Source organism: Martes martes, assembly GCF_963455335.1.
Source record: "Martes martes genome assembly, chromosome: 5".
Lineage (NCBI taxonomy): Eukaryota > Metazoa > Chordata > Mammalia > Carnivora > Mustelidae > Martes > Martes martes.
Genome location: NC_137892.1, coordinates 67,223,679 through 67,275,130, shown reverse-complemented (window position 1 = coordinate 67,275,130; position 51,452 = coordinate 67,223,679). Strand labels below are relative to the sequence as shown.

The 51,452-nt window shown below is 43.5% G+C and overlaps 1 protein-coding gene and 1 long non-coding RNA gene across 2 annotated transcripts; both read right to left on the bottom strand.

The window, feature by feature from the left end:
• Window positions 1-16,148: 16,148 nt before the first annotated feature.
• Window positions 16,149-17,603, bottom strand: FOXD1 (forkhead box D1; the record flags this gene model as incomplete). Its single annotated transcript, XM_080804606.1, has 1 exon — window positions 16,149-17,603. One exon carries the CDS (start codon window positions 17,601-17,603, stop codon window positions 16,149-16,151), a length of 1,455 nt encoding a protein of 484 aa, XP_080660732.1.
• A 9,729-nt stretch (window positions 17,604-27,332) lies between these two features.
• LOC308343676 lies at window positions 27,333-49,935 on the bottom strand. Its single transcript, XR_013966894.1, has 5 exons — window positions 49,827-49,935; window positions 35,655-35,774; window positions 31,584-31,730; window positions 30,391-30,550; window positions 27,333-27,812 (listed from the first exon to the last, which is right to left on the bottom strand). It is a non-coding gene; the product is annotated as an uncharacterized lncRNA (long non-coding RNA).
• Between the last annotated feature and the right edge of the window lie 1,517 nt (window positions 49,936-51,452).

Below are 51,452 nucleotides of genomic sequence, written 5' to 3'. Positions count from 1 at the left end.
CGGAAGCAGGCTCCCTGCTGAGCAGAGAGCCCAATGTGGGGCTTGGTCCCAGGACCCTGAGATCATGACCTGAGCCAAAGGCAGAGGCTTTAATCCCTGAGCCAGCCAGGTGCCCCCCCTTATGGCTTATTTAAAAAGAGGGGAGCCCATCTATGAAAGCAGGTAGATGAATGGATGAAGAAAAGAAGCCAGTCTCTCTCTCTCCACATACAGATCTCCAAAAATAATAGGATACATGTGTGTAAAAGTGGTAAACCACTAATAATATTTAGAACTCCACAATTCTAGTGGAAATAAAATAATAAAGCAGTAAAGCATTCGAGAAAAAGAACAAGCACCATGGTTAAAACATTGGCATCAGAACTCAAAGTCTGTCTGAAATCGAATCACTCATGATTTGGTCTGCTTACACTAGGAATTTAGATTCCTTTTATGTTTTAGTCCACATAGAGATAGTCAGGCCAGACCTCCTGACCAAGGTCTGCGCTGTGTTGTAATTGGGCACCTGAGTGGTTCAGTCGGTTAAACATCTGGCTTCGGCTCAGGTCATGATCCCAGGGTCCTGCTATTGAGTCCCACAACCTGCTCTCTGCTTAAAGGGGAGTCTGCCTCTTCTTCTACCTCTCCCACCTGCTCCTGATCCCTCTCTCTCTCTCACATTCTAATAAATAAATTTTTAAAATCTTAAAAAAAGGACAGTACTATAATTATGCAACTGTTGAACACACTCATTACCAATGGTAACAAGTGAAATACCAGTCTGTTGACTGGCGTTAGTATTGGTTGAGTCACGCTTATGCTTTGGTAGAGGGAGTAAAAAAGCAACAACTATGTCTAAAGTTAGTACATAATTCACTTGCAATAGTTCAAAACTACAAAACAGGTAAGGTAATGTATACCACTTTGCTTCGAAAGAGATTAATAAGTGCTACTCTTTAAACACTCAATATCTTGCTTAACATACTATTTCCAAAATAAGGCACACATTTCCAAGAACCATCCTTAAAGGCTGACTCTAGAAATGAGGCAAAATTTCTAAACCTTTACAGGAATTCATGTATGCAAATGAGTGTTTCCTTCTAGGCAATCACTCTGGGAGGCCACAGGGATACCAATGATGCTATCTTTCTGAAGAACATGTTGAGAATTTTCCTTTTGTAACTACTCTATACAAGATAATAAGTCTTCAGCAACATTTTGGTTTTGCCAAAAAAACCTATTTGACCCAATTTGGTCATCTATTTTACTCACCATATTTGACTCTCACTGACATTAGGCTATTTGTAAAAAATCAAATCCACCCTCAAAGAATGTTAGTCTGTCTAACTAATGGGCAAAAATGTTTATGATCCAAAAAGTTTTCATCACTGAACCAATCAATAGAAAATGCAAATTAAGGGGCACCTGGGTAGCTCAGTGGGTTAAGCCTCTGCCTTCAGCTCTGGTCATAATCCCAGGGTCCTGGGATTGAGCCCCACATCGGGCTCTCTGCTCAGCAGGGAGCCTGCTTCCCCCTCTCTCTCTGCCTGCCTCTCTGCCTACTCGTGTTCTCTCTCTGTGTGTCAAATAAATAAATAAAACCTTTAAAAAAATAAAAAATGCAATTTAAAATGATCAGTCTTTCAAACATCACTTATCAAATACCTGTTGGGAGGACAGGGCCAAAGTCATTGTCATAATTAATTATGAGAAATCAACCAATGAAAGCCCTTGTCACATCAGATGGTTCTATCTATGAAATACTGACTGGTATTCAACACTGGTTTTTTAAACTTTTTATTTTGAAAAAATTATAGACTCACAAGAAGTTGCAAAAATACCACATGGAGTTCTAGATTCGCTTCACTCAGTTTCCTCCAAAGGAATGTATGTAATCTTACGTAACTGCAGTACAATATCAAAACCAGGAAAGTGACATTGTCTAACACTGTTAAGTAGGTTGTACATTTTAAGAAGACTTATTCTATTTTCCTCATTTTTCACATGCATTCATTTGTGTGTAGGTGTATGTGTGAGTTAATGTGCCCAGTTCTCTCTAGTTTTAGTCCATGCAGCAATTCATGTATCCCACCGCAACACCCAGGGCTCAGAACTCTTCCAGCACTATAAAGACCCCTCCCCTGCTACTCTTTTATATATGGACCATTCCCTAATTTCCCTGTCCCTGGTAACCACCAACTTGTTTCCATCTCTACAGTTTTGTCACTTCAGTAATGTTCTACAAATATCATACAGTAAGTAGCCTTGGATATTGACTTCTCCCACTAAGTAATGCCTTTAAAATCCAGTTTGTTGCACACATCAAGAGTTTATTCCTTTTCGTTGTTGAGTATTCTTCTGTTGTGTGAACATCCCAGAGTTTCACCTATTGAAGGAAGTACAGATTGTCTCCTTTTTTGTATAACAAATAAAGCTGCTATGGACATTTATGTACAGATTTTCCTGTGAACATAAATTTTCATTTCTGCGGGATAATGCTCTGGAATATGGTTGCTGGGCTGTCCTGTAAGTGCATATTAAGTTTTGTAAGTAACTGACAAACTGTTTTCCAGAGTAACTTTACCATTTAACATTCATACCAGTAATGCATGAGAGATCCAGTTTCTCTGCTTCCTCACCAGCAATGGATATCATTGCTATTTTTTATTTTAAGAGCACAGTTCTCTGTCTTATTTTCAGAAATTAATGGTTCAGTTTATATGACTGGTACTATGGTAATTCAGCAGGGATGACTTTTGTCTTCAAACTAATTTCCTGAGTATGAACTTCAAGATTCATTTTATATTCATTTTTAGGTTCAAATTCACAAAAATATGTTTTCTCTGCTTCGAATTTACCAACATCCAGTAATAAGCAATCAAAACCTCACTTCAGTCACTTCCACTTGGGCTCATAATTTCTCCCATGGCACAAACATGACCACACCTTCCTGCCCTTCCTGGGGAAATGCTATCCTTCCTGGGGAAAAAAGTCCTACTAGCTGCACTGTCTTGTTTTTACTGGAGGAGGGGAGCATGGGTTGTCTCTGGTTGAATTCATGAGAGAGCTGGCATTGTGGCTGCATCACTTGGGATACTGGGAGAGAGCAAGATAACCATAATTCTGCACGTTTGCTGCACTTCTTTTATTTCTAGAGAACAGCTTTTCTATGGTCAACATTAACTGGCCTCTATAATGATCCATAGAAACAGTACAGACTGCTAGGTTAGTTGCAAAATGAACACTTCACTTCAAACAGAATTCAAAGCACACTTGATAGGCTGTTACATTAAGTACTTGCATGTCTGAGGTAGAACAAACTAGATGTAATTCACTTTTCCCCTCAAGTTCACGCCATTCTTTGTGAAGAGGCCCAAAGTACTTACTACTAGTATTAGGGGCTAAAATGGCAAGTAGGAAATAGAATCCAATTACCAAAGCAGCTTATGGCTTCTGCTCTCCTTACATGTACCCACAACTGCACATTGAAAATGATGTACCTAATAGTTGCTCCAATTAAAACACTTTATTGTATTTATGAACTTACTTGTAATCGTAAAAGTATGTCTGCTGGTTGATAATGATGTGTTTTGGTGAGGGTTGGAGTTTGTGGGGAGAAAGAGTGTTTGTTTTTAATTTAATTTTGTTTGTCTTTAATTTCAGAGTAAGGTAAAACTTTCCAGTGTCTGTCTCCTCTTCTTGACCTATATAAAATGACTTACCACATATATTGTCTTATAAATAAAAGTTGAACAGATAAGTCTCAAAAACATACTGATCAGTAAAAGAAGTCAAACAAAGGATGGCATGTGCACTGTATGATTCCATTGATATGAAGTTCAAGAACATTTAAAACTAATCTATGGTGACAGAAATGAGAACAGTGGTTGGGGGGAGGGCAGTATTGACGGGAAACAAAGCATGCAGGACTTTTCTAGGATGACAAAAGTGTTCCATAACTTGACCGAAGTAGTGGCTACACAGGTGTTTTGTGTGTGTGTGTGTGTGTGCACGTGCACGCACATGTGTATATGTATACACACAAAATTCACCAAGTTGAATGTTTAGGAGTTGGACACTTTACTGTGTTATTCTTTAGTTAAAATTTTAATTAGCAATAGAAATGAAAAAATAAGAGGTTTAATGATAAAATGACAAGACAGAATACGTTTTGGGTTTTCACTTCAAAGGTTCCAAGAATTTTTAAATTTTGCAAATTACAATTTTCTTAATGCAAGCGAACCACTTTTTTTTCATCTCTTATTCTTCTTTGCCCTTCCCAGCTTCTTAACCAATGAGATTTATGTTGCAAAGTCATGCATACTGTAACTTAAACTAAAATATTGTGAAGCACGCTGTGGAAGCAATAAAACTCTAGTAAGATCCATTTAGGCCTTTAAAAATTCCATGATTTCTTTCACTCACATGACATCTTTCATTCCTTTTTTTGAAGTTTGGATCCAAGGAATTTTGCATGCTGTGGGTTGGCATTCAGTTAATAGCATCTTTAGCTGAGGTTCCATTTTCTAAATTAACAAGATCAAGAAGAGTGACCTGATGATATTTCTTTGTACATTTGGCTCTTTTCCAAAAAGGAGGGTTAGAGAAAGAAAGAAAGATCAAGAAAGAAAGAGGAAGGGAGAGAGAGAAAGAGGAAATCTAACCCTCTTGGTCACCTTTATTCTAGGGTAAAATGTGTCTCAAATATGTGTTAAAGCATCACATTTTTTTTACCTACTTTTTTTTTTTACCCATTTTACCAACAAAATGAACAAACAACCTCACACACATATATACAATCTGTAGTTGCACTATATCTTCTAGTTCTCATTGCTATCTCTTGTATCCCTGATCTCTTGTGTTTTAGGTCATTCCTAACCAATCCATGAAAAAAGTAAAGAAAAAAATCTCCATATAAACCATGGGGATAGATCAACAGCTTGCCTAAAGAATTGAACCAAGTCATGTTTAATTTCTTAAAGCATATCTGGGAAAGGGCTGAGAGGGTAAAAGGAAGGTTGAAAAGTATGGTTAGAATCTATCTAGGCACATAGTAGATGCTCAATATATATTTCTTTTTAAAAAGACTGGTGACAGAAAGTACAAAATATGCAAGTGAAGAACTCCTACAGCAAAGTGTGCAACCAAGATAATGGTTCAGGGGGGCATGCTGAGACTCCCATTCCCAGACGCTCGTCTTGGAAATATGTTTTAAAATAGGGTGGGGAGGGGTAAGACCAAGCTATTCACAGAAAATGTGAGAAATAGGAGGAAGAGAAATGGAGAGAAAAATATGGAGCCTACCGAAAGCAAAGGAGGTGCTTTCCAAGCCGGGAAGAGGGAACTAGGAGCCTCTTTCCACTTGGCTGCCCCCAACTTCTCTGCCGTGCCGCGCATTCTAACGCAGTTGGTTGAGCCTTCGGCCTGGGACGCGGGCGAACCCGCCAGGGACGGGTGGGAAAGCAGCGCAGGGCAACAGGTGGGGAGGTGGTGGACTTTTGTCTCCGGGGAGGAAATGGGCTATGCTGAAAGGGCGGAAAGCAGTGGCGCGCAGGACTTCAGTCCGCGGGGTCCCCGGCGTTCTCGCAACCACCCCGGGCTTCTCTAATTAGAGAAGGGATGCAGGGTGGCATTAGTTCCCAAACGTTTTAATCGAGCCTCTTTTCAATGGCCAGGGATAAATGTAGCCACTGTTACTCTGTGCTGAATGGGTCGCAAAGGCTCCCGCTTGGCCCCCAGCGTGGCCATTCAGGGCTCTTTTCACAACCTCTAAGCGTTTCAGTCCCTGGGCCTAGCGACACTCCAGAGTGCTCCTAATTAGTCTAATTAGAAAGGTGGATTGATAAATGGGAGGAAGACAGAGCTGGGTTAGGAAGATGCTCAATGCTGCCAATCTCGGCTGGGTTGCCACTTATTCTCTCCGGAAAGAAAGGGGCGCAAAAAAGGAGGTTGGAGCCGGAGCCCGCCCGCCCGCGCAGAGGCTCGGCTCCGGCCGGATCCGCGGGCCGGGCGGTCACCGACCCGGCGCTTCCCGCCCACAGCCGGAGCCCAGCAGCGGGCACCACCGCTTCTCTTGCGAGCGCCTCCGGCCCGCGGCGTCCCGGCCTTCGCCGCGCGAGACCGGGAGGGAGGGCTGCGGACGAGCAGCGCACGGCCTCCCGTCCCAGGCCCGCGCCTCTCCGCCCCACAGGGCCCCGCAGCCACTCATTACTCGCCGGGAAAACGGTGCGGAGGCGCGGCCCGACAGGCTAGCGACGGGAAGCTCCGCACGGGGCCTCCGCGTCCCGCCGCGCCACGTGGCCGTTCCCGCGCCCTCTCGCCACCGGCCTTGCGAGCTGTCCGAGAAATGCCTCATCCCAATGAAGTCGAAACCCCAAGAAGGAAATAACTTTTCCCTGCGCGCGGCTGCGGGGTGCTGTGCGTGCGAGGTTTCTTTGCGGTTCTCCGGGAGTAGGCTCCTCACCGCGCCGCCGCCCCTCGGGGTCCTGGGCGCGCTTTGCGGCCGCGCGCGCCGGGGTGTCAGGCGCTGACCGGCCGGGGCCCCGCGCATTCCTGCGCTCGCGCGGACCGCCAGAGGCTGGGAAGGGAGCAGTGCGGGTGGCTTCAAGAACACTGAACCTTTAATTGGGCTATAAATCAGACAGGGGAGTGCGGTGGAGTTTGTGCAGGTGTAAAAACAGAGGGGAAGGCCCGGGCCGAGGAGCCAAAGCGCCCGGGCAGGTCAGAACCTCCAGCAAACTAACATCTTGATAAGTCCGCTGACAACAAAATAAACAGTGGAGAGGGCCGGGGGAGGCGGGGAGCGCTGTCACCCGCGGCCCGCGCGCAGCAACACAGAGGCCGTCAGCTCAGGGAAGGCAGGCCCCTCGGTTTTGTCTTGGGCTCTGGCGGGGAGGGGAGTGGGGAGCGGCTAGGGAGGAAGAAGAAAAATTCCCTCCCTTCTCGCCCTTTCGCGTTCAGCATCTCATCCCAATGGACAGAGGGCCCCAGAACTGTTAAGACGGTGAAGGTTCGGGGACTGCGCGGTGCCTCGTCGACTTCTGCTACGTCGCGGTGCCTGAGCCGTAGCGGTTCGCGGGCCTGGCCGTGGCGCATCTGTCGCGCGGCCCTCTGCGATCAACGGGTCCCCGCGCCCCCTCCCAGACACGGCGCCACCGAGAGACAAACCACCGGCTGGGGCTTCATTTCAGCGACTGACGTTGGTAAAACACTGCCGCGCCCCTGGCCGAAGGAGGTAACAAACCAAGTAGAAAGGGCGATCAAAAATTAATTCGGTGCACTGCTCGGGAGCAAAAGCCTGTCAAAACCGTATCGAGACGTTGGCACAAGCAGAAAACGGATTCACAGACAAAGGAAAACAATACAAGTCTCGTTAGATCATTTTTCTGGACATTGTTTAAAGTCTGAAAGGGACCAAATCGTTTCAAAATGTTGCCAGTAAAAATTATCCTATGTGGAATGCAACTAATCCTTTTAGGTTCCTGTCAACTGTTTCCACAAAAGGAATCCGATTTTTCAAATCAAAGATCCAAAAGTCTTTGGGGAGAGATTTATTACATGCCAGAGCTTTAGTTACAGAATAGAGTTACAATAACAACTCGCACCCACTAACTCCCTAAAATAAGGGATCCCTTCGCAGATAATTATAAAGAAGTGTGGGGGATGGTTTGCTGGAGCCCTGCTATGTACTGGGGGAGGGGAGGGTGAGTGAGGGAAAGAGGGGAAAGGCAAAGAAATATTAAATTCCTTACATAGGAAAACAGAACACAGAGTACCTCAGCATATTATTTTTATCCTCTGTACCCCTAGTTACTATTGAAGAAGAAAACAAGACCCAAACTTGGTGACTTGCCCTCACTGTTCCTTGGTGATGACAACTTAAAGGTGAGGTTAATGCTTGAACTGGATACAGAAAAATCTTGGTGCCTATGCACCCTCAGTGGTCCAGAACCTGGACTCTCTGAGTTTGCATATTGATATGTCTACAATTTCTGCAAGTAGAAAAATATTTATTTTGAAATTTGTAAAAGAATACAAGAAAAATAGACTGTGCCTTTTTTAAATTTTTTTTATTTGTAATAAAATATTTAAGCATGGGGGGCAGTAACCTAGGGTTTTTCACTGTGCCTCTATTTAACTCTTCACAGACCCATGTGAACATAAACTTATTCCATGTAGGTCATAGTCTCAGTTCACAGTAGTATGAACATTTCATGACGTGCTCCTCCTCACTTTCTGGTCCTCACAGAGAAGTAGTAGTGGCTACGGATACCACTAATAGAAGATCTATTAGTAAAAAGCCTTACAAACTTGGGAGGAAACTCAAATTTATAGTTTCCCGCACGGAGGAGTTTGGCACGGAGTTATCTCCAAACCGCTTAGATGCTTAGGTGTTTTCGGTGTTTTGTGAGTAAACTGCCAAACTACAAAGACATTGTCAAGAACCAGACAACTTCTGTTTTGTTTATAGACGATCAAGATTTTTTTTAAAAAGCTCTGTTAAAAAAAAAAAAAATCTTCCTACTCTTCCCTTCACCCCCACTGTTTTCCTGCCGCAGTGGCTTGCTCCTCTTGCTCCCTGAGTGCATGCTTATGTTATTAGAGGCAACTTGGTGGCATGGATTCTTTTCACTGGTTTCCTATATTTAACGTGGGAAGAAAGGGATTTGCAATGTAGCAGGTGCTCAATAAATACTGCAAACTAATCCCACTTTTCAAAGCTTAGAGGTTAAGGAGATGATCGGTAGATAAGTAACTAGAGACAAGAAATCGAGCAAGAGACTAGAAGAGTGGATCTAAAACACTATTGGTTTGTTTATTTTAGGCGAGAATTATTTAGGGAGAAAGTTAGCTGTCCAAACACACAGCCGGCTGAAGTAGGAAGAAACACAATGCCATCTCTTCTCATTATTTCTAGAAAGGGTAAAGTAACAATTTATTTCACACATAGAGTGGGAATTTTGAAGAAAGGTGAGTTTTTACATATAGCCAAAGACTTCCTTAACTAATATATCCTCCAGAGTTTGGAAGTTTTACTTTTTATTTCCTGGGAGAATAACGATGTGGGCTTTGGGGATTTTTTTGGTTTGTGATTTCCGCCCCCCCCCATAGTCAATCATTTAAAAAAAAAACATAATCTTGCAAGGTCATTTTCATATATATGAAGCTATGCATTAAAGTAATAAACATAGAAATAGAGGACCAAGTTATTGTTCATTCATAAAAATGCCTCATTGTTGACATTTCAGGAAATGTGTTGTGTCCTTTTATTGCTGAAAATATCTGCCTTTTATTTATATTAATGGGAATTCCTAAACAAGTATGCAAAGAAGCTTCTGCTCTCTGCCATAACTAATATGTGCCTCTGTTTTGTCTTTATTTGTCTGTTATTAATCAGAAGTTGCCTATGAGAGAATCCTCAACTTGTGCCTGGTTCCTCCTGGGACAGAGAGGGCCAGGCAAGGCCCCAGGGCCTCAGATCTACCACCCTGGGCCTGCCAGGTCCTCTCCTGGACCTGCGCTCAGCAGATTCACTCTGCCTATGGACCCATTCCATATACCTTGCATTCTTCTTAACAGATTAGACAGATTCTTCTTTAACTATAAGATCCTACATCCAGGGAAACACCCCATCTTGAAAAGTTGAGTCACTCTCATTTTAAGAATAGAAAAATAACCTTCCAGACTGTCTCCTGATTTCAAATTCAGAATCAGAACTTTCCAGGTTTTCTAAATAAAGCCTCTGACGTTAACTGATAACTCTTCTTCTTGAACTGGGCTTTTGTTGTCTTTTACAGTATAAAATCTAAAAGAAAAATGTTCCTGGTTTTACAAAAACACTCTCTCTAGCAAATCAATGTTATCTTGCTTTAAGCACTGTCCCTTGGAATGTGCTTACGTACCCAATACTCTTTCTTCTGCAGTCTGCAGCTCACAGTTAGTCAGATGCAATCCTTGCACGGACTCCAGCTTGGATGTCCCCATAAGGGACAAAGCATTGGCCCCAGCAGCTGCCTGAGAAGGCTGGGCTTCAATAAGGCTTCTGGTGGCAACCAGCAAGGATGTGCTGTTCCCCTCTAGGGAAAGATATGATTCCAGCAAGTGGCTTGGAATTCCCTCCCCACAAAAGCATTTCAAGGAGACCTCTGGCGAGGCAGGTCTCAGCTCCAGGTGAGACTGTCCTTTGGAAGGCTCCAGTGCAATGGATTAATTGCACAGGGGCTAAAAGGACCTGCTAACCAACATCATACACAGCTGCTCAGAGACAGAAAAATCCTCAAGAATGTGTCTGGATGGGGTGGGGTACATTCTGAGAAAAATGATTTGCTTTCTTACTAAATGTTATCAGTTCATCAGACTCTTACATATTCTTCCTTTTTTCACATGGAGACAATGTGACCTTAAGTCTGGTTATAAAGATAGACTTAGCAGTTTAGCAAAAAGTTCTCTCAGTTTGGCAGATTTCAACCATTAAAAATTAGGGAGAAAAGCAGAGGAAATGGACAAATAGTACAAAGGTGAAAAGGTGAAGTAGGTGTGTGTGTAATATTTTAAAGACTGCTGATGCAAAAAAAAAAAAAAGATTGGAAGAGTGATGCTAGGGGAGTGTCATATAGAACTACGTAGGGGAAGCTGACACATGTGAAATAATTGGCTATAGATTCTGAATGTATCTACAAGAAGGAGCTGGGGTATTTCCCAAGTAGAGGACACAGGGAGGAGGATCCAGCAAGGAACCAAAGGGTGTATAAGAAATAAATGACTGTCCTTCACAGGGACCTCTTGGGCAATTGCCCTGCCACAGTGGGTATTTAATAAATCACCATGATGACCACAAAGAAGCACTGTGATGTAAAGGAAATAAAATGGGATTTAAATACTCAAGTCCCAGTAGCTGTGACCTTGGGCAAGTCATTTCATATTTTTTGAACCTTAATATCTCTGTTTGTAAAATGGGACCAATAATAGTTCTTGTCCTCATTATTCCTGTGTGGGTGAGAGAAATATTAGTGAGAATCCTTTTTAAAAGTTAGTGCATGCTGAGGGTAGTAAATAGAATAGACACATACGTGGTTCCGAGGGAACTAGTAACATCTACTTCTTGAACTGATGCTGGTTACAAGGATGTGTTCACCTTGTGAAAAGTGACTGTGATTTGTGCATTTATCTGTACGTATATTATACTTCCCAAAATGTTTACTTCTAAAAGTTAAGCGAGCTCAAAATAGTTTTTAAAGTCAGGATGATGATGATGATGATGAGAAAGAGGAAACTGTTAATGTGGGCCAGAAACTCATAGTCTTTATCTCATTTCTTTTCAAGTCATCTTATCACATCTGGAGGTTCAGAACTCAAAAAGGGGAATCGATGACAACAATCAGTTATTTTCTATGTGTGTCTCTGCTTGTTACTGAATAGTATTTTCCTAGTAAAGAGGCAGGAGGAATAAACCAGGAAGATTCCTGCGTGCCAGAGGGGTCAATAATAAAAAGAAAGGAGCCCAAGCTGTTCACATCAAGGGAAAGATGTGATTAGAGAGATGTGACATGCAAAGAAATTATCTGAAAAGTGAATTCAGTTGGGAAAGTACAAGTCCCAAAGAGCTGAGAGCAGCTGGTCATGATCAGATTCTCCATCTTTCTGTCAAATGTAATCGTATCCAAACTGGCAGGGTATTTATTGCTAAAGTCGAAGGGCCAGATTTTACACTAAACATATTTACACATTTACATTCGTGGTCCTATAAACACTCCACATTTCACTGGCTGTGACATCAAACACATTAACCAACAAAAAGCATATGCCTAATTACAAAATCATAGGGGAGAAGAGAGGCAAGTGGCAGCTGATGGGCAATGAGCATGCATGCCTGTGTGTGTACACGGGTGACCCAGCTGCAACACCAGGAAACCGGTAGAGACAAGAATGGATGCTGACAATGCTGGGCCCACTTGACTTGTCCTCTGCTTCCCAGGCCTGTCCTTGTCTGGCTCAGCTTTAAAGGGGGAAGGGGACCCCTGGAACTCCAATGTGTCCCACAGCTATCCCAGGCTTACCCAATTGGAGGAGCCCAGAGATACCAGAGGGATTGCTGGGCAAATTTCTGATTTGAATTGAGTTTGATGCAGTTATGACCTTCGAGTTGCTCCCACATGACTTTTCTCAGTCACTAATAAAAATAGATGTGAGCAAAATGTGTAGCCAGCAGAGAATTTTTAAACTAAAACAAGAGTCCTTAATTCCTGGATTTGGGTAGTAAGATCAAATCCCTACCCATCTATAGCACTTGTAACAACACTGTTAGCTGCTCCAAGCTTGGTCCTCGGTCAAGCAAGGAAATCAGAGCCACCAGGGCCAGAAGAGAAAAACAAAACAGGCACTACCACTGGCCTCAGACAGCCTTTAATAAATGACACAGGCTGGTATTCCATCATAATAATCACCTTCCATCGGTGGGAGGGGGGACCCACCTCCCCCAGTTCTCTCAGAGGACAGGCTACAGGAAGAAATTTAGTGGGCTTTCAAAAAACAAAACAAAACCAAAACTGAAATGCAGAAGTTTTTCCCCCAGATGGAAGCTTACTACATTCCTGTAAGCATTTTGATAGTAAATATAGCCCCAAATTCCAGTTCCACCAGCAGAAATTTTGGGCAGGAAAGGGCGTTTGAGTAGGGGACAGGGAAGGTGAGATGTGCAAACATACAGATGGCTCAAGGAGAGAAAATGAGAAAGGTTCTCATAATTTTTCCCTTCTCCTCCCCAGTTTCTTTTTCTCTTTTTTGAAGAGGAAGGGAAGGGGTTCTTAAATAAATGCACAGGTTGGGGGTGGGGAGGAAATACATTATTGAGCAGAAGCGCTAGCTTCTTATTTTAAAGAAATAAAATAATTACCCAATAGAGAAAAAAGAAATCAACCACGAAATGATCTAAGGTCATGACACCATGTGTGGTACAAGGAGCAATTCAATCCATAAGGGCTTCATTACCCCCGCAATAGATAACATTTGGCTAAATCTAGCTGCAGAGTAAATCTCCACAGCACAACAGAGCCTTGAATGGAGAGGCTCCTTTTTGTGTGGTCCTTCTCCCGGAGCTGCCTGAACCATTAGCCCCAATATATCCCTCTCCCTATTAACTGCAATTCCCTCCCGACTGTGCTTCGGTCATTTGTCTCCAGACTCTACGGGGGCGTTTGATGAGCAGAGAAACAAGACGAAGGGGAGAAAAGCGTCGGGTTAATGAGTTGTAGCAAATCCACACTTTGTAGTTGGGAGGAGGAGAGCTGGTGGCCAATGTTTGTCCAACTGGTTTATTTTTCGAGACCCAGCCTATTGAGGAAGGCTTGTTCAAGCAAGCTTCGTCCTTACAAACACACAAACATCCTTCTGTTTGCCTTCAAAGAAAAGAGGACCAGAGCTGGATTTGCATGCGAATGAAGAGCCCCGGGAGGAGACGTCCTTGCCCATCAAAGGCCGCGGTAGCCCGGCAGCCCTGCAGCCTTTGTTCCAGCACCTGCTCGCCCACGCAGCGGGTCTGGGAGAGCTCTGCGCTCCTGGCCGCCGGGTCCCAGACCACCGCTCACTCCCTGCCTGCCCGGTCGCCTTCGTTCCCCACTATCTTGTCCACCCGCCGCCGAGAACCCAGAGCCCAGAGGGTGAAGGAGGCAAAACTGTAGAGTGAGCAGGCGGGGTGGGCTTCCTTTTTCTTAGGGTTCAGGGGTTCATCGAGCGATTGGGGTCTCTCAAGCCTACGTGAGTGATTCGGGACCCCACCTCCAGACCCCAAATGACCCCAGCACTGGATTGAACAGTGCCTTCTTACCATTCTCTTAAAAACACTGACAACTGAAGAGATAGAGCCCATCCGGGCACTTTTTTTTTTTTTTTTTTTTTTTTTACAGATGCGGGAATCTGAACAGAGAGGATTAGCTGGGATTCCCTCCTTTTAGGACATCCAAGTATCGTGCAAATAATAATAATACCCACGGGTCTTGTTCTTCCACTCTCTCCCCATAATGACTTTCAGCTCTAAGTTTCAGATCTGTGACTTACAGAGTGCCGTTTGGGTTCCGCCTGCTAACGCTTCTCCACCCCGGGGCGGCTTGAGCATCCGGACGTTCTCCGTTCCACTGTCTCCTCTCTTAGCCGTGCTAGGGTAAAAGTAACTTTTGCATATAAGATTTTGGTCTAAGAATATTTCAATCTGTATATTTAGTGGTAAACTTTGAGGGTATGTTTAAAATCTTTTAAATCTCCCCCAAATGTTTGATAGGAAAAAACCCAGAACTTAATTTTGAGACTGTGAGAGTCCATTTTTTCCTCCCTAAAAAGGGACACGAGGACAGGGCACCAAGGGTGAATGTCACTGCAAAAATATTGGCCTATAATTCAGTCTTCGTTAACTTGATAGGTTTAGTTGTGCAGATCTTCTGTCTAGATTTTTGAAAAAGAATTAATAAACATATTTAACTTCCTCTGCAACTCATTTAGATTACATATTACAAATGCTTTGGTTTTATTTGGAGCCCAAGATAACATCTATCAAAACTAGAGTCTCAGGTTCTTTCAAAGAACTAGAAATTGCCTGCAACAAGTAGTTAATGAAAACACTTAAAATTTGAAAAACCAATATCCCAAATCACAAAAATTGTGTAATTACTTCAATAAACATCTGATACATTTTCATTTTTATCCTCAAAGTGTGTGCTACCCTAAAATTGAAGATTTTTCTTACATACCCTAAATTACTTATTTAAATTAGAATTTCACTGTTTGCCTTTTAGAATAAAAACTTCTTTATGCAATTCCTGGAATCCCTTCTGTCAAGAAATAGTAGCTTTAAATACCAGAGCTTTCAAATAAAGTTTACTTTCTATATGTAAATATTAGTCAGGACTTCAAAGCTACTTGAGTGTTGATCATATCAATTTTTAAACTAAAAATTGCCTATTTGGTTGTGTTGCTTCCATTATAATGTAATGTGTTGCAGAATTTTTACAGATATATACAATATTGTGCTCAAAAGCAAATGGAAATTAAATGACGTGCGAAGCTCAAAAACAAAATTAAAAGTTCTATAAAATTATCTGGGGGTAACCATGACATTAATTTTAATAGCCTCAATGCTCTTCAAAATGGAATAGAATAAGATTTGAAAATGAACACCAAAGTAATTTCTTCTATTGTAATCATTTAAAAGTAATTTCTGATTTCTTGCAATGGTGTTGACCTGAAAAGGATAAATGAAAAATCATGGCATGATGCTTTTGTTAAATTCTCTTTGAAAACAAAATTTTCTATTCTATATTGGGTTCCTACTTAACTCCCATAGAAATTTTTTTAACAAAAAAGAAAATAAACTAAGAAGGGGACGACTGAAGCCAATTTTTTGGTGGATTTTCTTTGAAAATTAAGCATTTTATTTCTGAAAAAGTGTAAAAATCTTACATTAGAATAGTACAATAATAATTGCCAGTAAAATTTACAATACTCCTTGTAAAGAATACGCAGTAAGTACAAAATAAAAATTCCGCATGTCTATTATGATACAAAACACAGGTTAAAATAAGAAATGGTAATTTGACTTTTTTCCTTGTGTAAACATGTTAATCATTTTTCCTTTTCATGAAAAACTACGCCAGACGAGTGTCCTCAAGTAAAAACTATTGGTTCGCTGGCACTCTTCAGGACCTTTACTATTCGTAAATAGTAAATAAAAATTCGTAAAACCGTAAATAGTAAATCAGGACCTTTACATTCTTTTGAACATTATTGATACTTTCAACGCCTGGACCTGAGAATCTCTAGACCTTCATAAAGGCTTAGATTTTTTTTTTAAATTTTCCCACACGTCAAGGAAGCCCCTTGCGCTTACACAAGGGAGGGCACCCACCAGCACCCTCTTCCTCCCCACCCCACGTCGGGGTGGGAGGCTGCAGCATAGGGCGACTTTGCATAAATAGAGGGACCCGCAGAGCCGAAAACCGCACCTCAGCTGCTGCCAAACACAGTCGGGTCTGAGAATCCCAAGCGGCGAAAACCGGGGCTCGAGGTCGGGAGGGGCCGCGCCCGGAGGAGCGAACAAAACACCAAACCACCAACATGAAGGAAAAAAAAAAAGGAGCCGGGATTCCTACCTTCTCTTTCCCAAGCGCGCTAACATAGCGTTATTAACAGTTTGAAATCCTAGCAGTAAAGTTCTCGACACTGGACAAGGCAGTCCCTTGGTGCAGAGTCCCCAGGGCGGCCGACGAGGAGACCGAGGAGGCGGCGGCGGCCGCGGCGGCCACGAGCGAGCGGGTGAGCGCGGCCGCCGGGCCCACGGCCGCCTGAGCCGCGCAGCCGCCGCCGCCGGATCCGGACCCGGGCGCGGGCGCGGACGGCGCCACGGGGGAGGGGGCGGGCGAGGCCTGCGCGGCGGCGGCAGCTTGCGCGGCGGCGGCGGCGGCGGCCGGGCCCAGGCTGCCCCCGATGATGCTCTCGATGGAGAAGGGCGAGCGCGCCAGCGCCGAGGCGCCCGGGCCGCCCGCCTTGGCCGCCGAGGCCTGCAGGGGCGCGGGCAGGGCGGCGCCGAGCGGGTGCGGCCGGTAGCCGAAGGCGGTCCGGGCCAGCTCGGCGGCCGCGCCGTGCGGCGGCGGGGGCGGCGGCGGCGGCGGCGGCGGCGGCGGCGGCGGCGAGTGCGGGTGAAAGGCGGCGGCGGCCGCGGCGGCCGCGGCGGCGGCGAAGAGGGCCGAGGGCGGCGCATAGGGCGGCAGCTGCAGGCCGTAGCCGCAGCCGTAGGGGCCGTAGCCGTAGGCGTGCGGCGGCGGCGGCGGCGCGGGCGGGAAGAGCGCGGCGGCGGCCGCCGGGTCGCCCGCGGCCCCCGCGCCCCCCGCGCCGCGCAGCAGCAGCGACTCGGCGGCGGCGGCGGCGTTGGGCGGGAGCAGCGGCTGCCGCTTGAAGCGCTTCCTCCGCCGCAGGAAGCTGCCGTTGTCGAACATGTCGGCGGACTCGGGGTCCAGCGTCCAGTAGTTGCCCTTGCCGGGGTTGCCGGGCTCGCGGGGGATCTTGACGAAGCAGTCGTTGAGCGAGAGGTTGTGGCGGATGCTGTTCTGCCAGGCGGGGAACTTCTCCCGGTAGTAGGGGAAGCGGCCGCTGATGAACTCGCAGATCTCGCTGAGCGTCAGCCGCTTCTTGGGGCTCTGCAGGATGGCCATGGTGATGAGCGCGATGTACGAGTAGGGCGGCTTCACCAGCGGGTTCTTGGCGCCGCCGCCCGCGGTCCCGCCGCCGCCGCCGCCGCTGCCGCCGCCTCCCGCGCCCGCGCCGCCACCCCCAGCGGCCCCGGCCCCCGCCGCTGGGGCTGGGCCCGGGGGCGCGGGGGAGGCCCCTGAGCGCGGGGCCAGCAGGATGTCATCGTCCTCCTCCTCCTCCTCCTCCTCCAGGTCCTCTAGCTCGTCCTCCCCGGCGTAGGAGCGCCGCCGCCGCCGCCGCCGCTGCGCAGGGACCGCCAGGCGGGCCACGCCACCGCTGCCCTCGTCGTCGTCGTCCTCCTCGTCGTCGTCGTCCTCGCCCTCCCCTACCACGTCGATGTCTGTCTCCTCCGCGAGGCCGGAGGCATCGGACATCTCAGTGCTCAGGGTCATAGCTGTGGCGCGCGGGCGGCGGGGCGGCGCATAGGGGCGCCGGGCGCCGGGCTCCCGCCGCTCCCCAGCCCGGGTTCCGGGCGGCAGGCCCGGCACGGGGGCGCCACGCTGGGGACGCCGCCGCTGCTCGAGCTGTACCGGGGCTGCCCGGCGGCCGGGGACGCTCGTGCCGCGACTTTGTAACTCCTACTCGGCCGCGCGCGCCGCACGGTCTCTGCACTCCCTCGGCCCCGCGCGCACCGGTCCCAGGCGGGGGACTTGACCTTCCCCTTTCCGAGCGGCCCGCGCCCTGGTCAGTGAGGAGGGGGTGGCGAGGCCCCGAGCGGGAGAGTCAGAGAGTCGGGCGCCCGGGAGGGTGCGGGACGGATGGGAGTCGAGGGACCGAGCTCGGCGAGGCGAGGGCTGAGTCCAGGAGAGGGCGGACCTTTCCTCGGCTTATAGTAGGAGGCCTGTCACATGGTGTGCACGTCAGAGCGCTACCGAGGGAAGGGAAAGAAAGCCTAGGAAATCAGCCCTGCTCCGGAGAGAAAGTTTACCCGGAGGAGGGAGCCACAACTGAGAAGATTGGTGGGGGGGGGGGGGTGGCGAGGAGACAGGACCCCACCGCTCCTTGTCAAAGGGCTTGAGGCCTGAATTAGGCGCTGGCCGGCGGTGGTCTGGCCCTAGGGCCGCTGCAAGAGTTAGAATTCCCAGGCTCCTACTCTTCAATCAGCCCTCCGCCCTAACCTCAGAAGCACTCTCGTGACGCGACAGTTTGACCACTCGATGGCCTGTAGGAGCCGTGCAGCCCGGAGATAACTCCCCTCCCCCAGTCATCCGAGATGGTCCCTGGGGAATGGCTCCGAGATCTTTTGGGTTGTCCCATCTCCCTCAGACTGGCCCAGCGGCTCCCCAACAAATCTGTTGAGAAACCCCCCAGTTTAAGCGCAATAATAATTGTTTACTGACCTTTTAACCTGTCCTCTTCGGTTCTTCTCCCAAGACGTTTGTTTTCCACCATCTGTTAATAAAAATGTGGTTAGGCTGGCGTTTTAGTCACTTATCTGCAATTGAATGCCCTAGAAACTTGACAGCTAAACTAAGCCACACTAATGAGAGGATCTGACAAATTTCATGGGAATAAAGAAAGTAATCATTGAACGCAGAAAAGAAATAGAAAATGTTAGTGAAAACCCAAATACACCCGCACACAATGCACCTAGAAACAACTCAAAAAGTTCTTTCATAATGGGGTAAGGGACTCTGTAGTTCTTAGTAAGAGGAACATTCTAATCAACACCTCACAGTAATCTCAAAATGCTTAAATAACTACAACATATACACATACTTCTACTCAGGCTTAATAATAGGAACTATATTAATTAAAATTTTCAAGCCAGCTTTTTAAAATGTTTTTTGGAAAATCTAAATATTTCCGGGGCACCTGGGTGGCTCAGTGGGTTGAAGCCTTTGCCTTTGGCTGGGGTCATGGTCCCAGGGTCCTGGGATCAAGCCCTGCATGGGCTTTCTGCTCTGCGGGGAGCCTGCTTCCTCCTCTCTCTCTGCCTGTCTCTCTGCCTACTTGTGATCTCTGTCAAATAAATAAATAAATAATCTTAAATATTTCCAACAGCTACTGGTGGAAAGAAACGAAATAATATTGTAAAATAAGATTAGAGTTCTGTTCAGCCCAATTTTCCTTTTCAGGTGACAAGGTAGTAGAAATAAATGTTATTTTTAAGTATTCTTATCTTTGTTATCAACTCAAATTATTGTGGCTAGTGTAAAAATCCTAATAGCTTATGGAATTCACACATAGCCATTCCTTTTGGGTTTTTGCATTTCCCAAAACCTTTCTATTTCAAAGTGGGGACTGGCCTCCAAAGTTTAGGTTTCTGATTAAAATGACCACTTGACAACACTATCAAAACTCAATGGCTTTCTGTAGAAACAATCATTAGCTGCCTTTGTGTACATCATTTTATCCACCAAGTTTTTCACGTTTTTATTTTTTTTCACGTTTTTAAACGTCTTACTCTCCTTATCAATCTCACAGAATCTCAAAAATAAACTGCCTCCTCCCACCTAAGAACTCTTTTAAAATCGAGTTTTTGTTGCTGAGGACAGCTACCCACCAGTTACACTTACAAATGACCCACAAAGTCCGTCATAGATCTCTGAAAGATCTATGGGAATGCCTCAAAGTTCTAAATAAATTATTTTTCATTGACTCCCGTTTGAAAAATGGCTGAACCATTTAATTATTGTAATGGGCTCAGCATTAACCTGAGCCAACATTAATCAGCACTATTAATCAGGCATTACATTGCTTTGTTGATCTAGCCAAGAGTCCTTACCAAGGAGTTCACTTTAACATTTGGAAGTTGAAGTTTTATAAGTACTCAGTCGATAGCTAAATAAACACCATGATTTTCACTAGACTGAGGACTGGTGTGTGGCGGAGTAGTTGAAGATAAAACGGAGAGGAAGAATTTGTCCGGAGACCATTAGTTACTTTAAATGGTCAGTACAGCCGTCATTGCACCACCCTGAACTTGTCTGGCCAAGAAGGGCAAAGAGGTGGACTTTGCGTTCCGTTTTTGTAACTTTGTCCAAAGCTCCCTTCCCAAAGGGTTTCAAGGGGTCTTCCCTGGAAACGTTTGAAAAACGTGGCCAATTATCTTCTGGCCACTCAGGGTTAAGTGTTAGGATTTAGTGAAGGTCAGAGGAGCGCTCTAACCCAGGAGGAGCGCTGCAGGGACAGTGTTCGCAGAGATTTGGTTGAGCTTTTCCCAAAGTCCCACACCGGGGCACGTCACTTGCTTTATTTGCTTTAGTTGAGCTACACGCTCGTATGAGATTTTTAACTCCGCACTCCCGAAATTTCCGGAGCGCGGAAACCCAAGTGTTTCATTTCCCGCGTGTCCCCCTTTGCCCCGCTTCGTGCGCCACCTCCTACGATCCCTCCCAACCGCGCTCTCAACTCTCAGTCGCGGCTGGGAAATATCCACCGCCACCCACTCAAGCTAGCACGAGAGATGAGAAACTTTTCTGGGAGGCAGGCTGGGGACCACGCGGCGATGGCCCTCCCGTGTGCTCCGCTCCCGTGGACGCGGAAAGCGCCCGGCTCCTGCCTGGCCGGGTGGTGCCCACGTGGGGGAGGGCTGCCCCCTGGCGGCGGCGCAGCGCCTGCTGGCCCCCGGCTCAGGTCCGGATGAGGAGCTGGAGAAGAAGCCGGCGTTTCGCAAGTGTGGGCAGTGGACTCCCGGACTTCCCTCCCACTGGGCGCCGGACAGCCGAGCTTTGTGCTTCTTGAGCCCCCACTTCTTCTCTGGGGCGACTGAGCAGGAGCAGAGGTCTTTTCTTGGGCCTCAGGTTTCTCATGTTTTCCCTTGGACGGTCTGGGCTCTCCAGCAGCCCCTCCGCCCAGGGCGGGTTATTGGAATTGTGCGGCCGCAGAAATCGAGGAAGCGGCGGGACCCTCGGACGGGGCCGCCTTGGCCCTTTATATTCGGCCTCCTGATTGAGAGTCCCATAAGGTCCAGGGACCTCCTTCAGTGGGTGAAGACTGTCAGAGACCTGGGGGAGTAAACTCCGGATTGGAAACTTGGACACCGCTCTCTTGGCCCCAGAGCATCCCAGGAATTTACCCACGAATGTGAATATGAGCATGTTTCCCTACTCGGCGGACACTTGGGGCTGCGTCCCTCCTCGAAGTCATTCCACAAGCCTGTACTGAGATACTACTTGGTGCCTAGTGACGGTGCTCATGGTCTCTTGGGGAAACCAGGTAGACAGATAATTGTTATGCCCAGTGATAGGTACTTTCTTATCCCCCCACTCAAAACTGAGTGGTACCTGGGGGTCCTTGCTGAGCCTCAGAACCATTCTTTCACCCTGCGCTGCCCTTCCTTGCCGATATGTGCATCTTCCCTTTTTGAAAATTCAAACGTCCAGAGGCTGAAGGGAGCTCTATTCCTTGTTTTTCGTTTGCTTGTTTTTCAGTGTGTGTTAAAATATACATAGCACAAATTTTGCTTTATTTTTACCTTTTAATCTTTTTCTCTTGAATAGGCTCAAGTAGAGCCTCATAGGTAATTAAATAATGTATGTATGTATACATGAATATACATACAAACATCACATCTGTTGCCTAATACAGTAGTAAAAATTTACCACTTAAGTGTTCAGTTCAGAGACATTAAGTACATTCACATTGATGCAACATATTATCCATTTCTAGAACTTCCCCATCATCCCAAACTGAAACTCTATACCCAGTAAACAGTAACTCCATTCCCAACCCCACCCAGTCCCCAGCCCCTGGCAACCACTATTTCACTTCCTGTCTTTATGAATTTGACTATTCTGGTCCTCATAAAAGTAGAATAATATGACATTTGTCCTTTGTGACTGGCTTATTTTACTAATAGTGTCTTCAAGGTTCATCCCTATTATAGCAGGTATCAGAACTTCCTTCTTTTTTAAGGTTGAATAATATTTTTTCTATGTATAGACTACATCTTGCATATCCATTCAACCACCAATGGACATTGGGGGTGTTTTCTCCTTTTCTGTTCTGTTCTGAACCTCCACATACCTAGCCCATTGTAACACTCTGCATGCAGTAGGCACTCAATAAAGGTTGGTCATTTTCCTACACTTTTTTCACCCCAGAAATCCTCAAAGGACCCCCATTGTGCTAAGAGAGCACACACATCAGTGAAGTCACAGCCATAGTTTTCCCACACCCTTCTAGATTTGTAACCTCAACTTGCTCACAGTTTTGAGACTTTCAGACTCACTCTGCACATTATCCTCAATTTTTAAAAGTAGAGGTTAAGGGGCGCCTGGGCAGCTCAGTGGGTTAAGCCTCTGCCTTCGGCTCAGGTCATAATCCCAGGGTCCTGGAATCAAGTCCCGCATCCGGGCTCTCTGCTCTGTGGGGAGCCTGCTTTCCCCTCCCCCTCTGCCTGCCTCTCTGCCTACTTGTGATCTCTCTCTCTCTGTCAAATAAAAAAAAAAAAAAGTAGAGGTTAAGACTTCACCAGAATTAATTCCAAAATTGTGAACATTTTCCCCTAAAGTGCCCACGTGTGTGTGTGTGTGCACACACACGCACACACACACAGTTTTACATCTCTTTTCTGCCTTACCTGTCCTAAATCCTTGAAGACCTGAGACGACCTTTAAATATTTCTCTGGCTGTCCATATCCCTCCACTTCAACCTTCTCTAGTGGTTTAATATTCCCGCCATGAGAGTTGGTTCACACATGCCACTGAGCTAATTGTCAAGGTCACAACAACTGGTGAAGTGGGTCCCTCCATATGATGGCTGAGGAAACAGGCTTGCATAGCTGCTGCTAGGGATAAGAGAGGCCGTGATGGCAGAGTGAAGCTTTCTGTCATCATGTCCCAGTTCCAGCAGCCTCTCCCAATACAGGAATCCATGGGCCAGCCTCTTTCCACCCCCTAAATCTGCTTCTTCAGGGCCAGTTAGGTAGTCTGAAAATAAGTTCAAGGCAAGGTATTATTGGCTGAGAGTAGTTGGTACCTCTCCCAAGAGTGGATACTTTTTTTTTTTTAAAGGGTCCTTTTTTTTTTAATTTGACGGAGAGAGAGAGATCACAAGTAGGCAGAGAGGCAGGCAGAGAGAAAGGGGGAAGCAGGCTCCCTGCTGAGCAGAGAGCCCGCCTCGGGGCTTGATCCCAGAACCCTGAGACCATGACCTGAGCTGAAGGCAGAGGCTTTAACCCACTGAGCCACCCAGGCACCCCAAGAGTAGGTACATTTTTAACCTGGGAATTCTGTTAATAAAATGTCATATTCCACTTTCAAATGGTGAGTCTTTAGACAGTGCAGTTGGGAATTGAGATTCTTTTATGAAGAAGATGTATTAGTGTCCTTCTGGGTCTTACTAAGCAGTCTGTGCTTACACAACAGTTCCTTAAACAAGCATTTCATGGCCTCTGAGCAGGATTCAGAAATCCTCAAGAATTCAGAATGTCAGCAAAGGTCTAAATCTGTGTTTTATAACAGCAAAATTATTTACACTGACTCAAGAGTTTTCATTACCACAGTTAACCTGGACTCACCCTCCTGCCCCAACACACACCAACACAGAGACTCATTTAGCTCTGATCTCAGTGGTCTCCAGTGGTGCATGTTTAAATTTTGCACCCCCAAATCAAATGTTCATAAAACATATTTATCAGGAATTTAACTGCAAAATACACACATCTCCATTCCAGAGAGGACTCCTCCATTTAAGACCCACCTTCAATACAAGATTCTCAAGAGTACATGCTTATAGTTCTGTAATCTTCTAGTGTTTACTTACATTGTTTACTAAGTTAATTTCTTGGAAATAGACTTACTATTTTTAATTCTAATACAAGAACTGAAAAAAAATTCTCATATCTAGAAAGAATTTTTTTTTTTTTTTAATTTGTAGTTCACCCATGGGCTATCTGTGAAGAGAAATCTCTCTGCTTGGGAAGAATGGGGCTCTCTAACATGATTTTAAGGGTCCAGCTATCCAAACGCATCGAAAATAAAAAGGATTCTTTATAAGATCATGAGAAAGCTTTGTCATTAATCATAATTTTTTGTATTTAAAATGTATATGTGACCAAAAAAAAGTGTACAGTGACCAAATTTATCTAGTACATACAACAAACACACACGTGCACACATTTATGCTCTGTTGCTTGCTGTCCAGGCTTAAACCAAGACTGAACTATCACTCCTTTGCTCTACATATGCAAACACAGCAAAATATCATGATGTTCACCCTCAAGGGCAACGCTTCACCTAACACCACGATCTGGTACCAATCTGGTAGGGGCATCTGGGAAGTTAGTTGAAGTGGAATTCACACACACTGGTCCCCATGTGGAAGGCAGACTCAACAAATTGCCTTTGCTAGAAAGCTTTGGTTGGCTAGCCGTCAAGAGCAGAAAAAAAACTGAGAATGAGCCTGAACTCAAAATTTACAGAAGAATAAATAAAAAATAATGAACGATTACTGGTAATAAAAGACATGCAAATTAGAAAAAGGTGAAATGCCACTTTCCTCTATCAAATTAGTAAAGTTTGTGAACATAATGGGTGTAATGGAAGGAACTCAATCATACACTTCCTGTGTGAAGTGCAAGGTGATACAAACCTTCTGGCAAACAATTTGGCAATTGGATCTTAAGTGTCCATTCTCTTGGAATCATTCCTTCTAAGATTGCATGCTAAGAAAATAACCAGAAATGTGAACAAAGATTTATGTACAAAAAAATGTTATAGTGTTATTTTAAAGGGAAAAAGTTGGAAACATCCTAAATGCCCAAGAATTAAACATATTACCATATATCCCTAAAATGGAATCATTTGCAATCATTAAAAATTAGGTCTGGAACTGGAAGTCCTAGCCATAGCAGTCAGGCAAGAGAAATAAATAAAAAGCATCCAAATTGATAAGGAAGAATCAAAATTTTCACTCTTTGCAGATAACATGATATTATACATAGAAAACCCTAAAGACTACCAAAAAACTACCAGAACTAATAAATGAATTCAGTAAAGTTACAGGATATGAAAGTAATACACAGAAATACATTGCATTTGTATACACTAATAATGAAGCAGCAGAAAGAGAAAGTAAAGAAACAACCCCATTTGCAATTGTATCAAAAATAATAAAATACCTGGGAATAAACTTAACCAGAAAAGTGAAAGACCTGTACTCCAAAACCCATCAAACACTGATTAAAGAAATTGGAGATGATACAAACAAACAGAAAGCTATCCCATCCTCATGACTTAGAAAAACCGATATTATTAAAATATCCACCCAAAGCCATCTACAGATTTAATGCAATCCCTATCAAAATGCCAACAACATTTTTCACAGAAATAGAACAAATAATAATAAAATTTGCATGGAACCACAGAACACCCTTTTGCATAGGCAAAGCAGTCTTGAAGAAGAACAAAACTAGAAGTATCACAATCCCAGATTTCAAGGTATGTTATGAAGCTATGGTAATCAAAACAGTATGGTACTGGCACAAAAATAGACACATAGATCAACAGAACAGAGTAGAGAACTCAGAATTAAACCCATGTTTATATGGTTAATCAATCTAAGACAGAAGAGCCAAGAATTGACAATAGGGAAGACATTATCCTCAACACATGGTGTTGGGAAAACTGGACAGCTACATGCAAAAGAATGAAACTAGACCACTTTCTTTTTTTTTAATATTTTATTTATTTATTTGACAGATAGAGATCACAAGTAGGCAGAGAGGCAGGCAGAGAGAGAGGAGGAAGCAGGCTCCCTGCGGAGCAGAGAGCCCGATGCAGGACTCAATCCCACGACCCTGGGATCATGACCTGAGCTGAAGGCAGAGGCTTTAACCCGCTGAGTCACACAGGCACCCCGAAACTAGACCACTTTCTTACACCATACACAGAATAAACTCAAAATGGATTAGAGACCATCAAATGTGAGACCTGAAACTGTGAGACTCCTAGAAGGAAACATGGGCAGTAATTTCTTTGACATAAGGCACAGAAACATTTTCTAGCTATGTCTCCACAGGGAAAGAAAACAAAAGCAAAATTAAACTGTTGAGACTACACAGAAATAAAAAGCTTTTGCACAGTGGAGGAAACTATCAATAAAACAAAAAGGCAACATAATGAATGGGAGAAAACATTTGTAAATGATATATCCAATAAGAAGATAATATTCAAAATGTGTAAAAACTCATACAACTCAACACCAAAACAAAAACAAACACAATCCAATTTAAAAATGGGCAGAGGATCTGAATAGACATTTTCCCAGAGAAGACATACAGATGGCTGACACATGAAAAGATGTTGAACATCACTCATCATCAGGGAAATACAGATCAAAACCAGAATGTAATATCACCTTACAGCTTCCCAGAATGGCTAGAATCAAAAAGACAAGAAACAACAAGGCTTGGTGAGAATGTGGAGAAAAAGGAACCCTTGTGCACTATTGGTGGGAATGCAAATTTTTCCAGCCACTGTGGAAAGCAGTGTGGAAGTAGCTCAAGACATTAAAAATAGAAACACTCTATTAATTCCACTAATTAATTCATTAATTCCACTACCAGGTATTTACTCAAAGAAAATGAAAACACTAATTCAAAAAGTAGATACACCTCTATGTCTATTGCAGCATTATTTATAATAACCAAGATATGAAAGCAATCCAACTATCCATCCATAGATGAATGGATGAAGAAGACATGGTATATATGTAGAATGGAATATTATTCAACCATAAAAAATGAAATTTTGTCATTTATAACAACATGGATAGACCTAGAGTGCATAATGTTCAGTGAAATAAGTCAGTCCAAGAAAGATAAATACTGTATGATTTCTCTCATACGTAGAATTTAAGAAACAAAACAAATGAATAAAGAAGAAAAACCAAAAAACAGATTTGAAAATAGAATCAACTGGTGGTTGCCAGATCAGTAGTGGGTGAGAGAATGGGTGCAATAGATAAAGGGAATGAGAGTACACTTATCTATTTTTTTTTTAAGATTCTATTTATTCATTTGACAGAAGGAGATCACAAGTAGGCAGAAAGGCAGGCAGAGAGAGAGGAGGAAGCAGGCTCCCTGCAGAGCAGAGAGCCCGATGTGGGGCTCGATCTCAGGACCCTGAGATCATGACCTGAGCCGAAGTCAGAGGCTTTATTTCTTTTTTTTAAAGATTTTATTTATTTATTTGACAGATAGAGATCACAAGTAGGCAGAGAGGCAGGCAGAGAGAGAGAGAGAGAGAGAAGAGGAAGCAGGCTCCCTGCTGAGCAGAGACCACCCCCCCCCCAATGTGGGACTCGATCCCAGGACCCTAGGATCATGACCTGAGCTGAAGGCAGAGGCTTTAACCCACTGAGCCACCCAGTCATCCCCAAAGTCAGAGGCTTTAACCCACTGAGCCACCCAGGTGCCCCTTTTTTCTTTTTTTAATCCAAAATGTGTTTACTGGCGGGCACCAGGCTGGCTCAGTTGGTAGAACACGTGATTCTTGATTTCGGGATTGCGAGTTCGAGTCCCACCTTCAGGATAGACTTAAAAATAAGATCTTTAAAAAATGTATTTCTTGGGATGGCTTCCCACTCCTCTTGATTCTGCGTACTTGTAGTACTGCATCCATCTGGAGGCGAATCCTTTTCCTTCTGTACGCTGGCAACAGAGAGAGGAGCAGCCAACACACAAAACTACTGTTTGTGCATGGCTAAAGACAGTGGTGATTTTTATAGCATTCTGGGCATTTCACATCATATGAAGTAGGAAGTGGGGCTCTGCACCAGGGGGTTCCTCTCTGTACTTCCTCTCTCTCTTCTGGGGATGGGTGGAGGAGGTCCTTGGAGGGGGTGTGTTTCTACGGGGAGGATGCCATTGCACCAAAGGCCAAGTACACTTATCTTCATGAGCACTCAGTAATGTATAGAGCTGCTGAATCATTATACTGTACACCTGACACTAATATAACACTGTGTATTCATTATACTTCAGTAAAAACATTAGGTCTGTGAACAATTTCAATAACTTGAAACAAATCTTAAGACTAATGTAAATGAAAAATCCTGATAGAAAATTATACATAGTATTTTAACAATTTTTAAATATACTGGACAGGTAAATAGTGTGACTGGAACAAAACACAGTAAAAAAAAATGTGGATTGGTTATTTCTGGGCGGTGGGACTGTGGGTGGTTTCTATTTTGTTATTTCTATTGTATTTTCCTGTTTTCCTAATTATTCACATTGTGCAACTTCCAAATTGCTAAGTTGTGACACCTGAGGAGCACAATTAGTGTAAAAGACTACAAATGGAACAGTTTATATTATCTGAAACAATTATTTAACAGACACTGAGAATTTTATTCTTTTTAAAGATTTATTTATTTATTTGAGAGAGTGAAAATGAACTGGGGTGAGGGACAGAGGGAGAAGCAGACTCCCTGCTGAGCAGAAAGCCTGATGCAGGGCTCAATCGCAGGACCCTGGGAACATGACCTGAGCCGAAGGCAGACGCTTAATGACTGAACCACCCAGGCACTACTGTAATTTTTATTTTTATGTTTTAATTTTTTTAAAGGTCCTGGAACTTTTTAAAATTTTTTCAGCATTATTGAGGTATAACTGACAAGTAAAATACTAAGAATTTTAAATAAGCATGATAAATATATTAAGGAGAAACAAACTTATTGGTAAGATCAAGCAAGAAAAATAATTTTCAAAAAAAAAAAAAAAACAACCAAACCCAGGGGAAGTATGCAATTGATGAAATAAAGGACAAACAGATGGAATAGACAGCAGAATGGATACAGCTGAAGAATGGAGTGAGCTTGCAAATCAGTTTGAGAGAGTCTCCCAAAAGCAGCTGGAAAGGGCAAAATTCTAGTCCAAGGAATTTTATATATTGAGCGGAAGAGAGACAGACCCCAAGAAATAAGCAAAATGAGGGATGCCTGGGTGGCTCAGTCAGTTAAGAGTCCAAATCTTGATTTTGGCTCAGGTCGTGATCTCAGGGTCCTGGGATGCAGCCCCACATGGGGCTCCCCGCTTAGTGGGGAGTCTGTTTGTCTTTCTTGCCCTCTACCCCTTCCCCTGCATGCTCGCTCTCTCTCTCTAAAATAAATAAATAAATCTTTAAAAAAATGAATACATTAGTTAATTACTTCTATAGTATGCTAGAAGGTAAGAGATACTGAGGTGGAGGGAATAGAAGAAGAGGTAAGAAGGGCGGGAGTGATGGGTATAGTATGGAAAGGGACCCATAGGTTACAGTTTTAAATAATGAATGAAGACTGGAAGAGTGGTACAGTTGGATATTTAGGGAGGAGAAGTCCAAGCAGAAGGAACAATTAGGGCAAAGGCCAGTTTGCTGCCTAGTCCTTTCAGTACTACCTGCTACAAGGCCTGACTCAGACGCCACATTCTTGGTGGAATCAAACCCAATCTCAGTATTTTAAAGTAGTTTCTCCTCAGAGCTGTACAATTTTAGGTTTTACATTTATGGAGGTCAGTGATCCATTTTGAGTAAATGGTTTTATATGGCATGTGGTTAGAGGCTTATTTTTAATTTTGTTATTCATTTATTTTTTTAAATTTTATTTTAATTTTTTTCCCTATGTCTATCCAATTGTCCCAGCACTGTTTATTGACAGGGTATCCACTGAATTTCCTTAGTATCTTTAGGTGAGAAGGTAAAATGGTACAACTACTTTGAAAAACAATTTGGCAGTATCTTAAATATCTTCTAGCAATGTACCCAAGAGAAACAAAAGTATACAGCTATTCAAGGACCTGTATCTGAATGATCACAGCAGCTTTACCAGCAATAGCCAAAAACTGGAATGTCCATCAACAGGTAAATGAAAAAACAAACTGTGGCATGGCTATGCAGTGGAATACTACTCAGCAACAAAAAGGGATGAACTAAGGATACATGCAACAATGCGGACACACCTCAAATCATTACAGATGTGAAAGTAAAATGAGCATGCCAAAAATGAGTATATTCTGTATGACTCCACCTATATAAAATTGTAAAATGCCAACAAATCTAGAGTGACATAAAGTGTAGCAGCATTTGCCTAGAGAGGGTGGGGGAACTGGAAGTAGGGATTACTCAGGGACATAAGGAAAATTGGGGAGTGATGAATACGCTCCCTATCTTGACTGTGGGGATGATTTCATAGATGTAGACAGGCCAAAATGTGCCAAATTGTACTTTTTTTCCCCCAAATTTTACCTTTTAAATTCATCTCTTCCATATCTTCTGTTGCATCCGTAACGTACTGATTTGGGTGAGTTAGAGGTGACCCCTTTTGGAGGATATACAGTAGCCATCTTTGTATCCATATCTAGTGTTTAACATTGTTCCTGACTGTGCTGTGTTTAGCAAGGCTTTGCTGGGATGAAACAAATACAAATAAATCAATGGCTCTGCTTTAAAAAAAAAAAAAAAAACTGTAGTCCATTAGATGGACATAGGACTATTTTAAAGATGTTAACTTTTTTAAAAAAAATATTTTATTGGGCGCCTGGGTGGCTCAGTGGCAGAAGCCTCTGCCTTCGACTCAGGTCATGATCTCAGGGTCCTGGGATCGAGCCCCACATTGGGCCTCTCTGCTCGGCAGGGAGCCTGCTTCCTCCTCTCTCTCTGCCTGCCTCTCTGCCTCCTTGTGATCTCTGTCTGTCAAATAAATAAATAAGATCTTTAAAAAATATATTTGTTTAACAGACAGAGATTACAAGTAGGCAGAGAGGCAGGCAGAGGGGGCGGGGGGAAGCAGGCTCTCCACGGAGCAGAGAGCCCAACATGTGGCTTGATCCCAGGACACTGGGACCATGACCTGAGATGAAAGCAGAGGCTTAACCCGCTGAGCCATCCAGGCACCCTCCACTTTCCTTTTTCTCCAGGATATTTCTTCAGCAAGCCAGTGGGCACTACCACTAGGGACAAAATGCTTCCCAAGCAAGGCTGAGGTGTATGGATTAAAACTCCCCCAGTCCTGAGCAGGGCATGAAAGGACACAGGCAGGGACTTAAAAGAGCCATGGAACTTTTGGGATTGGTAGATAGGTTCACTAACCTGATCACGATGATGGTTATATACATATGTCCAGATTTATCAAGCTGTACACTTTAAATATGTGTATTGTATTAGATAGCCTCTATTCCTCAAAAAAGCTGTTTGTTTGCTTTTTAATTCTCCCAACCCCTGACAAAATTTAGAATTGCTCAAAATGAATTCTTTCAAAACCACAATGAAAGGCAAAGCAAAAATCTAAAAAGAAGAGCAAGCTAGGAAATAATTGGGGAGATTTATAACCTGCATTTTCCTTAGGTTTGATACCTTAAGCCTGGTGAACACAGCTCCTCAGAGAAGACTGGTCCATATCTTCTTTCCAGACCCTGATTATGAGGCACTCAGACACTTACCTTGTAGGTCACCAGCTTGGCAGTGCTGTCCAGTTTCATCGAGATTTCAGATGCTGCCACCATCTGCTTCCCAATTCGTTCTTCTAGAACAGCCAATATTTTTTGCCCCCAATAGGTCGGCACTTTTGCTCTATTTTTTCCTGGATTCTGTGCCCCAGAAGAGGAAAGTATTGCCTTGAGGTTCCAAGATTCCTCCCCCGCTCCAGACAAACTGCACTAACCTTGCTAGTAAACGCTTACTCATCTCAGAAGTTGTTCTGAAATTCCTACCTTCAACCCTGAGCCACTGTTATCTGTCCTGTTCAGACTGTCAGAAATCCATTCATTGGTGTCTGTTAAATTGACTTAAGGCAGGGTCACCTACTGTTCCTAACATCTGAGCCTAATGTCATGAAGAGCCAAGAGAAGTAAGGGGTAACCAACATGTAGGATCTAAAGTATCTGATGGTTTCAATAAACATACCAGCCATAGAAAGTAAAAATTTGTGAACAAAGGTAATTTTAAAGACTTGTCACCAGCTACTATGTAACAAATTATCTCAAAACTCATTGGCTTGAAACAGCATTTTATCATGTTTGTGACCTCAGGGAGTCAGAAATTCACAAGGGACATATTGGGGTCGCTAGGTCTCTGCAGTACAATATCCAAGGACTCAGCTAGAAAAATCTGAAGACTGGGGTGACTCAGTGCTGGGAATAGGTATCATTTGGAAATACATTTATTTACATCTCTATCAGCTGATGCTAACTGTCAGCTGGGACTGTCAGAATACCAATATGTGACCTTTTCAAGTGGCTTGAGCTCATCACAGCATGGCTGTCCAGTCTCCCCCAAGAGAACCATGGAAGCTTTATTGCTTTCTATCATCTAACCTAGGAAGTTACAAAATAGTATCATTTCCATAGTAGTGACAAGTCCCCCAGGTTCAAGGAGAGGGAACTGTTCCTTTGTTGGGGCTGCCATAACAAATTAGCACTGACTGGGTAGCTTAAACAACAGAAATTCATTGTCTCACAGTTCTGGAAGATAGATGTCCACAAGGTATCAGCAGGGTTGGTTCTTTCTCAGGGTTGAGAGGAAAGGATCTGTTCTAGGCCTCTCTCCTTGGCCTGTAGATGGCCATCTTCTCCCTGTGTCTCTTCATGACCCCCCTTTTTTACACAAGTCATACTGGTTTAGGGCTGAACCTAATGACTTCAACTTGATGACCTCTGTAAGAACTCTATGTCCAAATAAGGTCACATTCTGAGGAGCTAGGACTTCAATATATGAATTTTGAGGGAGCCACAATTTAATTCATAAAAAGAACATAGACTCTCAGGGCGCCTGGGTGGCTCAGTGGGTTAAGCCTCTGCCTTCGACTCAGGTCATGATCTCAGGGTCCTGGGATCAAGCCCCACATCGGGCTCTCTGCTCAGCAGGGAGTGTGCTTCCCTCTTCTCTCTGTGTCTGCCTCTCTGCCTACTTGTGATCTCTGTCTGTCAAATAAATAAATAAAATATTAAAAAAAAAAAAAAGAACATAGACTCTCAACTCAATGGGGAGAGTGTCAAAGTCACCACATAAAAAGTGTGTGAGGGAGGGGCACCTGGGTGGCTCAGTGGTTTAAGCCGCTGCCTTCAGCTCAGGTCATGATCCCAGGATCCTGGGATCGAGCCCCGCATCAGGCTCTCTGCTCAGCAGGGAGCCTGCTTCCCCCTCTCTCTCTGCCTGCCTCTCTGCCTACTTGTGATCTCTGTCTGTCAAATAAATAAATAAAAAATCTAAAAAAAAAAAAAAGGAAAAAAAAGTGTGTGAGGGAGATATTATTACTACAATCTTTGGAAAATATAAGCTACTACATCATGATATAAAATGTTTAATAATTAGACTCTACAATAACTTACATTATTCATTTCAGATAAGTCAACACACCATATAATAAAACATATAATTTTGGTAGAAAACTATTTTCATGTGTATTATATTTTTATGGTGGTCAGAGAGCTCAAATACTATGTGTTGGTTCCAAACAAGACACCTGGAAAATCTATGGCTGACCATTCCAAGGCAATGAAAGGATGTGCTTCAAAAGCTGGTGCTTCCCAACAGAATTTCCAGCAAAGTATTATTTCTGGCACAGGGATTTGCTCTACTTTAAGCTCCCTTCCTGATTTGCTTATTTGTAGTAGACACTCACTATTAGTGCCTGTAGTTCTTCCTTGACCAATCTTGTCCTCACTCAGAGGAGTTTGTGTCTGTTAATTTTATTTTGTAGGTAAAGTAAATTTAAACATTTATTTTTATCAAGCTTTAGGAAAAAAAATATTATTAACTACCTGCTATAACAATAAATCTTATCATGCTTCATTTGTTGCCATTACTATTACTATTACTACTTAACTTACAGCACAAGAAAATAGGTGCGGCTCCTGCCAAACCCAAATGGGCATTACCAATATTCTTCTTTTTTTAAAGATTTTTTTCATTTTTAAGTAATCTCTACACCCAACATGGGGCTCAAACTCACAACCCCAAGATTAAGAGTTGCATGCTCTCTTGACTGAGCCAGCCAGGGACTCCAGCAAGGGTAATACTCTTGTTGGCCCAATGCACATCAGCAAATGTTCTCCAACAATAACCACTGAATAAGGATTTCACAAAAGCCAGTCTCAAAAACTTAAACATTTCTTTTAAAAGTGGGTAGACACTGGGGTGCCTGGTTGGCTCAGTTGTTTAGGCAACTGCCTTCAGCTCAGGTCATGATCCCAGGGTCCCGGGATCGAGCCCCACATGAGGCTCCCTGCTCATTGAGAAGTCTGCTGCTTCTCCCTCTCTCTCTGTCTCTCTCCCTGCTTGTGCTCTCTCTCTCTCTCTCTCAAATAAATAAAATCTTAAAAAAAAAAAAAAAGAAAGTGGGTAGACACCTAGTTATTCCACAAGCCACTGAGCTAACCTCCAACTTGCTTTTCCAGTATTGTCTACTCTTGCCACTTTGCTTTACTTGGTCAGCCTCTCTCTTTCTGCCTACTTGGGCAGCACACATCACAGGGCCCACCCAGACCTACTGAATGAGAATCTCTCGAGGTTTCCCAGGTAATTCTGGTCATCAGCTAGGTCTGCCAACTACAGATTAGCGTGATCAAATTCAAGTTCCTTAAGTTTAGCCTAAAAAGTTGTCAGCCCTGCTCAGCTCTACAGTCGCATACCTTGTGACTCCCCACCTCATGATATACCCATTAACAATACTCAAGCGGTGCGGTGCCTGGGTGGCTCAGTGAGTTGAAGCCTCATGCCTTTGGCTCAGGTCATGATCTCAGGGTCCTGGGATGGAGCCCCACATCAGGCTCTCTGCTCGTCAGGGAGCCTGCTTCCTCCCTCTCTCTCTGCCTGCCTCTCTGCCTACTTGTGATCTGTCAGATTTTTTTTTTAAATCTTAAAAAAAAAAACAACAACAATACTCAAGGGGCACCTGGGTGGTTCAGTTGGCTCAGTGTCCAACTCTTGGTTTCAGCCCCAGTCATGATCTCAGGGTTGTGAGATTGAGCTCTCCCTCATCCCCCACTCAGGCTCCATGTTCAGCACAGAGTCTGCTTGGGTTTCTCTCCCGCACTCTACCCTTCGACCCCTCACTCCCCTCAAAAGAGAAAATCTAACCCCCCCAAAATAATACTCAGTATGTTGCTTCCCCCCACCTCAGGCCCTTCCCAGGTTGAAAACCCTCCACCCACTTTGACTGCCAAACAACCTATTTTGCCTCCAAAATCCAGCTCCGGGGTCTGCTTCCATGAAGCCTTCCCTGACTACCTCACCTTCACCCCCACCCAGGATTAATCCTTCTCTCCTCTGTATTCTGACTGCACTGTGTTCAAGCAGTAATCAGCACACCATGCAGAAATATACTTGCTCACCTCTCTTCCCTGCCAGAGTATGATCTGCTTTAAGGCAGTGTCTGTGCCATTTCCCCCTTAGTGTTCTTAGCATCTAAGCCTGGGCTGAATCGAATCAGAATCAAGTGGTTTATGGGAGTCAGCAAAGGAGTCCTTTGTCAAACAGGTTAAACCTCCTTTGTACAAACTGCTTGATCTTACCATGTTCCGTCAGGCTGCTGTGTGTTTGTTCCTCGCCTGGCTCTGGCATGATCAAGGATATTTATTTTCAGTATTAACACAGTACACACAGGTTCTTTCTCTCAGCAAGAAAGCAGGGCCCTATAAAGAGGAAAACAGACTTCACCTGCTGTGCCGACAAACTTGAAGGGCATTAGTATTCAGGGAAAAACCTCCCAAACCAGGGCCCTCCTGGTTTCTCCTGGCACAGACGCTTTTGCTCCCTCCTTTCCCCTCATATTTCACGCCCTTGTTTCCCAGCCCAGACAAGAGGGATCGACGTTTGCTTTATGTTGCCTGTCTTTCGTGTGTTATTTGGGTCTTTGCTTGTCATTTTGACCAAGACTGCAGCTGCAGCCCATTACTGGCCCTCCCATTTAAATGCCATCAGTTTTCCAACAAAAGCTTCACAGATTATATAAGAACTCAGTCACACCAAGAAGTTTGGCTTCGCTCATCCGGAAGCTGGGGATTTGGTGTTGCCTCACAGTCAGAGGACTGAAGTCTTTGCCTCTAACGCTGGCTGGTCTCTGGGAGGATGGCAAGAGGAACTCTCAGATAACAGACAGGATGATACAGCAGGGGTTCTCTGACTCAAAGGGGCATCTGAGTCTCTGGGTTGGGGGCTTGTTAGAAGCCAATTCCTGATTCAGTGGTCAGGAATGGTGATTTAGTGGTGAGGCATCGCCTGAACACTACATTTCTAAAAAGTTCCCAGGTGATGCTGATGCTGGTCCAGGGACCACATTTTGAGAACCACTGTGGTAGAGAGTGTCCAGAGAGGGGGACCAAGCCGTCAATCTGACTTGTTAAATCTAGAATAGATTGATCAGCATATGACCAGAAGAGATTTTAAAGCTCTGGCTGCCCAAGCTTCATCCCATTATAAATCAGAATCTTTGAAAATGGGACAGAAATATCAGTATGTTTAAAAACTTTCCAAGTGCTCCCCAACGTGGAGGCAAATTTGAGAACCAGTGATGTAGACCTGCAGTTCTCAGACCCGGGTGCACATTGAAGTCATATGGGAGCTTTTAAACCAGGTTCCTGCCAGGACCTTACCCTGAACCAATTAAATCGGAATATCTGGGTGTGAGGCCTGGGCGGGCTGCCTTCGTTCCTTTATCCCTTCCTTCCCCCTTGCCCTCCTGTTCAGTTTTCCAGATATTCCTGAAGTTCAGCCAGTCTTGGGGATTACTTTTTTTTTTTTAGCTTTTCAGTGATAATTGTGATTTTTAAAAAAGACTTTATTTATTTATTTGAGAGAGCAAAAGAGGGAATACAAGCAGGGGGAGTAGAAGGAGAAGTAGGTTTCCTGATGAGCAGAGAGCCGGATGTGGGGCTCAATCCCAGGACCCCGGGAATCATGAACTGAGCCAAAAGCAGACGATTAACAACTGAGCCACCCAGGCACCCTGGTCTTGGGGATCACTAATCTGGACTTCAATGTATCTGTATTATAAACTGTCGTTTTTGCTGCAGTTGATAAATCCCTTGGTTTTGTTTTTTAAAGAATCGTTTATTTGAGAGAGAGGGAAAGAGTGTGGGCACACATGAGAGAGGGAAAGAGTGTGGGCACACATGGGGAGGGAGAGAATCTCAAGCAGATTCTGCACTTAGCACAGAGCCCCACTCAGGCTCTATCCCATAACCTACAAGATCACCACCCAAGCTGAAACCAAGAGTCAGACGCTTAACCAACCAAGCCACTTAGTCACCCCAATATCCCTTGTTTTAAACAATGGAAATTGAGATGATGATTTTTATTTTTTTGAAACTAGGGAAGACTGGGTGCCTGGGTAGCTCAGTTGGTTGGGTGACTGCCTTCGGCTCAGGTCATGATCCTGGAGTCCCGGGATGGAGTCCCACCTCGGGCTCCCAGCTCCATGGGGAATCTGCTTCTCCCTTTGACCTTCTCCCCTCTCATGCTCTCTCTCACTCTCTCTCTTTCTCAAATAAATAAATAAAATCTTTAAAAAAAAACAAAACCAAAACCAAAAGAAACTAGGGAAGACAGATCCAAGTGGGGGTGGGTTCAGGGGAACAAATTCATCTTCAGGGTGAACCCCCTAGCAACAGGGCCATACCTTCTCTAAAAAATTACCTTGGGTATTTACCCTAAAGATACAAATGTAGTGATCCGAATGGGCACCTGCACCCCAATGTTTATAGCAGCAGTGTCTACAATAGCCAAACTATGGAAAGAATCTAGGTGTCCATCAACAGATGACTGGATAAAGAAGTTGTGGTGTGTGTATACACACACACACACACACACACACACACACACACACAACGGAATACTATGCAGCCATCAAAAAAACCCAAAATCTTGTCATTCATAACAATCTGGATGGAACTAGAGGGTATTATGCTAAGCGAAATAAGTCAATCAGAGAAAGACATTTATCACATGATCTCTTTGATATGAGGAATTTGAGAGGCAGGGCAGAGAGTTGTGGGGGTAGGGAAGGAAAAAATGAAACAAGATGGGATTGGGAGGGAGACAATCCATAAGAGATTCTTAATCTCACGAAACAAACTGAGGGTTGCTGGAGTGGGGGAGGGATAGGGTGGCTGGGTTATGGAGAGAGTATGTGCTATGGAGAGTGCTGTGAATTGTGTAAGCTTGATGACTCACAGACCTGTAGCCCTGGGGCAAATAATACATTATACGTTAATTTTAAAAAATACATCTATTATGGGCATAAAAAATTATCTTGGATGGCTCTTCTCAGGGCCCACCTGGACCTGCAGCCTTGGGAGCACCTGGGAGTTTATTAGAAATGCACATTCTCGGGCCTATACCAGAAACCCTGGGGGTTGGGCTCTTGAATCTGGGTCTTGGCAAGCCCACCAGGTGATTTTGAGGCATATGAAGGTTTGAGCACCACTAACCAGCAAGGCAGCAGTGGGGAAATTAACATCTTGATCTTCCATTTCTGATGTCAATCTTTTTTTTTTTTTTTTGACACACCACACTACCTATCAAAAGACAACAGTAACAATGGCAGCAGCAGTGCCAGAAGCCCCCTGACCCAGTGCCATGTGTCTCAGTGTGCGATGGAACGGTCACACCTCCACCAAGCCCTGGTTATGGGCTTCCGTCCCTGACCTTTCTGTTTGGCCTTACCATGTATGTGGTTTTGTGTCCTTGGTAGGATGGCCACGGGTAATCCCCAAACTCTGAGACCCATCTGCATTTAGTAGATGGCTGCCACTCCAATTTGATTAAAGCAACTTAGAGGGCTCTTTGGGGCTCCTGTTTGCCTGCCTTCTGCTCTCCATTTCCTCACCAGATGGGGTCACGTAATCTCTAAGTTTTATGCAGACCAACAACATATGAGGCTGTGCAGCCAGGGAGATGAGGGAGGCACTGCTAGATTGAACCCATCAGTATTTTACCAGAAGTCACAGCCTTCCTCGCAGCCTGAACAACAACAAAACAGGAAGCAGCTTTTTTTTTTATTTCGGTCTTGGTCATCAACTTTTGTCAAGTATTAGCAAGACCCTCAGGCAGCATGAGGCCTCATGGCCTGTCTGGGATGGAAGCAGACCACATAAGAAATTTGTGGTGACACCTGTAAACTAAGCAGTCCCTTTGCTGCTATTCTCAACAAGGAAGGGAACATACTTTTATTGAGCACATACTAATTCCTCAGGATTTCACATATGTAATTTTACTTGATCCCAACAACATTGTAAAGTGAAGCAGTATTATTCCTACTTACAGAAATACAAATATATAGGAAACAAGTAGAGAGATTGTAGTTCCTAAAACCCCACAGCTAGTAAACTGAGATTGGAACTCTCATTGTTACCCAACTCTGCCCAAACGGGGTGACTTCACTATCTGCACCACACTTAAATGTCAGTCCTTGCTTGTTTCTACCACTGTGTTACACTTCCTGATATAAATGTTGAAAATAAATACAATTGTTGAGAGTATAAATGTGTGCTGGTTCATGAGTTGATTCTTGGGATCCTCTGTAAAAATCAAAAGCATGAGCAAAGAAGAATTTATCAAGGAAAATATAGCTGTAATGGCATCAGAAATCACTCTTTCCTAGTACCTTCTTGGATGTGTTTCTCCCTTGCTCTCCCAGCTCTCCTGTTGTCCACCTTCCTTCCTACCCCAACAAGGACTTTCATAAACCCTGCAGCTAGGCCAGGTAGGACTAATACCACGCCCAGGCTCTTCCCACACTGTGCTCTTCACTGATGACTAATTCCACCCCCTTCTCCCACACTCCATCCTCATTCCCACCTGTGTGGGAACAATCCATTTAAGACAGGAGAGTGCCTGCTTCCCCACAGCCCGGCCAGGATTGAGCACTGTATTCTTTTAAAGTTTTCATCATGAATATAAGAAAAATAAAAATCTCATTTTAAATGGCATGTCCTCAATTAGAGTTGAGGTTGAACACACATATTCACTTGATCTTAGCCGAAGGCCGAGAAGTGATGAAAACACAGATATTCAAAAAACATTCCTTTGTGAATCGTCCTTTCATTTTCTTTACCCAACTTCTTTTTGGGAGTGGTTCTTATTTTTTTTTTAAGATTTTATTTATTTATTTGACAGAAATCACAAGTAGGTGGAGAGGCAGGCAGAGAGGAGGAAACAGGCTCCCTGCTGAGCAGAGAGCCTGATGCTTGGCTGGATCCCAGGACCCTGGGATCATGACCTGAGTTGAAGGCAGAAGCTTCAACCCACTGAGCCACCCAGGTGCCCCAGGGAGTGGTTCTTATCGATAGGTAAGAATCTTTATTTAGTATTTTTTTAAAAGATTTATTTATTTATTTGGGAGAGAAAGAGAGAGTGGGAGAGAGCGCGTGTGTTTCTAGGGGGGCAGCGCAGAGGGAGAGTACGCCTCTTAGTGCCCCTCATGTGCTATTTCATGTAGATACTACAAAGAAGGAAAGATATTTCCTCCACCCCCTGTTTTTCTTTAAACCAGCTGGCTCAGTCAGTAGAGCATATGACTCTTGATCCCGAGGTCCTGAGTTTAAACCCCACATAGAGCTTACTTAAAAAAAAAAAAAAAAAAAAAAAAAGCAGGGGTATGTGCCTGAGTGGCTTAGTCAGTTAAGCATCCAACTCTTGATTTCAGCTCAGGTCATGATCTCATGATATGAGATCGAGTCCCGTGTCAGGCTCTGAGCTGCGTGTAGAGCCTGCTTGAGATTCTCTCTCTTCCTCTCCCTCTGCACCCACCCACCACCCTCTTTTTATCACTCCTTCTAAAAGATAAATAAATAAAATAAAAATAAAAATAATAACTGGGACAGAACATTAATCTGCAGCTCTTGCAACTGGGCCTTTCCTTACTGCAGCTGAGACTTAAAGAGAGGAGGACTTTGGGGTTAATGTGGGGGAAACAGGCTGGATGCTGCCAAGACTAACATTAGGAATGGGTGGGGGCTGAGAACAGCTGTAGGGGAGTGTTCTTCCCTACCTCACCCTCCAGACCTCACCCTGGACCAGCTGGAGGGAGTGAAAAGACAGAGGAGGTAGGGATCTGGGCCAAGGAAGGGGAAGGAAAGAAGGGAAATTTTAAGTCAAGCAATTGGGAGGGAATTCCTATAGCAAATTCCAGGGTCAGAGGAGGGAGGGTTTGGCCTCTTATGCACGTGTGTGTTGGGTGGACAAGGGGTGGGGGGGGTGGGGGGACGGTGGTTAAGTGACCTAGGTAACTGAGCAAAGTCAGACTTGTAAGGCCACTGCAAGCCTGCTTTGGCAAGTAATGTGTGTACCATCTGTCTCTCCGTGCCAGTGGAAGCACTAATAAATGTTACATGTTGAAACTTTTGCATAACTTGTACATAAAAATTCCATATGCCAATTGACTGAACTACATGAACACATCTGTCAAAAACAGGTCTCATAGGTACAATTTAGGACATTCCAAAGCAGCTTTATAGCTGTTTCAACCTCCAAATGGTATGAATTAACTCTCATAAGCCAGGTCTATTCTCTCTGAGTAAAGGACTGGGCTAACCAACCAACTAATTCAAGTCTGAAACACTCTTTTGCCTTCATTATAGAGAGTATCACTAGCAAGGTCTTTTCTCCCCCCAAAATTATACTGTTGATTAACTCGGTGTTTGATGCTACATTGTTGACATATGTTAATATAGCCAAAATGATAAAATGGTTCATTATGGGCTTGGAAAGAACAATATTTTACATTTCTACAAGATTGTTACTCCAATAACACCTGTAATTTCCAATGTACACCGACAACCAGGAGGTGATTAGATCTCAGGTGCCAAGTATATTTTATTTTGTAAAAGTCATTATATAAGAACTCCTGAGATGATGTAAACTTAGTTTACAACCATTCTCTCACTCAATGGGAGATGCATGAAGGAGGAATGCAATCTCCCTTTAGGACAAAGCTTAGAGGTGCACTTCATGTGCTTGGTCTCAGAACTCATATTAACTCTAGAGACTGGAACATTTTCTTCTTTTTACCTCATATGGACTTTTTGTTTCAGTTCTCACTTTTATGAAAATATCTTTAGAAAAGCAAGTATAAGTAATGAATGAATGGATGGAATGAATGTATGAATGAACAAGAAAAATGAATCAGCACCTTCAAATGTCTCGACATGATGTAATAATTAGAAGAGCCCAAGAGAACGAAAGGTGGCAGGTGTGAATGAAAATCACACCTCAGTCTCAGAAAACTAGAAATGGAAGAATTCAATCTATTAGCAGGACATATGAGGAAAGGCTTAGAGATTTCACTTTATTACTTGATAGGCATCAGCAAGCTATTCAGGCTGAATTACTTTGCTAATAGATGAATACTGTCCAAGACAGAGGAAGAAATAGCCTTTGACTCTGGCTTGGATACTATGTTCAGCTACACACCTAATTTTAACAACAAATGGGAGTGGATTCAAACAGGGCAAGGGGAGGGTTTTGGAGGGGATGGGGTGGGGGTTGCATGAGCCTGGTGGTGAGTATTTTGAGGGGCACGTATTGCATGGAGCACTAGATGTGGTGCATAAACAATGAATTCTGGAGCACTGAAAATTAAAATAAAATAAAATAAAATAAAATAAAAAAAGACATAGGGACTGCTCCTAAAGAATGTCTAATGCAATAGGGGAACTGAGTCAAAAGAATGCCCATTCAAGAATCCTGTGGTTAAGTTTAGTCTCAGAAAGGAAAAGCTTCAAGAAGCTGTTCAGTATAGAGGGAGTAAAATTTCAGTTATCAATATTTGAGGATCTGTTATATGAAAGATTAAGTCTATTCGGTACGGAAACAACAGAACCAATAAGTAAACTTCACTGGAAGTTTACCTCAGTGTGAGGGGGGGAAAAGCCGCTCTTTCGGCCCCCTGTTAGTATATCCACTCCCAATGGGAGTGATGGTGCTGTCTAGAGAGCAAAAGTTTATACTTAGAGAGGGTGAGGTGTCAAGAATGGGATTATAATGGTTTCAGGCCCTTCAAAGTTCTACCCTACTCTACACAATCTTACTCCTTAGTATTTAATTTCTCTTGGTGAGTTTTCATGGGCATCGCATGACCCACATTGGAACTAACACAGAAGATACCCAAACAGATGCTAGATCAATACAACAACAAGATGGTGAAGAGGTGGCTGTGATTTGAAGCCTGTCTTTCAGTTGATCAGTCAAAGTCATACTGTGAGCAGTGTGGCCTGCTGGGCTATTAGCTGCTGTTGGCTACCTTAAGGATGTTGTCTTTGTTCAATCCTCAGTGCTACTGTGTGACTGCAACTTTGAGAAGTAAATAAAAATGGCTTGTATTTTACTATTTAATTCTACAAAAGTTAGTCAACCTAGGGGAGCCTGGGTGGCTGTCCGTTAAGCTTCCAACTCTTTTTTTTTATTTTTTAATTTTTTTATTAACATATAATGTATTATTAGCTCCAGGGCTACAGGTCTGTGAATCACCAGGTTTACACTTCACAGCACTCACCATAGCACATACCTTCCCCAATGTCCATAACCCAACCACCCTCTCCCTACCCCCTTACCCCCAGCAACCCTCAGTTTGTTTTGTGAAATTAAGAGTCTCCTATGGTTTGTCTCCCTCCTGATCCCATCTTGTTTCATTTGTTCCTTTCCTACCCCCCAAGCCCCCAGTGTTGCATCTCCACTTCCTCATATCAGGGAGATCATATGATAGTTGTCTTTCTCCGATTGACTTATTTCGCTCAGCATAATGCCCTCTAGTTCCATCCACATTGTTGCAAATGGCAAGATTTCATTTCTTTTGATGGCTGCATACTATTCCATTGTATATATATATATATATATATATACACACACACACACACACACACCACATCTTCTTTATCCATTCATCTGTTGATGGACATCTAGGTTCTTTCCATTAAGCTTCCAACTCTTGATTTTGGCTCAGGGTTGTGAGACTGTGCCCTGTATCAGGCTCCACACTCAGCAAGGAGTCTGCTTGAGATTCTCTCTCTCCCCACTCCCCTCTGCCCCTATCCCTGCCCCCACCCCTGCCACTCTTTCTCTCTCTCTAAAGTTAAAAAAAAAAAAAGTTAACCCATCATTATTTCAAGTGCAGAAAAGAAGTGTGAACAATATCTGAGTAAGTATCTAGCATTTAAAAGCCATTTTCTCATATCACACAAAAGTTGAAAGTTAATACTTAGGAGATTTAATTTTCTTCAGTTGTTTCTCTTTTGCTGAAAAAGTAACTATTTTGAATGTTTTTATATCAATTACTTTGCTATTATTATATAATTCCAAAATTGCTAATATGTATATATTATTTGATACACTGCAGTTTATAAGTAAATAATCTATTAAAAGTTACTCGGCAAATACAGTTATAAAGTTAAATGTTAATAGCTTTGATTTTTTTTAAAGATTTTATTTTTAAATGATCTCTATACCCAACATGGAGCTCAAACTCACAACCCAGAGATCAAGAGTCACATGCTCTAATGACTGAGCCAGCCAGGTGCCCCTGATTTTCAAGTTAACTAAAATTTTAACTTAAGATTTTGTTGTTCTTAACCCTGCATTAGATAAAAAGAGTAAGCTTTATACTTACTCTTCTCATGTATAAAGCACAGATATACATATAGTCAATAAACTTATACAGTATATCTGTGGTATTAAAATCTCATAGGCAGGTGACTAGGCAAAAACATGTCTAAAAAGGCTCTTCAGGGAAATGACTTTTTTTGAGTGATAATTTTTGAAAAATCAAGAAACTCTAGGGGTGCCTGGGTGGCTCAGTCAGTTAAGCGTCTGCCTTCGGCTCAGGTCATGATCCCAGAGTCCTGGGATCGAACCCCACATGGGGCTCCCTGCTCAGTGGGAGTCTGCTTCTTCTCCCACTCCCCCTGCTTGTGCACTCGCTCTCTCTCTCTCTCTCAAATAAATAAAATCTTAAAAAAAAAGAAAAGAAAGAAACTCTGAACTAAAGTCATCTAAGATTTCTGGCATGAAAACATTTTGCTGTTGGTTTGCCAGGATGGATCTCAGCCAAAATTTGAAATAAGAATGGATTTATTCATATTCTTTTCTTGTCCTCATGTCCCCTCCTTTGCTTTTTTCCTACCCCAGGTCGTGGTATATCTTCTAGAGACAGAATCATTCTTTTCCTTTTGGGGCCAGAATCCCATTCTGTGGTTCCAGAGGTGGTGGTAGATGACCCAGGTTTGCCCAGCAGTGGACATGTCACATGAGTCAGACCAATCACAGTTAGTCCTGGGACTTTTGTTGGAATTGAGAAGAAATGCTTTCCTGCAAGAGTTAGCATTTGCCAGACTGTGAGCCTGGGGCTGCTGACATCTCTCTTTGTCATAACCTGGGGCAACTGTACCGGACAGTAAAACCAACCTAGCAAAAAGCAGAGCCGGAGAACCAAAGGAGGGGGCAGTTTTCAGTGATAGCACCTAGAACCTAGATCCAGTCATACCTAAAGCTATCAGAACCCCTCAAGTTCTTGGTGTCTTTTGTAGCTTAAGCCAAGTGGAGTTCTGTCTGTTATCAGCTACCAGAAAGGTTTTTACTTCATAAAACAACATTGCCCAGTTCATTAATCCCATGACCCTCTGCCCAGGGTCCAGGAACCTCTTTGGTTCCTCATCCAAAGTCTGCTTTTCCCATTTAAGGCCTTAACCCCATCACCTACCCCTACTCAGAACTCCACTCTCAGGGAGACTGTTATAATTCTTGCTGGGTATGGTTTTGAATCCGAGGCACTAATCTTTTTTTTTTTTTTTAAAGATTTTATTTATTTATTTGACAGAGATCACAAGTAGGCAGAGAGGCAGGCAGAGAGAGAGGAGAAAGCAGGCTTTCCACGGAGCGGAGAGCCCGATGCGGGGCTCGATTCCAGGACCCTGGGATCATGACCTGAGCGGAAGGCAGAGGCTTTAACCCACTGAGCCACTGAGCCACTAATCTTATAGTAGTATTTTTTGGTGTCACTTTTAATTTCGTGGTTAAATTGTGAATTATTGTTTATTTGAAATAACATGTTTTATTTTCTTTTGTGGATATCCCCAAATGTTGCCCTGTATGTAAATATATATATAAATTATGTGACAGTCTATCATCAGCTCACTTATCATTAAGTATGTACCATTAAGGTATTACTCACTGAAAGGCAACAAACATGAATCTATACTTATGAAATTCTACTCTGATCTCCATGAAAATGTCTATTGTTAATTTATGACAGATAAAAAGGTGAAACTGATTTTGCTAATTTTATTATAAAACATGTAAATATAATTTTTAAAAATTCAACTATAGTATACTAGATAATATATTTTGGAACTTTAAAAGTTCTAAGTAGTGCATTTGCTAGCAACTGAAGTTGTTCAGTATTTCTCATAAGTATTCCTCAGTAATCTGAAATTTAATGATTTTTAAATTTTCAACAACTCCATTCCTGAATGCTTTCAAAGGAAGGAAGGAAGGAAGCAAGCAAGCAGGGGCAGGGGGGAGGGAGGGAGGTAGAGAAAGATTTGGAAGCAACAAAAGATGGCTTCCTTAATTCTATGGGTGCACAATCAGTTAACATTGTCCATTCTTCTGGGGACACAAAAATTTGAACAGCAGGGGCACCTGGGTCGCTCAGTGGGTTAAAACCTCTGCCTTCAGCTCAGGTCACGATCTGAGGGTCCTGGGATCAAGCCCCGAATCGGGCTCTCTGCTCAGCAGGGAGCCTGCTTCCTCCTCTCTCTCTGCCTACTTGTGATCTCTGTCTAATAAATGAATAAAATCTTAAAAAATTTTTTTGAACAGCAGACCAACTAATGGGAGGTGAAGTCATAGCACGGAGTGTGTCATTTTATCAGCCTCAGTAACTGATAGTCAAAAATCGGATCACTTAAGGAAATTTAATTCACTAGGAAGATCTAGGTTAGGATACATTACATTTGAGGACATCCAAATGGATTCAGGAGGCATCTGAACATACTGAACTGGGAATAAGAGGCCAGGGTTTGTAATACAAATTCCAAAGTCAGCCAAAACTTAAATGAGGAGGCTCAGAAAGTGGCTGAGCTCTTTGGATCAAACAGAGAGAAAAGGAGAGAGGGTCCTGTAGAAAGTCTAAGGACAAGGAAAGGAGGAGAGCCTAAGAAGATATGTGAAAAAATAAGGCAGGCCAGCATGAGGAAAAAACGAACAAAAAACCAACCAAGAGCAAAAGGCCATATTGCAAATACCTGTATCATCATAGCGACTGAGAAGGTGGGAAAGAAAGTCTTGCAATTGAGATTTTGCTCTATAGGCAACAGGGCAACCTTTGCTTAGGTCATACGTTATACGTTAAATCATCCAGTGGGGAGGGCTTCATTTTGATCGTAGTTAATAGAAGACAGATGTCTGGCATCTGGCTCCATGACCAAATAGAGTCACTGCTTTGGAGCAGCTGGCAGTCATGCCTGGCCCAATCTCTGTGGGGGAACAATGACTTGACAACACTTGTGCCTCCAGATTTCAAGGGAGTGGGCTACTAGAAGTATGAAATATTTCACCCAAATTACATGGAAGAAGAGTTTTTGGTTTTGATTTTTTTTTTTTTAGGGTTTATTTTAGAAAGAGAGTGGGGTGGGGAGGGGCAGAGGGAGAGGGAGAGAAGCTGACTGCCCACTGAGCACAGAGCCCCACAAAGGGCTCAATCTCATGGCCCTGAGATCATAACCTGTGCCGAAATGAAGAGTCACACGCCTAACTGACTGCACCACCCAGGCGCACATCTTGACTTTTTAAAATATTTTATTTTAAAGATTTATTTATTTGAGATGAGGGAGGGAGGAGGCAGGGGGCAGGTAGGGGCAGTGAGAGAGGGAAAGCAGAATCCAAGCTCAGCACAGAGCCCAACACGGGGCTCAATCTCAGGAGCCCAAGTTCACGACCTGAGCTGAAACCAAGAGTCAGATGCTCAACCAACTGCACCACCTGGGTGCCCCTAAAGATTTTATTTTTAAGTAATCTCTACATCCAACATGGGGCTTGAACTTTCAACCCTGAAACCAAGAGTCTCACGCTCTACCAACTGATCCAGGCAAGTGCTCCTTTTGCTTTGATTTTTATTGGTACATATATTTGGTACCTATAATCAGAGAGCAGTAATTTTGTTATATTCCAAATTTCTTATAAAATTTTTGCATGGAATATTACCTTCATAACTCATAGTCTGTAGAATTGTCCTGCTTTATATTCCTAAACTAGACATTTAGTTCAAACCTAAGCTATAGCTATCAGCTAAATGGGGCTGAAGGCCCTTAAAGGGATCAACCACACTCATTTCTGAACTCTCCACTGACTCAATGAAAATAGACAAGTCCATCAAGAACAGCTTTGGCGGGCGCCTGGGTGGCTCAGTCAGTTGAGCATCTATCTGCCTTTGACTCAGTCTCCTTGCTTGGCAAGAGCTTGCTTCTCCCTCTTCCTGCCACTTCCCCTGCTTGGGCTCTCTAACAAATAAATGAATAAAATCTTAAAAAAACGAGGAGGAGGAGGAGGAGGAGGAGGAGGAGGAGGAGGAGGAGGGAGAAGAAGAAGAAGAAGAACAGCTTTGGATTATCTTTAGCCAAACCTATTTGTGAATTCCCTCTACTTACTACCTTCTAGGGTCCCTCATAATTTCTTCTTCTTCTCCTTCTTCCTCCTCTTCTTCTTCCTCCTCCTCCCCTTCCTCTTCTTCTTCCTTATTCTACTTTTTACTGCTCTGGGCAGTGGAAGGGAAACTTTATTGAGGTCCCAGGACCTTAGGGCTCCAACTGGAGACCGCCCTGAGGGCAAAGGAAGGGCCAATGGAGGGGCCTTATTTGCCCTTCTGCTTGGGGCACGGTTGTTGGTGTGGCCACACTTCCTCTCCCAGCGGGTGACAGAGTGGGGGTGCAGGTGAGCATAACACTTGAGGCAGATCTTGCCACTTATCTCCATGCTGAGCTTCAAAATTTCAGTCATTCATATACCTTCTTCACAATTTCTGGCATACTCAAGTACTAAATGAACTAGCTACTTAATATTTTTTATAGATCAATTTTAACTCTCAAATAGATTATTTTATTTTTATTTTTTTTAAGATTTTATTTATTTATTTGACAGAGAGAGATCACAAGTAGGCAGAGAGGCAGGCAGAGAGAGAGAGAGGGAAGTAGGCTCCCCACCAAGCAGAAAGCCTGATGCGGGGCCTGATCCCAGGACCCTGAGATCATGACCTGGGCCGAAGGCAGAGGCTCAACCCACTGAGCCACCCAGGCGCCCCTCAAATAGATTATTTTAAAAAGGAAACTGCGTTTCTACCAAAAATTGCAAGTTAGTTTCAACTGCCAGAGTGAAGACAGATGTTAATTCTACCTAGATAATGCTGACAGCTCTGAGATTAAGGCTACCTTCTCTAAAAGGATATTAGCAAATGTTACAAAAGATGTTACCTCCTAGAACCAAAAAGATGTTCTCCTTACAAAAGATGTAGAAAAGAATTGGAGAGTATATAATTCTATCACTAAGTAATGACTTATCTCAACATGAACCACCTAAAATCTGATTAAAGTGTGATAAGTGTCCCATGGTTTGAGAAATAATACTGTAGCTTGTCAAACGGCTTGTGGTTCATGCCTCCTTATTCTTCTGTGCCTAAAATGCTCTCCTCTCATTCTTACCTAGTTGATTCCTCTAGCTCTTCAAGACCAAGGACATGTTCTGTGATATGCAATTCCAGGCCAAGTGTGACACCCTTCCTTCTTGCTTCCTCAGCATCCCATTGGCCTGTTTCAGAGCATATAACAACACACTACAATTAACAGTTTGTCTGCCTCTTCATGAAAGGGAGAACTTTTTTTTTTTTTTAAGATTTTATTTATTTATTTGACAGAGATCACAAGCAGGCAGAGAGCAGGCAGAGAGAGAGAGGGGGAAGCAGGTTCTCTGCCGAGCAGAGAGCCCGACCTGAGGCTTGATCCCAGGACCCTGGGATCATGACCTAAGCAGAAGGCAGAGGCTTTAACCCACTGAGCCACCCAGGCGCCCCAAGGGAGAACTTTTTCAGGGCAGGGCTGGGTCTGTCATCTCCATGATCTCACGACTATATGACAATCCCTAGTTAATACATGTTTCTTTCTATATACATGCATAAATGAAAAAAGGTATGAATGATCCATCAATCCATAGAAGCATACTAAAACAGCAATTGTCAAATTTCTGGGAAAACTTGATTAAAAATAGACACCTAGGCTCCTGCCCCAGTCTACTTCAGTGAGCCTGGGACTCTAGCTGCATTTTTTTTTTTTTTAACTCTCTAGAGGACTGTGACTCACAATGAAGTTTGAGAACTTTTATAGGTGAGTGAACAGGTTCAGAGAGGGTGATCTATTTGTCCAAGAACTAAAGTAGAAATGAAACTGGAATAATTCAGCAAAGTTTGTGAAGTTTTCCAATTCAGTATTAAATCTTTCTTGTTTTTTATATATGGAACACTTCATGAATTTGCATGTTATCCTTATGCAGGGACTGTGCTAATCTTCTCTGTATTGTTCCAATTTTAATGTAAGTACTAATGAAGTAAGCACCCAATTCTGTCTTTATAGTGTGTATGAAAAGGCAACCTTTTTTTTTTAAGACTTATTTACTTATTTGAGAGGAAGAGAGAGAGCGAGCAAGCAGGGGGAGGGGCAGAGAGAGAATCCAGAAGCAGACTCCCTACTGAGCATGGAGGCTGGTCCCAGGACCCCAAGACCATGACCTGAGCCAAAATCAAGAATCTGGCCATTCAACCGACTGAGCCACTTAAAAGTCTACTTCTAATGGAAATATGAAGGTTCTGTTTTAGTCAGTACAATCAATATATACAACCACCTACTCCTCACTTGTTTGAATGGAGAGTGAAGAACAACAACTAAAAATTAACTGCAATATTTAAAAGAACAAATAATGTTTATAATTTAATATTTAATGCAAATGTCATTCTCTTCATGTGTTTGGCAAATCTGAGCTCAAAATAGACTGTAGCTAAAAGAAAATAATGAGGGAAGATAACATTTAAATTTTCAATTCTGTAAAACTATAGGAGACTGAAAAATACTATTCTTTACGACCTGCTTTGTATTTTATAGCAAAAAATATAAATCATTGGAACAGAATAGAGACCCCAGAAATAAACCTACAATTATATGGTCCAATCTATGATAAAGGAGGCAAGAATATACAATGGAGAAAAAAAGTCTTTTTAATAAATGATGCTGGAAAAATTGGGACAGCTATATGTAATAGAATGAAACTGGTCTACTTTC